At 45.6% G+C, this 72,089-nt stretch overlaps 1 protein-coding gene across 1 annotated transcript; it reads right to left on the bottom strand.

The window, feature by feature from the left end:
• Positions 1-23,258: 23,258 nt before the first annotated feature.
• On the bottom strand, positions 23,259-47,308 carry LOC136632013 (phospholipase A2 inhibitor and Ly6/PLAUR domain-containing protein-like). Its single transcript, XM_066606548.1, has 5 exons — positions 47,078-47,308; positions 44,801-44,914; positions 27,444-27,590; positions 25,528-25,668; positions 23,259-25,080 (listed from the first exon to the last, which is right to left on the bottom strand). Exons 1-5 carry the CDS (start codon positions 47,127-47,129, stop codon positions 24,878-24,880), a joined length of 657 nt encoding a protein of 218 aa, XP_066462645.1. The 5' UTR covers positions 47,130-47,308; the 3' UTR covers positions 23,259-24,877.
• Positions 47,309-72,089: the final 24,781 nt, after the last annotated feature.

Here is a 72,089-nt window from a genome sequence, read left to right as displayed (position 1 = left end):
TAAGAAGGACCGTTGGGGTTCTTGAAGCCTACAATAACTCCTAACACTCTCCCTATAGCAGCTCCAACACGATAGCACTTTCCCTCAGCTATGTCAGACCGCATCTGTGGCAAGCCGCAGGAGGGGCCGATTTTTATACTCGGGTGACACCTGATCTCGCCAGCCACTCACAGCAGGGGGGTGGTATAGGGCTGGAACATCACAGGAGGAAGTTGTAATGCCTTCCCTGTCTTTCAATTGGCCAGAAAAGCGCTCTAACGTCTCAGAGATGAAAGTGAAAGTAACCCGAACATCGCTTGGTGCTCGTTACGAGTAACGAGCATCCCGAACACCCTAATATTCGATCGAGCATCAAGCTCGGACGAGTACGTTCGCTCATCTCTAATTATGATCTCAGAGAAAAAGGATCATTTATTACAGAAGACTGAACACTTGTGGGGAGGCTCTAGTACCCTGTTGTACCACCTTTAGCTTGGATACAACATGTGATACGGGCGGGCATGGAGACTCTAGTAACCTGTTGTACTGCCTCTAGCTTGGATACAACATGTGATACAGGGGGCATGGAGGCACCAGTACCCTGTTGTACTGCCTCTAGCTTGGACACAAGATGTGATACTGGTGGGCATGGAGGCTCTAGTACACTGTTGTACCCCATCTGTCTAGGATACAAGATGTGATACTGATGGACCTGGAGGCATACAGGTTCCATATGGTGTCTTGTCTCTTCTGTAACTGAGCCTCTAAATCATGCAAACTCATAGGCTGTCGTCGAAGTTGGCATCACAGATGACCCCATACATGTTCCATTGACAATAAATCTGGCAACTAGACAGAGCATGGACAATCACACCAGTAGTAGGGGCAGTGTGCCCCTCCACAGCATTGCAGGATTGAGTCGCTCACCCGTAGGTCTCCAGACACAAAGATAGCTCTTGTAAGTGCCCAAACTAAACCTGGATCTTTCCACTCTGCAGCAGTCTAGTTTTGATGTTAAGGACACTACTGCAAGAGAAGCAATAGTGGGTGGGAGCTAAAGGCAATAAACGTAATGGGTGTCATGAGAGCAAATGTCCTTCAGCCAAGCACATGAAAATGATTCCGCCAGCCCGTAACGACGGTGGGGCACATGGCACTGACACCTGTGCAACTTGAGCTGTTGTTGTCACGCATAGCTGATAGGAAATACAACATCCTGAAAAATACATATTACAAATAGCTTTCTACATTAACCCTTTATCTGCCATTTTTTCTGGTTTACGTTTTCATTTTCTTTCATACGTGGACAATATCATGCACTGAAAAACATTTAAGTGGGATGAAATGGAAAAAACCCACAGTTTCACTATTTTTTTAAGTTAAGCTTTTGTAGCGTTCATGGTGCAATAAAAATGACACATTGACTACACGCTATGGGAAAGTATCGTCATGACGATGTTATATTTCTAGATTTTTTAATGCTTTTCTACTTTTAAATAATGAATCAGGAATTTAAGAAAAAGGCTTTGTGCCATTGTATTCAAAACCTCATCATTTTTTTATTCGACATTGGCTGTGCTGTGTGAGGGCTCATTTTTTGCAGAGTAAGGTCTCAGTTAGACAAGCTTTCTTTTGCACACCTATGTGTGCAAAAAAAATGTGCTCCATGCATGTTCAAAATGCACGTGACCGAAGCTCCGCTCCCATTGCTTTCAATAGGGCCAGCGCTACTGCTGCCACATTGAAAGCAATGCGATGCAGGCAACCCCCACAGTGATTTTCAGGGTAGGGCTTAAAATATAAGCCCTTCCCTAAAAATCATCCCTAGCTGCTGTAAAAAATAAAAAAATATATATACATCACCTGTCTGCCGCTGTCAGGGCTCCAGCATGTCTTCTCGCTGGTTACCCGGTACTGCTCTGAAGCACTTTCTCCTGGCTGGGGATTTAAAAATCCTCACCTCCTGAAAGTGCTGAGTCTGATTGGTTGAATTCATTGAATTCAATTGCAGGGGGTTGCCTGCATCCCATTGCTTTCAATGGGGTGGCTGCAATGCCGTCCCCATTGAAAGCAATGAAAGAACATTGCAATCCTCTGCCACAGCTGTGACAGCTGTGGTAAGGCATTCTTTCATCCCCATGGGGAGTCCCATTATCACTGAACACTGTGACAGTGCTGTCACAGTGTTCAGTGATGAGGGAACCCCCCATGGGGAATCTTTACGCACAGCACTGACCTTGCGGGTGCAAGCATGTCCTATCTTTTGCAGGTGCAAAGATTTTGCAGCTGTAAAAAACGGACATGTGAACACTGCATACAAAAACAATGGTTCTAAGAGATGCACTTTTTTTGCGCAAAAAAATGCTCGTCTGGCTTCGCTCTAATAGTAATTTTTATTGCTCATACTGGTAAATACTTTATTTTTTTTTTTTTTGCAATGTTTATTGGGAGATGGAGTAATCAAAAAAGGCAATTCTGCCAGTATGAATTTTTTTCAGTGTTCACCATGTGAGATAAATAATGCAATACTTACTTCAGGCTTTTTCGGATGTGGCAATACCAGTTATGTTTATTTTATTATTAAGATTGTTTTGTGAGAGATATCGGTAAAGGGGGTTATTAATCATTTAATCTTATACCATTTTATTGCTCTTACAATATTCTGCAGTGGTATATTGTAGTACATTGGAATTTTAATCTTATATATGTTTGGTTAAATACATGGTAGCACAGGAGCCTTCACTAGGCTACCATGGCTGCCATTGACACCACTTGATCACAAAAAAAGCTACAGATGTAGCAACGTTAAACTTGGCTGTGATAACTTTTTGTGACAGATTATCCTAAATGGGATATATCACGATTTAAAGTTATCCACACAATCAATGGGGGTTCGACTGCTAGCACCACTATTCATCCTGAAAATTGGTGTCCTGACTGTCCCTTCATGAATGGAGTGGAGGTCATGCTTGCCACCACTCCATTCATTTCAATAACAGGGCTGGAGATTGCTAACTTAGCTTTAGATCTTTGTACAACCCCTTTAATAAATTGAAGAGCTACTATCGTAACACAACAAAAAAATTGAAAAGCTATGAAAAGGGCAAATTATTGTGCAGAAAGTTATCAGAATGCATTAATTGTAGACGGGCGGAAATTCCACGGCAAGATTTCCCAAGGAATTTCCGCCATTGGAAGCTGCCATAGGATTGCGTTAGCAAACGCAATCCTAGGCAGACGGCTGCGGTTTGTCCGCGCGAAATCTCACGTGGCATACAAACTGCAGCATGAAAGATCCGGAGCTGCGGGGGCGGGTGAGTACGCGCTGCTCTCTGCAGGCGCTCGGGTCGGGTCCCGCGGCGAGAGTTCTCGCTGCCGGATCCGACCTGGCCGTCTGCAGACGGCCTTAAACTTTGCTAGATCTGTGCCCCCTCACTACTTTACCCAAGAATTATTCAAAGATTGAGCCCATTGGCTTCCTAAGTCAAAGAATCTCCAAGATGCCATTCAATGAAACACAATAACTTACATTCTTTCAACCAAATGAACAGTTAATGTTGACTTCCAAGCATCCACCAAACTTACTATCACACAGTTCATAGAACTCTCATAAGCCACAATCATAGTTCTTCTTCTTCCCAGGTTACTCATGAATGGAGAATAGCTTCTAAAAATAGTTTCACTCTACACTTAATATGCAGATCGCAGTTGTGAGCCTCCTTTTCCTGCAAACTTACACCCAAGTTTGCACAGAATGACTACTCAGTCTTACCATACTCTGTTCAATCTATTTTCATGTTACATCAATGTTAATGGACTTTTTTCTTCTTTGCTTACTACTATCTGTGCACCACCAAGCTTTGGCCTTGGATCACTTCATCTGGACCTCCCTAGATCTCCTTTTCTCAGTATCCCTATAACGCACCCCCCTTCCGAAATACACACTCCTTTATCTATATCCATGTATGCTAAGAACCTGAAAAGACAATTTCTAAGATCTCTTCTTTGGAAAAAGGTAAAAAAAATCAATGTTATGCATCCAAGACTCCCTAACATTCTCCTAACGATAAATTCTGTAAGGGAAAAGAGGCCCTCTTGTATATTTGCAGCATCCCATAGGGACACCCGGACACTTGACAAACGTGGGAAGCTGGGAGGGTTAAGTGGTGGCTTGTCATGGCAGCACTTACCAGACTCCTTCCCCAGAGGGATGACACATAGCCAAGGCCATAGTATATATGCAGGCCACCAAAGACACTCCTAGGATAGGGAATGCCAATAAACATGATGATGGGGTAGTAGTTGTCACCACTGCTCCTACACGCTAGTATACTACATGACGGCGAATAATCACAGATACCATCTTTGAGTAAGTCGAGTCCCTAGGAACAGTTAGGGCCCGGTATAAACTTTAATTGAATAAAACTTGCAGCAAAACAGTTATCACAAGGCAATTTGGGTACAGCTTTCACAGTGCAGCCAAGAAAAGAGACCAGAGGTCAGGGAGGAAATTCAGGATGACACCGGTCCTTCAGTCCACGTTATCTGCCAGGAACCGCTCCTGGAAAGGGAACACTCTGAAGGAGGAAGGGGGGTAGGGTCATTCCACAGACACTCTGGAGTAATTATTGACTTTCAGTATTTGCACCCCGCTCTGGAGACGCATTGGTGTGACAATTAAGTAGAGTACTTCTACGCAGTGATTGGGGCTCTGGACGGACACAGGAAATTTAAACAGTTAAAGGATAGACTAGAACCTCTGCACTGGCCTTGTCAGGAAAAGTGATGACTTACAGTTGCTCGCTCTCTGATCTGGGGACTCGCTCCACTTACATCCAGAATAGAGTCGTTATGGGATATCTCTCCTCCTCTTCCATCTTCACCACAAGGAAGCTGAAGGTGCTTCCATGCGGCTCTGTGTTAGGTGGTTCTCTCAACTCCAGAAGATGGACTCGTTTCCCACTCTCAGTCACTTCTATTTATACCCTCTCTTATACCACATGACATGACAGACTGATGCATTCACAGGCAGACTAGAACTTTATGAAAGTTAACCTCTCAAGCGCTGCAGCTATGCAACACACACTGGAAATAACAAGACAGGTTTTGCACAGTGCATCAACATAAGACATACATGTATGACAATTATGGAGGGGACCAGGGTGATGTACTGGGCTACTACATATTCAGTAGTAATTGTGTCTGCTCAGTCAATATGCAGCTATGATTCTCAGAGCAAGCTACTAAAATGCTGGACTTTGCAATACGTGCAAACATAAGTGTGGGTGAATATTCCTTCTCTCAGTAACATTTAGATTAGCCATAACACTGTCGCCATCTAATGGGTTTATCCATAAGCAGATATCAGATAACATGGTCTTGAGGCTGAAATATTTGCTGAGAATAGACAAACAGCATGTGCATGGGTTAATGTTAACATCTGCTAAGATTTGTTATATGCTAATAGATTCATATCATATGACAATATGTTGATAATATACAATCACTTATAAATTGTATTAGTATCACAAACCTTGTTATTCTTGCGATTGGCCCACTGTAGGGCATTTTTTTGCATTCAAAATAATTTATCAACTCTCGAACAATAAACATAAGCAGGAATCATCTTGCGAACACATCTCGTGTTACATATATTACTTCTCTGAGCTTATACCGACTACACCTAATTAGGCACCCACTTCATATCCAACAGCGCAGTTGCAATAACACTATCTACCCTGTTTCTCCGAAAATAAGACAGGGTCTTATATTAATTTTTACTTCAAAAGATTTTTCTTTTTTACAGCTATAGCTGCCTGGACACTATTCAGAATGACGTTTTTATTAACTGTAACCAAGGCTTAATTTTGGAGTAGAGCTTATAGTTCAAGCAACCTCAAAAATGCTACAAAATCATTCTGCATCCTCAAAAATCCTGAAAAATTATGCTAGGGCTTATTTTCAGGGTAGGTCTTATTTTAGATTAACCCCTGCAATGGCATAGGACCCAGCACGGGATATTCCTGAGTTGGGTAGGGCTGCAGAGGTTGATCGTACCCTCCTCAAGGAGGCGATGACCTGCAAAATTTCTGCTCTGGGCTTTCATCTGCCTCTGGTAGTTAAAGAGAAGATTTGGAAAGGAGTGTATGTAGATTTACTATCCCCGCTACCGCTGAGGATAGAGACTGTAAGGTCTGATAAGAAGCCAGAGAAGAAAGAAAAAGATGATGAGAGTAAATGTCCAAAGCATTTTAATAGTTTGCTTCAGGCGTTCTGCATTTACGCGGCAGCCTTGCTGGAGCACTCACAGCTGAGCACGGCAGGACTATTTCAGCATGTGGATATACTGTTAGAAGCATATAGAAATTTTGGAGGAACATCATGGTTCACTTATGACACTATGTTTCACCAGAAAATGGCTATTTACCCTAATTTAAAATGGGGGGGGGGGGGGGGTTAAAGACATGGGTTTATGGCTGAATTTGATGCTGCCTATGAGACCTCCCATTTTCAATAGGGCACAAACTGGTAATAGTGGGAGGATGCACAGGGGTGGTATGCTTTGCCTTTAATGATAATCAGTGCAAGTGGTTGCAAAATTGCAAGTACCGGCATGATTGCTCTATTTGCGGCGGAGCGCATCTGGCAGTCAAGTGTTTCAAGAAGGCAGCTGCCAACCAAGCTGCACCATTGCCTCGAAAATTTACCAATAAGGGCCTTGATGCCGGTGAAGCTGTCAAACTTGCTGCCGTGGCTAGACAGGTACCTCGACCGGCTGAAAGCCAGCCTTGTTGAGGAAGGTCTTTATAATGGGTTTTATGTTCCTGAGTTTAAAGGTTTTGCATTTGGGTAGATAATTTGGGTTCGGTTTATAAGTATCGTGATGTTGTTAGAGAAAAAAATTAAAAAGAAGTACAGGAGGGCCGTGAGGTGGGCCCTTTTTGTGTGTCGTCTTTTAAAAGTTTTCGCCACTAGGCTTGGTCCCAAAGAAGGAACCTAATTCTTTCAGAGTGATCCATCATTTATCTTATCCGGAGGGGGGAACCCTGAATGATGAGGTAGATGCTGGATTATTCTCAGTCAAATATGCATCTTTTGATACAGCATTTGGCGCTGTTGCGTCAGTTTGGGAGTGGAGCATTGATGGCAAAGTTGGATATTCAATCTACATTTCGCTTGCTACTTGTTTGTCTGTCAGGTTTCAATTCCTTCGGTTTTCAGTTTACTGAGGTTACTTTGACATGTCATTACCCATGGGATTTAAGACTTCTTGTTTTTACTTTGAGCTGTTTTCTACCCTTCTTAGAGTGTGTAGCGAAGCAGAAATTTCCAGCGGAAGGTGTGATGCACTACCTGGATGACTTTTTGTTTATTGGGCATCCAGGTAGTGGGGGAGTGTGCACAGGTTTTAGAGAGTTTTATGTTTAGAATGGAGCTTTTGGGGTGCCATTGGTGGTAGAGAAGACAGTTTTCCCGTGTACAAAGCTGGATTTTTTGGGTGTGCAGACAGACAGTGTAGCAATGATTTTTCAGTTGGCCATGGCGAAGGTGTGTAAGCTAGCTGATGTGATTAGCCACACGCTACGCAGAAAGATAATTATGTTGAGGGAGCTGCAGCAGATGGCTGGGCTGCTGGCGTTTGTGGCTAGAGTAATCGTACTTGGTCGATGTGTTCTCGCTGTGTGTTTTTGGAGATGAGAGGGTTGAGATCGCCCATGACCCATGTCTGGGTATTTGCGGAATTGAAGCAGGACTTGGCGGTCTAGTTAGAATTTTTGTTGGATTTTAATGGACAGTCTGCATGGCAATCGGATTTTATGCATGCAGAAGAGTTGCAATTGGGTGTTGATGTCTCAGCGGAGGTAAGGTACAAAGTGATTTTTGGAGCTAATTGGTCTGCTGGTACGGGGCATAGACTAGGAATGGATTTGTAAGGGATACAGTGTGTGTGCAATTGTTCCCTTTAGTGGTTGTTTTGCACCTGTGAGGGAACAGCTGTGCAATAGACATCTGTTTCTGTGCTGAGGATAAGGGTGTGTTGATGCAGTTAATTGTTTGTCTGCTAAATCAGAATTAGTGATGCTGTTAATTCGTGTTTTATTTCAGTTGTGTTTGAGGTTTAATGTTTTATTGAGGGTTAGGGAAGGCCAAGGTGGAATTCATGCAGCTGCTATGTTCTTATCTTGCCTGCAGATGCAGTTGTTCAGGGATACAGTGCATGGAGTGTTACGATTGTGTGGGCAACTAAGCACGAGGCCCACGCGATCATGACCAAAGAATACACATGGGTTTTAGACAACTGGCCCTGATCTACAGGGAGGATGACATGGCTCTACCTGAGCGGGGACATTGCCCCAATAAAGGACGGCCCAGTGGTCTTCAGATCTGGGACCTAGCTGCTCCTAGGAACTACGCACCAGAACAGGACACATAAACATGCCACATGACGGGGACAAGTGGACAGAATAAAAAGACACACAGAGCCAGAAACACAGCATACAGCAGCCAAAATGCAAACACTAATAGCAGATAGTAAAGCTGAATATAAATACCAGGTATTAGTTGACATTTTGATCAAAACAAGGCAGCTAGCGGGCCACTTCACGGCTCCTGGCTATACCACTAGTCCCTAAACTAACCAGGAGTCCAGCAACACTGGACACAGTTCACATCACAAGCTGCAACAGCACAGACAACAGGATACAAGTCACACAACAAGCTGTACAGGACAGACAACAGGACACAAGTCGCACAGCAAGCTGCAGGCTGAGGTAACATGACTGCTCACCCTGAACACCAGACAAACACTGACAGGAGCTGGGTTTATATGTGCTACAAACTAAAAGAGATTGGCTGCTGGAGAATACCACACCCAGCCAGATTGATTAACCCCAACCTGTGAAGGTGTGCTCCTGGAACCCAGTAGTACAAGAGATCCCAGCAGCACACTCTGACAGCGTGTGTCTGGAGTGCCTTACAACCTGCAGCTGGAGTAGCTTATGCTCTGTTATCCCAGTTGGTCTCATCAAAGACATAGCAAGAGTATTGTGCAGCATGGAAAGATTTGGCTCGTATTTGTACAGGGAACGGGATTGCTAAGAGTACACAGGAAGTGTCTTGGTTTGTCACTTATGTGTATGAAATTTCAAGCGGGTTATGCAGATAATTTGGTGTTAACGTTATTAGCAGGTATTGCTTTTTCCAGAAATAGCAGAATCTGGTTCCCATCAATGCATTTTTCCAAGCGAAGCAATTGATCAGGGGTTATAGGGCAGTCGCTTACACCCCTGAAAGACGCTCTGCCATTACTTTTGGCTTATTAGAGAGATTGGTGAAAACTCTGCCTGCGGTGTGTTAGTCAACCTATGAGGTGCAGTTATTTAAGTGTGCTTTTCTGGTGGCCTACTTTGGGGCTTTGAGGATGGGAGAGTTTTTGGCAGAATACAGAACTTTCCCCTTTACTGTGTTCAGATGTTTCAGACCATGGTGAGTTTGTTAAGATCTCTTTGCGACATACAAAATCAGATAAAGTGGGAAAGGATGTATGGATTCAGTAATTTACTAATTTACAGGTGGATTGATGTCTGGTCAGGAATTTACAGGCATTTATGGCTCTGTGCCCGCTGGTACACGGTTCGCTGTTGGTTCATGAGGACAAACAATCGTTATCCCGGTTCCAGTTTAATATGGTTTTGAAATAATGTTTAAAGCTGCTAGGTTGTGAGAAGCTTCAAATCACCGCACATTCTTTCCGTATTGGAGCAGCCATGGAGGCGTAGAGGTGTGGCTTTAACAATGAAAGGATCAAGCAATTGGGAAGATGAGGGTCATCCAAGTTTAAGTTATATGTCCGCCATAATAGTATGGGATTCTCATCTCTTTTTTTCGTCTGAATTGTTGGACAGTCTTTTATTTTCTGGGCTTGGAAAAGGGCTACGGAACGCTGTTACTCGGATCATTTGGGACTGGACAAAGAACAGATTGATCTATATTGGGCTGGAAATAGAGCTATGCGAGGGCAGAGCTGCTTCACAGGGAATCTACTTGGCCTTGTCCAGACATTTTGATCATACACTTGGGGAGTAATGACAAAGGGAGGGGAAATACGTTAGCCCTGTTATGGGAGATGAAGCGGAGGTTGGGGAGTATTCAGCATAGATTTCCTCGAACTGTGTAGGTATTCTCAGAAATTCTCCCTCGTTCCGGTATATTAAGAAGATTCGCAAGCGGGTGAATCAAGTGATAGAGAAGGTTATGCTTGGGCTGCAAGGTTTCGTGAAAGCTTTTTATAGGAGTGATTTGGTGCATCTGTCCGAGATTGGGATAGATATATTTAATTTAAATTTACAATCCATAATTGAGGAGGCTGCAGTTTCTTGGGGGGGGGGGGGGGGGGGGAATGCCATCAGCGGATGTCATGGCCTGGTGGGGGATTGTAGCCCACATTAGGCGGGTGGACAGGTGTACTTGGGGACTGTTTTGGTGATATATTGTGTCTTTAAGACAGGAGTTAGATTAAAGTGATGTTCTTTATTGGTTATTTTATTCAAAAAGTGTAAAAAAAAACAGTTGATAAATACCGCAGCCTTTATTCATCCAAATTCGGTGTCAGTCTCTTTTTTTATTAGTGGATAAGGTATAAGTAAGTGTAGGATTCCATGACATCTCATTTTTTACTATAATCAACAAAGCAGATATGGACGTGACTAGGGTAGTAGACCTCTCTAGCTACAGGGTGCCTGGCTTTTCCAGGAAGATGGTATATGGTCAATGTCAATGCCTTCCCTCATCCGAAAAGAGATTTACATTCTATTCTAATCATTACTATACACATATTTTGATATGTTTCTCATCACCACATGGCTACTGCCAGACATAAATGTGCCCCTAAAGCTTTATCTCTTCACACTACATCACACCATTCTAATACATTTATATGATGTGGCCAAATCTATTCAGGATAGACCAATTCTATTAGTTTTCTCCGGCACTGCAGCTACTCGAGCGGCTGCTACCTTACGTGTGGCTGTTGTCCTTCTGCCCCAACAGGGCCTTCGCTGCTCAGCATCTTATATCTAAAACGCAAAATCTGTTTGTTCGTGTCGTATACAAACCCCCAGTTCTGTCCAATTTGACAATTTTTGTTGCCAATAGCAACCAATCGCAGTTCATCTTTCATTTGTTATTCTGCTGAGGTAACATGAAAGCTGTGCCATCATTGGTTGCTATATATTATACTGCTGAGGTAAACAAAAAGCTGTACTGTGATTGGTTGCTATGGGCAACAGTTTTCAATCCTCAGTGCTGAGATAAAATGAAAGCTGCTCTTTGATTGGTTGCTATGGGCACCAAAAACAGTTTTTTACTGTTTGTTGATTTACTGTTAGACAGTTTTGATAAATGAGGGCTGGTGTTCATAAATTTGCTCCATGTCTTCCTGTCTTGGGGACATATCATTTTTGCAAACTGTTATCCACGCGGACATCCAAGGCGGAATTAGGAAGAACATAATGAGCCAGTGATTGGTGGCTCCACTGGGTTAGATGGGGGCTAAATGCAGTCCTGAAACACATACTACAATACTTAGTCTGACTCTTCTAGTCGGAATTACTTGTTGCAATTAACCAGGAATACTAGTCCATAGAATTCATTGGTGAAAGCAAATTTGGGGGTTGCTGCATTAAAATTCAAGCAAAGGCAAAAAATGCAAATAAATGGCGTGGCCTAGCAAGCGGCGGGAATGGACGCAGCTTTCACAGCTCCTCTGTGAAGAAATATTCTGTGAGGTCTTCAAGGGTCTGGATTGCCTCTTGTAACCCAAAAACTACTGAAGAGGCTCCCCTGAGTCAAAAGAAGCAATTTGAGCCCCCTTACAGAAGCGTGGCCTACGGAGCGAAGTGCGGCCTAACTGGTCAGAAGAAGCCATGGCCTAGAGTTCGTGTTGCCATCAACTGGAAGTGAGGATGGAGGTCAGATAGCGGTCGGACCCTGCGACCGTTGGAGCAGAGGGACCCATGGACCGGCAAATAAGGGGCAGCAGAGGAGACATCACCACTGTCGGGAGGAAAGTGGTTGGTGAAGGGATGCCGCCAGAAGGGAGGTAAGAGGGTCTCAGGAGCAGCAGCCGTCAGTGCGGAGGCCTTAGAATGCGGCGAGATGACCCCGGGGCATACCTGTGTCTGTGTCCAGAGGCACTGCTTCTCCCTAAAAATAAGGGGACAGCTAAACGAGCCTGTAGTCCCCATAGGGAATTTGAAGGAGCTCCCTAGTGAGGACAATTTAAAGGGGTTGTCTCACGCCGAAACGTTTTTTTTTTCCAATAGGCCCCCCGTTCGGCGCGAGACAAACACAAGGGATGGGTTAAAAAAAAAAAAAGTTTATCACTTACCTGAATCCCCGCTCTGCGGCGACTTCATACTTACCGTACCAAGATGGCCGCCGGGATCTTCACCCACGATGCACCGCGGGTCTTCTCCCATGGTGCACCGTGGGCTCTCTGCGGTCCATTGCCGATTCCAGCCTCCTGATTGGCTGGAATCGGCACACGTGACGGGGCGGAGCTACGATGACCAGCTCTCCGGCACGAGCGGCCCCATTCACCATGGAGAAGACCGCACAGCACAAGCACGTCTAAAATCGCCAGAAGACGGCGATTTTAGACGGATCCATGGAGACGAGGACGCCAGCAACGGAACAGGTAAGTGAATAACTTCTGTATGGCTCATAATTAATGCACGATGTACATTACAAAGTGCATTAATATGGCCATACAGAAGTGCTGAACCCCACTTGATTTCATGAGACAACCCCTTTAAGCAAGCTGAGGAGTCTGTAGCCTGGGAGGACTTTGGAGGGAATTCCCCCCAGTTTCTGCTGACCTGACAAATTCTGTTGGGGATGAGCAAGGCCCTTGATTTAATCCCACTGCTGCAATAGAAAAAGAGGTGACAGGTTCTCCCTAAAATATAGTTTATCTCCAGAGCATACCTGCTGGACTGTAAGCAGTTCTCATTGAAAGCTTTTTGCAAGCCTTTTACTTTGCAGCTCTGCTGCCACCTACTGTCCATTCTAGGTCTCAAGCTCAACTGTTAATACAGTATATTACAAAGAAAATTCTTCAGAGCACTTGTGGAGAATAGGATGTACTGGAGAATGCAACCTTAACTTTTGCTCCTTCCGGATGTAAGCAGTTCAATATGTGATAAGAAGCTTCTTAACATATTTCAGCACCCTTTGGCATATTTTTGGAACGTCATACAGCAATAGTCAGGACCAAAGGCAATTCAGCAACCCCCCCCCCCCCCTACCCCCCACCGCGACCCCTTCCAGAGCTACTCTACCTGGAGTGTTCGCATTGCAGTCTCAAACAGAGCCATCCTCCCCAATGAACTCTCAAACTCTGCCACCTTGCCAAGATCACAACAGCAGCAGACTAAGGGTGACTACCCACTACAGGTTTTTTTTCCCTGCGAAATTTGCAGCATTTTTTTTTCTGCAGGGGTCTATGGGACTTGTAATGTTAAAATCGTGATCGCGCAAAATCGCAATTTACCGCGGTCGCGATTTTAACATTACAAGTCCCATAGGCCCGTGCAGAAAAAAAAAATGCTGCGAATTTCGCAGGGAAAAAAAACTGTAGTGGGTAGTCACCCTATGGATGCTAGCCATATTCACTTTGACCAGTCCTCCTTGCTAGAACAGAGGGAAGGTGATCTTTAAATCTGAACTCTCAGCAGCCGTGAAGGAATTTTCACTCACTCAATGACTGACTGACTGACTCGCCACTAATTCTCTAACTTCCCAGTGTTGTACAAACGTAAAATTTGGTAGGAGTATTCTTTAGGACCTAAACAGGAAGAGTGAAGAGGTCACAATTTGATTATTCAATGCTAAGTGCAAAAGCATTGGCACCCCTGTGTAATGTACCTAATCTAATTCTCTAACCTCCACTGTCGCACAAACATGAAATTTGGCATGTCCATTCTTTAGGTCCTAAATAGGAAAAGTAAAAGGGTCACAACTCAATTATTCAATGCTAAGTCCACAAGTATTGGCACCCCTATGTCATATAACTTTCCGGAGTTGTACAAACATAACATTTGGCATGACCATTCTTCAGGTCCTAAAAAGGAAAAGCTAAGGGGTCACAACATGATTATTCAATCCTAAGTTCAAAATTATTTGCACCTCTATGTAATGTAACTTCCTGGTGCCGCACAAACATGAAATTTGGCATGAACATTCTTCAGGTCCTAAATAGGAAAAGTAAAGGGGTCACAACTCGATTATGCAATGCTAAGTGCAAAAGTATTGGCACCCCTGTGTAATGTGCCTAATCTAATTCTCTAACTTCCTGGTGTCGTACAAACGTGAATTTTGGCACAACCATTCTTCAGGTCCTAAAAAAGAAAAAGTAAAGGAGTAACAACTTGATTATTCAATGCTAAGTTCAAAAGTATTGGCATGCCTGTGTAATGTGCCTAATTTAATTCTCTAACTTCCCAGTGTCGTACAAACATGACATTTTACATGACCATTCTTTAGATCCTAAATAGCAAAAGTAAAGGGGTCGCAATTTGATTTTTCAATGCTAAGTGCAAAATCATTGGCACCCTTGTGTAATGTAACTTCCCGATGTCGTACAAACATGACATTTTGCATGTCCATTTTTTAGGTCCTAAATAGGAAAAGTAAAGGGGTTACAACTCAATTATTTAATGCTAAGTGCAAAAGTATTGGCAACCCTGTGTAATGTGCCTAATCTAATTCTGTAACTTCCCGTTGTCATGCAATCATGAAATTTTTCGATCCGGTGTGACACTTCTGCTGTGCAGATGCATCTAAGCCTATATGTTGTGATACATCTGCAAAGCAGAACTATCACACCAGATTGGCTCAGACACAGCAGTTCAGCAGATGTTTCTTAGCCTATCCCGTGTACTACATCTGCTGTGCAGATGTATCTAAGCCGATTCGGTGCAATACTTTAGCTCTGCAGATGTATCTAAGCCTAATTGGTGTGATACTTCTGCTGTGCAGATGTATCTAACCTGATCCGGTGTGATACATCTGCACACCAGAAGTATCACACTAGATTGGCTTAGATAGAGCAGTATCACTCTGGATCAGCTTAGATTCATATTTAGTTCAATGTGTAAATGTATCTAAGCTGATCCAGAGTGATACTTCTGTTGTGCAGATGTATCTAAGATGATTCGATGTGATACTTCTGCAGAGCTGCTGTACCTAAGCTGATCCAGTGTGTTACATCTCACAGCAAACTTATAACACCAGATCGGCTTACATACAGCAGCTCAGCAGATGTATTTAAGCCTATCCGGTGTGATACTTCTGCTCTGGAGATGTATCTAAACCGATCCAATGTGACACATCTGCACAACAAAGCAGAGGTATCACACCAGAACAGCTTAGATACAGCAGCTCAGCAGATGTATCTGAGCCTATCTGGTGTGATACATCTGCACAACAGAAGCATCACACCAGATTGGCTTAGATACAGAAGCTCAGCAGATGTATTTAAGCCTATCCGGTGTGATACATCTGTTGTACAGATGTGTCAAAACTAGAGATGAGCGAGCACCAAAATGCTCGGGTGCTCGTTACTCGGGACGAACTTTTCGCGATGCTCGAGGGTTCGTTTCGAATAACAAACTCCATTGAACTCAATGGGCGACCCGAGCATTTTTGTATATCGCAGATGCTCGCTAAGGTTTTCATTTGTGAAAATCTGGGAAATTCAAGAAAGTGATGGGAACGACACAGAAACGGATAGGGCAGGCGAGGGGCTACATATTGGGATGCATCTCAAGTTCCCAGGTCCCACTATTAAGCCACAATAGCGGCAAGAGTGGGACCCCCCCTCCCAACAACTTTGACTTCTGAAAAGCCCTCATTAGCAATGCATACCTTAGCTAAGCACCACACTACCTCCAACAAAGCACAATCACTGCCTGCATAACACTCCGCTGCCACTTCTCCTGGGTTACATGCTGCCCCCCCCCCCCCCCGCGCGCGCGACGCAGTGTCCACAGCGCACACCAAAGTGTCCCTGCGCAGCCTTCAGCTACACTCATGCCACACCACCCTCATGTCTATTTATAAGTGCGTCTGCCAGAGGAAAAGCAGGCACACACTGCAGAGGGTTGGCATGGCTAGGCAGCGACCCTCTTTAAAAGGGGCGGGGCGATAGTCCACAATGCTGTACAGAAGCAAAGAGAAATCCAATCCTGTGCCACCTCCATCTGGAGCTGCACACGTGGGCATAGCAATGGGGAACCTATGTGCCACACACTATTCATTCTGTCAAGGTGTCTGCATGCCCCAGTCCGACCGCAGGTTTTTTTAAATAGTCACAGGCAGGTACAACTCTGCAATGGGAATTCCGTGTGCACCCACAGCATGGGTGGCTCCCTGGAACCCACCGGCTGTACATAAACGTATCCCATTGCAGTGCCCATCACAGCTGAGGTAACGTCCGATTAAATGCAGGTGGACTTCGGCCCACACTGCATGCCCCAACCTGACCGGGGTTTTTAATTCATAGACACAGGCAGGTACAACTCCCTATTGTGAAGTCCCTGTGGACCGACAGCATGGGTGGGTGCCAGGAAGCAGCGGTACATAAATATATCCCATTGCAGTGCCCAACACAGCTGAGGTAATGTCGTGCTTAATGCAGGTGGGCTTCGGCCCACACTGCATGGCCCAGTCAGACTGGGGTTCTTTAGAAGTGGACACATGCAGTTACAACTCCCTGTGGACCCACAGCATGGGTGGGTGCCAGGAAGCCACCGGCGGTACATAAATATATCCCATTGCAGTGCCCAACACAGCTGATGTAACGTCAGTTGTAATGCAGGTGGGCTAAAATTTATTGGATTACACTGTAGGCGAGGGCCCCCAAAAATTGGTGTACCAACAGTACTAATGTACCTGAGAAAAATTGCCCATGCCCAACCAAGAGGGCAGGTGAAATCCATTAATCGCTTTGGTTAATGTGGCTTAATTGGTAACTAGGCCTGGAGGCAGCCCAGTTAAAATAAAAATTGGTTGAGGTGAAAGTTTCAATGCTTTAATGAGCATTGAAACGTATAAAAATTGTTTAGAAAAATTATATGACTGAGCCTTGTGGGCCAAAGAAAAATTGCCCGTTCGGCGTCATTATGTGAGGTTTCAGGAGGAGGAGCAGGAGGAGGAGGAATATTATACACAGATTGATGAAGCAAAAAGGTCCCCGTTTTGGATGGTGATAGAGAACGATGCTTCCATCAGCGGGTGCAGCCTACGTATTGTTTAGGTATCGCTGCTGTCCGCTGGTGGAGAAGAGAAGTCTGGGGAAATCCAGGCTTTGTTCATCTTGATGAGTGTAAGCCTGTCGGCACTGTCGTTTGACAGGTGGGTACGCTTATCCGTGATGATTCCCCCAGCCACACTAAACACACTCTCTGACAAGACGCTAGCCGCAGGACAAGCAAGCACCTCCAGGGCATACAGCGCGAGTTCAGGCCACGTGTCCAGCTTCGACACCCAGTAGTTGTAGGGGGCAGAGGCGTCACCGAGGACGGTCGTGCGATCGGCTACGTACTCCCTCACCATCCTTTTACAGTGCTCCCGCCGACTCAGCCTTGACTGGGGACCGGTGACACAGTCTTGCTGGGGAGCCAGAAAACGCCTTGGATAATGGTCCCCTGCCTGCGCTGTACATGCTGCCTGATCTCTGCGCCTCCCCTGCTACCTGGGCCGCGGAAATGCGCCTTCGGCCACTAGCGCTGTCGGATGGGAAGTTTACCATCAGTTTGTCCACCAGCGCCCTGTGGTATAGCATCATTCTCGAACCCCTTTCCTCTTCGGGAAGGAGAGTGGAAAGGTTCTCCTTATACCGTGGGTCAAGCAGTGTGTACACCCAGTAATCCGTAGTGGCCAGAATGCGTGTAACGCGAGGGTCACGAGAAAGGCATCCTAACATGAAGTCAGCCATGTGTTCCAGGGTACCTGTACGCAACACATGGCTGTCCTCACTGGGAAGATCACTTTCAGGATCCTCCTCCTCCTCCTCCTCCTCCTCCTCCTCCTCCTCCTCTGGCCATACACGCTGAAAGGATGACAGGCAAGCAGCATCTGTACCCTCAGCAGTGGGCCAAGCTGTCTCTTCCCCCTCCTCCTCATGCTCCTCCCCCTCCTCCTCAACGCGCTGAGATATAGACATGAGGGTGCTCTGACTATTCAGCGACATACTGTCTACCCCCGCCTCCGTTTCCGAGTGCAAAGCATCTGCCTTTATGCTTTGCAGGGCAACTTCTCAAGAGGCATAGCAGAGGAATGGTGACGCTAATGATTGCAGCATCCCCGCTCAGCATCTGGGTAGACTCCTCAAAGTTTCCAAGGACCTGGCAGATGGCTGCCAACCAGGCCCACTCTTCTGTAAATAATTGAGGAGGCTGACTCCCACTACGCCGCCCATGTTGGAGTTGGTATTCCGCAATAGCTCTACGCTGCTCATAGAGCCTGGCCAACATGTGGAGCGTAGAGTTCCACTGTGTGGGCACGTTGCACAGCAATCGGTGTACTGGAAGATGAAACCGATGTTGCAGGGTCCGCAGGGTGGCAGCATCCGTCTCGGAGTTGCGGAAATGTGCGCTGACCCGGCGCACCTTTCCGAGCAGGTATGACAAGTGTGGGTAGCTTTTCAGAAAGCGCTGAACCACCAAATTAAAAACATGAGCCAGGCATGGCACGTGCGTGAGGCTGCCGAGCTGCAGAGCCGCCACCAGGTTACGGCCGTTGTCACACACGACCATGCCCGGTTGGAGGCTCAGCGGCGCAAGCCAGCGGTCGGTCTGCTCTGTCAGACCCTGCAGCAGTTCGTGGGCCATCTGACTCTTCTCTCCTAAGCTGAGTAGTTTCAGCACGGCCTGCTGACGCTTGCCCACCGCTGTTCTGCCATGCCGCGCGACACCGACTGCTGGCGACGTGCTGCTGCTGAGACATCTTGATTGCGAGACAGAGGTTGCGTAGGAGGAGGAGGAGGGTGGTTTAGTGGAGGAAGCATACACCGCCGCAGATACCACCACCGAGCTGGGGCACGCAATTCGGGGGGTGGGTAGGACGTGAGCGGTCCCAGGCTCTGACTCTGTCCCAGCCTGCACTAAATTCACCCAATGTGCCGTCAGGGAGATATAGTGGCCCTGCCCGCCTGTGCTTGTCCACGTGTCTGTTGTTAAGTGGACCTTGGCAGTAACCGAGTTGGTGAGGGCGCGTACAATGTTGCGGGAGACGTGGTCGTGCAGGCCTGGGACGGCACATCAGTAAAAGTATTGGCGACTGGGAACCAAGTAGCGTGGGGCCGCCGCCGCCATCATGTTTTTGAAAGCCTCCGTTTCCACAAGCCTATACGGCAGCATCTCCAGGCTGATCAATTTGGCAATGTGCACGTTTAACGCTTGAGCGTGCGGGTGCGCGGCGGCGTACTTGCGCTCGCGCTCAAACAGTGGCGCTAGCGACGTCTGGACGCTGCGCTGAGAGACATTGCTGGATGGGGCCGAGGACAGCGGAGGTGAGGGTGTGGGTACAGGCCAGGAGACGGTAGTGCCTGTGTCCTCAGAGGGGGGTTGGATCTCAGTGGCAGTTTGGGGCACAGGGGGAGAGGCAGTGGTGCAAACCGGAGGCGGTGAACGGCCTTCGTCCCACCTTGTGGGGTGCTTGGCCATCATATGCCTGCGCATGCTGGTGGTGGTGCCTCCCCAGCTGATCTTGGTGTGACAAAGGTTGCACACCACTGTTCGTCGGTCGTCAGGCATCTCTGTGAAAAACTGCCACACCGTAGAGCACCTTGACCTGTGCAGGGTGGCATGGCGCGAGGGGGCGCTTTGGGAAACAGTTGGTGGATTATTCAGTCTGGCCTTGCCTCTACCCCTGGCCACCGCACTGGCTCGGCCTGTGCCCACACCCTGACTTGGGCCTCCGCGTCCTCGGCCGCGTCCACGTCCTCTAGGCCTACCCCTACCCCTCAGCATGCTGTATTACCAGTAGTGCAGAAATAGAACGCTGTAATTAAATGTGCCGCTTATTGGCCTGTGGTTGGAGGCTGACTTCGCTTATGGAACGCCAGGAAATAATTTTGCGCAAGCCTGCTGTAACACCTAGCTGGCTGCGTATGAATTTGGAGAACTACTACACCCAGCAGAGACCCAGAACACTGAGGAAAGTCACAGGCAGCCCAAATAGATTTTTTTCCCCAAATTTTTTTGCAAAGGCCCACTGCCTATATTCAATCAATATGTCTTCTGTCCCTGCCTAAGCGCTTCTGGCCCTGGAGTATGTCAAAGAACTGCAGAGTGTTGCACTGTGAACTGCAATACAGCGGTGATTTAACAGCCCAGACAGAGCCAGGAAATAATTTTGCGCAAGCCTGCTGTAACACTTAGCTGGCTGCGTATGAATTTGGATAACTACTACACCCAGCAGAGACCCAGAACACTGAGGACAGTCACAGGCAGCCCAAATAGATTTTTTTCCCCAAATTTTTTTGCAAAGGCCCACTGCCTATATTCAATCAATATGTCTTCTGTCCGTGCCTAAGCGCTTCTGGCCCTGGAGTATGTCAAAGAACTGCAGAGTGTTGCACTGTGAACTGCAATACAGCGGTGATTTCACAGCCCAGACAGAGCCAGGAAATAATTTTGTGCAAGCCTGCTGTAACACTTAGCTGGCTGCGTATGAATTTGGAGAACTACTACACCCAGCAGAGACCCAGAACACTGAGGACAGTCACAGGCAGCCCAAATAGATTTTTTTCCCCAAATTCTTTTGCAAAGGCCCACTGCCTATATTCAATCAATAATCATTATGTCTTTTGTCCCTGCCTCACAATATATGTCTTCTGTCCCTGCCTAAGCGCTTCTGGCCCTGGAGTATTACTGCAGGGCGCAATGCTCTGCACGGCCGATATACCAAAAAAAAAAAGTGCACCACTGTAAAAAGCAGCCTCCACAGTACTGCACACGGTTAGATGTGGCCCTAAGAAGGACCGTTGGGGTTCTTAAAGCCTAAAATACTCCTAACACTCTCCCTATAGCAGCTCCACCAAGATACCACTTTCCCTCCTCTATGTCAGAACGCATCTGAGGTGAGCCGCGGGAGGGGCCGATTTTTATACTCGGGTGACACCTGATCTCGCCAGCCACTCACTGCAGGGGGGTGGTATAGGGCTTGAACGTCGCAGGGGGAAGTTGTAATGCCTTCCCTGTCTTTCAATTGGCCAGAAAAGTGCGCTAACGTCTCAGAGATGAAAGTGAAAGTAACCCGAACATTGCATGGTGCTCGTTACGAATAACGAGCATCCCGAACACGCTAATACTCGATCGATCATCAAGCTCGGACGAGTACGTTCGCTCATCTCTAGTCAAAACCTATCCGGCGTGATACTTCTACTGTGCAGATGTATCTAAGCTGATACGGTGTGATGCCTCTGCAAAGCAGAGGTATCACGCCAGAACAGCTAAGATACAGCAGCTCAGCAGGTGTATCTAAGCCGATACGGTGTGATACTTCTGCTGAGCTGCTGTGTCTAAGCCGATCTAGTGTGATACATCTGCACAGCAGAAGTATCATACCACTTTGGTTTAGATATAGCAGATCAGCAGATGTATCTGAGCCTATCTGGTGTGATACATCTGCACAACAGAAGTAAAACACCAGATTGGCTTAGATACAGCACCTCAGCAGATGTATCTAAGCTGATCACTCGTATAAATTGGTCACAAGCAGCACTACTCCATAATACCAATAAGGCAGGACCAAATAGTTAAATGCACGCTGCAGTAGGAGTCCAGATCCAACAACTCCAAATAGACAGCAAGCAGAAATAAACAAGGTCGGCAGCAGCATTGGTGGATGCAAATAAAACCAAAGCTTTTATTCCCCCCATTGTAAAAGAAGCTGCAACGTTTCGATTTATAGCAAGATCTTTGTCAAGCATATCTGGCTTACAGACTACACCTCCTATACATAGCAGCCACATTAAAATAAAACATAAAACAGCTGATAGACAAATATCTTATCAACACGTGTAACTCTTGTCCATGGCTACCGGAGACTGCAGCGTCTGGCACAGCTTACGGCGCATGCGCGGGAGAATCCAAGTCCCACGGGATTAAAGGGGTTGTCCCGCGCCGAAACGTTTTTTAGTTTTTTTTTCAACCCCCCCCCCCCCCCCCCCCGTTCGGCGCGAGACAACCCAGATGCAGGGGTTAAAAAAAGAACACCGGACAGCGCTTACCTTAATCCCCGCGCTCCGGTGACTTCTTACTTACCCGGTGAAGATGGCCGCCGGGATCTTCTACCTCCGTGGACCGCAGCTCTTCTGTGCGGTCCATTGCCGATTCCAGCCTCCTGATTGGCTGGAATCGGCACGTGACGGGGCGGAGCTACACCGAGCCCCATTGAGAAGAGCAGAAGACCCAGACTGCGCAAGCGCGTCTAATTTGGCCATTAGACGGCGAAAATTAGACGGCAACCATGGAGACGAGGACGCCAGCAACGGAGCAGGTAAGTGAATAACTTTTGATAACTTCTGTATGGCTCATAATTAATGCACAATGTACATTACAAAGTGCATTAATATGGCCATACAGAAGTGTATAGACCCACTTGCTGCCGCGGGACAACCCCTTTAAGGTAACAACAACGTCATCTCCATCAATGTAGTAATGCGCATGCGTAGCAATGTAATAGACGCGAGACTTGAGAGACGATATCAGCACATGTCTAATCTGCATACATTAAATATGTAACTCAGTGCACATGCGCAAGAGCTAAAGGGTGGCGACTATGCACCGGTGCCATAAAAGACAGCGCACATGCAAGAGAACGTAGATAGCACTGTATATACATGTATGTGCAATCAGACAATGTATCAGTATTGCCCAAACTAGTGTATATATGTTAAAGACGCAAATAGGCTTACATAACACACTTATATAGTATATAAAGCCTACATGGAGCTCAGCCACGAAACAATGAGTAGCAGCACAGCAATCAATGTTTTCAAATAGAACTGTGTAGAGCCCATAGGTGTCTTATTAATTATAAGAAGATTATAAAATATCAACGTTCATAAAAAAGATATTAAATCAACATAAGACACAATTTAAACAGCGTGTCAAGTAATATCAATAAACAAGAATGTTTTGTGTATAAATCGACAACGTAAATAAATAAAGTGTAGACACATAACCGCATGACTAATATCATCACCCAAGTCGATGCAAATACAAGTGCTCTTTATTAGGTAGCATATATCAAAACTATTTGTTCTTCTTGAAATTTATTGCACTTATAGGAAAACATAGGTCAATAAGCATTCAGAAAACCGGACAGACGAGGAACACGCGGTGAAAAAAACAAGTGTAGTTAAAACGCCATTAACAGATGAATGGGTGGTCATTAAGGGCTTAGGACACGTTCTTTTTACAGTATTTGCAATTGTCTTCCATTTAAGACTAAAATGAAATCAGGGAGATTAAGTAGAAAATGTATTTTTTTTGTTGACGAGTGGGAGGGATCATTTCACGAGTTATTATTGCATTATCAATAGAGGCCCTCTCAGAAAGAAGAGTAATATCAGAGGATAAAAAGCAATAAATACAGCAAACGAGTGTCTATTACTGTATTAGTCAAGATTTTTTCCAGCCAAGGATTATTAGAAACAAAACCTGACAACATAAAGGAATCATAAAAAGGATATTCCATCCTATAAACTATTTTTATTTCAGGATGATTTGGAACTTTAGAGGTTTTCTATAGGCTACCAAAAGCAACATAAGAAACTGAAATCTTATTATTAAGACAATTGGAAGAGGTATCAAACTGTAATTATTATGGGGAACCTCAATTATCCGGATATAATATGGAAAGATGAATCCTTCAAATCTTACAAGGCTGATAGGTTCATGAGAACAATTAAAGTTAACTACCTTATCCAACTTGTGCGGGAGCCAACTAAAGGGAGGGCCACTCTGAACTCATTATTAACTAACAAACTGGACAGAATCATGGGGGTGCAGGTGCAGGGACACTTGCGAAATAGTGACCACAATATAATTAATTTCCAGCTGTCATTCAATAAGAAACCTTACCAGGGAGCGACAAACAAACTAAACTTCAGTAATATTATTTTAATATTACTAATGAAATTTGATCAGCTATATAAGGCACTTGTCAGGCCTCACATGGAATACTGTGTACAGTTCTGGACACCGGTGCTCAGGAAAGATGTTATAGTGCTCGAGTGGGTACAATGTAGGACAACAAATTTAATAAACGGAATGAAGGGACTGGAATACCCAGAGAGACTGTCAAAATTGTGATAATTCACCCTGGAAAAAAGACGGCTAAGGGTCGATCAAATAACTATGTATAAATACATGGGGGCACAATATAAGGAATCTCTCTTATGATCTGTTTATACCAAGGACTACGACGGTAACAAGAGGGCATCCTCTACATCTAGAAGAAAGCAGGTTTCATCACCAACATAGAAGGGGGTTCTTTACTGTAAGAGCAGTGAGACTGTGGAACACTCTGCCCGAGGACGTGGTGTCAAAATCCATAGAGTAGTTTAAGAGGAGACTAGATGTCTTTCTAGAATGCTTTGATATTACAGGATACAGACATTAGATAAGCGGGTTGTTGATTTAAAATGTTGATCCAGGGATTACTTTAGCTAACATTATGGAGTCCAGAAGGAATTATTCCCTCCAAATGAGCTAAATTGGCTTGTTTGTTTTTTTTCTTGCCTTCCTCTGGACCAACAACAGCGGGGGGGGGGGGGGGGGGAGTTGAAACAGATAGAACTAGATGGACATTGTCTTCATTCAGCCTAACATACTACATTACAGAGGAACAATTTCAGCAGCAGAAGACACAGAATGGCTGGGGTCAGGACGACTTTATGGGCACTTATGCCGCCACTGGTGCAGTTATATGTAAATTTGATTGTTGATCCTCCATTGTTATAGGACTTGCTGGGAAGATCACAGATGGACTTTGTTGCGCAGCCTCGCATGGCTGTTGATAGTAATCCTGCAAAAAAACAAAGATTTCATGTACCACAATATGAGACCTCACAAATGAAGATTGTCCGACAAACACTGGCCTTACAGACCCTAACAACCAATCAAAGCACATATTTTTCAAAATTTATCCTGGAAATAAGACCTTTTCTGTGATTGGTCAAATTTTTTTTCTGATAGCTAGCTTTCATAAATGAGGTTTATTTGGTATACGTTTTTTTTATCCCACTTAAAAACCAAATAAGCTATTAGATGTTTGCATGTGAAAATGGAAAACCTTTTTTCTTATTGGCCATACTAGTAACAGCAAATACTTTTGCTGGCCCCCAAAGGGGCAGTCAAGGACTATTTAGTTCACTAGCTCAGTGTTGGTAAGAAATCCTATATAGAGATCCTTCCAATCTTAGTCAATGATTCCCTATAAAGTAAAGTACAAAAATAAAAAAAATATTGAAACCTGTTATTTCTGTTGCCTGGAGAAAACACCTATTCTCATCCCCTGTGCATTGGATAGTATCTGAAGTGTAACACCAGGTAGATTGGTCAGAAATGCACGATGGGCACATCACTCCATTGGGTTTAGAGCTTTTTGTTGGCACTAGAAGAGAAAAGGAGAAGCAAATAAAAAGAGGACTTCTATTCATTGCACATAAACCATAATGTATGAACCTATGAAGAACCTTCATCATCCCTTCTCTTTGAAAAAGCGGTTGTCCCTCTGAGCCTATTAACATCCCAATCAGGACCCTTCTTGGTCACCTTATATTTTGTCACTCTCTATTTTCTTGCCATCCTTGGGCTGGTCATACTATATTACCTGGAAAGGCTTATTCCTATTAGCTCTTAGTAGCCAAGTAGAGGTTGGACTTGCACATTTTTCATTGATCCACTCACACTAGCATTTTCATTGCCTATAATACGTGCGTAACAAAGAATGCCGCATGTTGTAGATTACCACATATTACATGTGACAAAGCCATATTGTTCTCCATGGTCGCATAATAAACACTATACATACGCAATGACAATGCATGTGTGCAGTGTTTATGCACAACATCTTAAGTGATCAGCAACTTTAAAAATCAAATCAAGTCAGACTGCGCACAACAGCGTGTGTGAGATATGTTGTTATGCGCAGTCCTAAATCGCTGTCCAATGCAGCAATATACCTGCTCACCGCTGGCTCACACAGCAGCAAGATGCAGCGTTATACACACAGTGTTTTATGCATATGCTCGTATGAGCTGGCCCTTACACCAATCTGTCCGTGCCATTTTTGGAGCTTCTTTCTCCAGGTAACCCTCCTGAGCCTCCTTTATATTTGCGCACATGAACCACCTCTGGTCACCCTTGAGGAAGCCCCTGTATTGTGCTGATATGTGGGGGGTATCAGCCCGATCCCCTCCTTTGCTCTGGTTAATTCTTTATTCAGTTTGGCTGACTATGCTTTGCAGGATGGCTGGACAGTGTGGCTCGGGGCTTGAGCGGTCGTCCTCCGTGACTCGAGGTGGGCCAATGTGCATATAGCTCGAGACACATTAAAAACGAGTTTCTACAAAAGTAAGGTAACTGCTTGCTGTAATAGACATATGTGCAGTTTATGTGTAATATGCCAGGGAGCTCTATAGGGCCAGTTTAATATTTATAATGCTGGTGACGGAATCCCTTTACCACCTTCTTAGAGCCTTTGTAAGTGATACATATCTACCGTAAGATATGTGTGATTTGTGTTTTCATGTTATTATACACCAAAATGCAAAATATTACTAATGTGCATGGCTCCAGATATCTAACGTGTCTCCAGAACTTTTGTAAGTGATGTTTAAGGTGATACAGTTTATAGGGGGTCACTGTTTATACCTGGAGTGTTCTTTTCCCCTATAATACTATCTTATGATTTTACATGTTTTTAATTGGTCTCTGGTTTATATGTCCTGATAATAAAATATGTTACTCATTTTAGTATTTTTCTCTTATATGGTTTAATTTTGCCTTCTTGCACATTTTGTTGGAACCAGACACAATGCTAATCACAGAATGACATGTCACCGCTGTGGCCAGTGATTGGCTGTGAGGGTGATGTGTCAAAATGAAGCATAACTGTTGGAGTGGAGTAAACAGATGGGCGAGGAATGAACAAACCATTGGCATGGGAGCCATGGGAGGGTTTAAAAGGAGAGTTCCAAATATTTGGCTACTGTAAATTGCTCAATATTGTGCAGACCTGAGTGATAGTGTGCCACGTTACTGAAGGCATCTGTAATCATACGGAATGAAAATTCTGCTGTGCTGGTAAACCAAGAGCTGTAAAGTCCATGAGGAATTAACCAAGCCACCTTTGTATGTAGAAGAAAGCAGGAATGGATGACTTACATGTGGGAAGACTGGGAGTACAGTCGTCAGTCCTGCAGCATGAAATGCCAACCTCAATTCGTCCTTTCGTTATGCTCATGGTGCCACTGAAGTTGCAATCAGATGAAGGTGTGCATCCCCTGATCAGATTTTTAGTCCTCACTCCCTCTACAAATAGAAAGATCAAACATTTCTTTCTTTCTGAAATTTCACCCTTCTATTGCCAGGGGCATCTGTGCATTTTGCACCTCCAGTATTCAGGACAACTTTCACATTTCTGACATGAACAGATAAAACCTAGATTGTTAAATAAAAAAAAAAATTATACTGCCCCCTGTACCCATATACTTTCTGAGAGTAGACACCTGAAGCACTGTCAAAATGCTACTCTTGTATATAGTACACAGGCGCCTTCATGCAATTTTGTGTCAAATTGTAATTTGTCATAAAAGATGCATTAAAAACTTGTATTAGCAGTAGAGATAAGCGAGCACCCAAATGCTCGGGTCCGTGTTATTCGAGAGCTCTACTCGAGTAAAGAACCCCATTGGCTACAATGGGAGAATCGAGCATTTTTGCATGTGGGACGCTAGGTCCCGAGCTTTTTTTTTTTCTTGGTTCGTGTGGTTCTCTCTCTCTCCCCCCAAAAAAATTTGCCATTGATGTGCGCACTGCGTCGCGGCGGGGCCAAAACGGGCACGTCACAGCAGGGAGGAGCCAAAACTGGGGCGGGGTCGAACACTGCGTGATGCTCGTTCGAGTAACGAGCACCATCGAGTACGCTAATACTCGAATGAGCATCAAGCTCGACAGAATATGTTCGCTCAACTCTAATTAGCAGCTAAAACCTCACTCAAGAAAAAAAAAAAAGTTACATGCACAATAAGTCCAATAGAAGGTCAATATTTGCAGAGTTCATATATATGCAGCAACATCAGCTGGATGTAAAACAACAGAATTGAACTACTTTTAGCAGTTGCCGTTCCTTGGTACTAACAGTTTCTCGCAGTTCCCAGATATGCCAGGACTTCCTGTAGAGCTCAACATTGTGACAACTGGTCAGTCAGTGAGAATAATAGATGAGAAGCAAGTATAGACACAGCAAACACTAATACAAAAACTGAGAACTCACTGTTACATTACAGAACATATAGTAACAGTAGGTTAGACTGAAGGCAGACAATGTTCATCAAGTTCAGCCTGTTTCCAAATCCACCCCCCATTTCCCCGCCTCCATCTTGTTGATCCAGATGAACGCAAAAAAAAAAACAATGAGGCAGAAGCCAATCAGCCCTCTTGGGGGAGGGGGGGGGGGGGAATAAAAAATCCTTCCCGACTTATAATGGCAGTCAGAATAATCCCTGGATCAACATTTAAAAATTCCCACCTGACACCAAGATCTGGATCAACAAAAGAAGCAGGTAAACACCACAAATCTAGGAAACAAGCTGGACCTAGAGAACCATAGGAAATAAATAAATCTTGTTATTTGTATAGCACTAACTTATTCCGCAGCACTTTCAGGTAATTTTTTATTTATTAGCCCCCACAAAGCTGGGAACTCATTTTACCGACCTCGGAAGGATGGAAGGCTGAGTCAACCTTGAGCCGGCTACCTGAACCATTTGGGGTTTGAACTTGCGACCTTCAGGTTGTGAGTGAGAGTTTACACACGAGGTTTAGGAATAAATAAACTGACTAGAACAAACTAGACAAACAATGCACTAGAACTAAGCAAAAAAATACTGCTATAAATGCACGTAGTTACTGCTATTACCAGCATGCACACTGCAGAAGCCAAGGATATATAACGGGATTCTAGCCAATGAGGAACTACTGGAGTCCCCTAACTGATCAAGCAGTGAGGCTAGAAAACACAACATGATGATCCTGCTGATCATAACACCAGAGTGAAAGGTTTGGAGGATACTTGAGTATTGTGGTCATTTTGGTCTTATCAAAGGTTCATTCTGATTCTCTTGTTCTCAATATTTGGCTATACCAGACTATATTCCTGTCTTTACTCCTGACCATGGCTTGTTATACTAACCACATTACTGCCTACTTCCAGCTTTGATCTCTGATCTAATCTCTGGTGTGCCCTCATTATGAAGTGTGCCGCCTGCCCGACTGGAGTATTCACCCCCCCCCCCCCTTAGGTACCACGCCTAGCCTTTAGTAGTGTCAGCTGCCACAGTACTGAAACCACTTCCAGAGAAACTGCCTGAAGATCCCACAGCAAAATCCACATCCTGACTTTCATTGTGTTCACAGTGAAGTAAAAGTGACATGTCAACTTTATTCTGTGGATCACTTATTACAGCGATAGTAAATTCATATAGTTTTTTTTGTATAGTAAAACATAATTTAAATAATTACAGTGTAGTTTGCATTGGTATCAATTTAGAGTACATAACATTTTTAAAATAGTTTTTTATTATACTTTTTTCTTGGAAACGGAGTGGCCAAAAAAGGCATACTTTTGACAGCACTAACCATGCAGGATATGATATTTTAATAAACTGGACCTTTATAGATGTAGCGATGCCAATTTTTGGATTTTTTTTTGTTATACAACGACTGTCAGAAGGGATTTTTTAACTTCATATGTTTTATAATGATTAAAAATTGGTGTCAATTATAGCAGAAATGCGCTCTGCCTATGACCTAGTATAGATGCCAGTTTATCCTTTTGTGTCAAGATGGCTTGTGCCTCTTAATATCTCTTGTGCATCTTCCTGTTCTGATCTGCCAATTAAGACTGTCAACATGGAGCTCCGGTCTTAGTATATCTGTGCCAAAGTCTATTAGAAAGTTGCAAAACTTTATGTAAAGATTAAAAACTTTGACAGACAACTGAAACCCTTTCAAAACACTTCAAACGAGTGCCCTTAAATGGGTTTTCTCCCGTCTAGTTGATGGACAGCGGTCCATCACTTGGGATCCCTGTCCACCAACTGATCCTCCGGCCTGCTGCACTGACAGTGAGCCAGATGTCATCATCAGTGGATAAGGGAAGAAGTGGGAGCACCGTCTTCACTCCCATTGAAATCAATGGAAGCACCGTGCTGCTATTTACACTTCCTGATCTTTTACTGACCGGACCCATTCAAAGTAAGTATTTATGTTGCATGCTCTGTCCTTGATCACATGACAGTGATGACATTGCATGCCCTAAAGCATAAAACAATCAGAGCCTGACAGCAGCCGTGCGATCACAGGACCTGTGATGTTGTCAACATCATGTGTTCAGTCACCTGGGCTCTGACCTCCACCTGTTACACAGGTAGTATGTGTCTGTGACATGTGCATGTAGCAGAGCTGTGTTTGCCAACCTCTTTATGGCAAAGCTAGAGAGTGGCTTTCTGGCCTTCTGTCCCAACAAACCATTGGCCTACTTCCGCTACATTGATGACATCATAATCATCTGGACCAACACCGAACAGGAATTAATAAAATTTCATGAGAGATTCAATGCATTCCATAGCACCCTAAACCTGGCATTAAGTTACTCATATACCGAAATCAACTTTTTGGACACCACTACAAAAGATTTCAAACAACTCAATACAGACATCCCTATACCGAAAACCAATTGATCGGCCCACATACCTCAGATGGGACAGCTTCCACCTTAAACACATCAAAAAGTCCATTGTCTACAGCCAGGCCATCAGATACAACAGTATCTGCTCCAACCCAACAGACATTTATAAAAAGACATCTTAAAAAGACATTTTAAATCAGGGCTACCATCCCACCTCGATTGAGGACCAAATCACACGAACCACCAGGACACCCAGGAATCAACTACTCCAGTACAAAAAGAAGGAAGAAAATGATTGTGTATCTCTAGTAGTGACCTACAATCCGCAACTAGAGGTTCTAAGGAAAAACACAAAGAAACCACCAAATTTGAGGAACTGTATAATCATTGCATTGCTTTGCTCTCTGACACACAAAAAGGAAATTATCCCTGCAATGTAAGGAGCTGCAAGACCTGATCACATGTACTGACAATAGACATGATACGGATTCCCAACACATAGCATGACTATAAGAACTTTTTCGCCATGGCGTATTTGCTATATGATTATGACCACCATCAGTTTCTTCTATATGGTGTGAGGGATTAGCGTTTAGGGGCAGTAGCAGCGTGGGCATCCGCGGCCAGAGACAGTGACACCGGGCAACAACGTTCTTTAGTCCAGGCTTGGCCTGGGTTTATTGCAGCAGAAACACAAATAAACCCGTAAATAAACACCTGCTCATCTGAGCTCTCACTATACATAAGCTTGTTCCTGACTACTCACTTCAAAACGTCAGAATACTTCTTGCTTGCTGTACACAGCCAGTCCGGTCCTCAGACCTGTGGAGGTCTCACCACACCCTCCTGGGTGTTGAGGTTAGGGGCGTCACCTTGTCAACCTCGCCTTTGCGCTCTCACCCACACGCTGGGTGATATTTTATACATGCAGCTCGGATGCACCTATTTAACCATTAGAGATGAGCGAACGTGTTCTTCCGAGCTTGATATTCGTGCGAATATTAGGGTGTTCGGGATGTTCGTTATTCGTAACGAACACCATGCGGTGTTCTGGTTACTTTCACTTCCTTCCCTGAGACGTTAGCGCGCTTTTTTTTGGCCAATTGAAAGACAGGGAAGGCATTACAACTTCCCCCTGTGACGTTCAAGCCCTATACCACCCCCCTGCTGTGAGTGGCTGGGAAGATCAGGTGTCACCCGAACATAAAAGTCGGCCCCTCCCGCGGTTCGGCTCAGATGCCTGGTGAGTTAGCTGAGGGACAGTGCTGTTTGTACCGGAGCTGCTGTAGGGAAAGAATTGGTAGTTAGTGTAGGCTTCAAGACCCCCCGAAGGTCCTTATTAGGGCCACTGATAGCTGTGTGTTGGCTGCTGTTAGCAGTGCCATTTTTTTTTTCTCAAAATCGGCTCTGCAGAGCGTTGCATCCGGCATTAGGGACAGAAGTGCTGCATAGGCAGGGAGAGTGTTAGGAGTGAGTGTAGCCTTCAAGAACCTCAACAGTCCTTTCTAGGGCCATATTTATCCGTGTGCAGTACTGTCCAGGCTGCTGTTAGCTGTGCTGCATTTTTTTTTGCTTCTCAAAATCGCCTCTGCAGAGCATTCCACCCTCCATTGATACTGCAGGGAAAGAATTGTATAGGCAGGGCCACAACACAGTTATTATTCATAGAATATACGCAGTGCTGCCTTTTGCTTGTAAAACAAGTGAAAATAATTCTATTTGTCCTGCCTCTGTCCGTCCTAACGCCGGTGGACACGTGTCGGCTGCGTGTGCAACCTGTAAAAATCATACGCACCCAGCTACGTTTTACTCCTGGCTTCGCCATTTGCTTTCCTTAATTGGGAAAAAAATACCTGCTCTGCCACAGTTAATAACTCTGCTACCCTCACGTTCTGTGACACATTAGCAGGATAACAGCACAGTTATTAAACTTCTCATGTTCATAGAATATACGCAGTGCTGCCTTTTGGTGCAAAAAAACGGAAAATAATTCTATTTGTCCTGCCTCTGTCCGTCCTAACGCCGGTGGACACGTGTCGGCTGCGTCTGCAACCTGTAAAAATCATACGCACCCAGCTACGTTTTACTCCTGGCTTCGCCATTTGCTTTCCTTAATTGGGAAAAAAAATACCTGCTCTGCCACAGTTAATAACTCTGCTACCCTCACGTTCTGTGACACATTAGCAGGAAAACAGCACAGTTATTAAACTTCTCATGTTCATAGAATATATGCAGTGCTGCCTTTTGGTGCAAAAAAACGGAAAATAATTCTATTTGTCCTGCCTCTGTCCGTCCTAACGCCGGTGGACACGTGTCGGCTGCGTCTGCAACCTGTAAAAATCATACGCACCCAGCTACGTTTTACTCCTGGCTTCGCCATTTGCTTTCCTTAATTGGGAAAAAAAATACCTGCTCTGCCACAGTTAATAACTCTGCTACCCTCACGTTCTGTGACACATTAGCAGGAAAACAGCACAGTTATTAAACTTAGATTATTCATTCACTAGAGGCAGTGGGGCCTTTTGTTTTCAAAAAGGGAAAAAATTATATTTGGCCTGCAGTCTTGCGCCAATTTATTAGCTGCCTGTGAAATCAAATCACTGGTAATACAGCATGCTGAGAGGTAGGGGTAGGCCTAGAGGACGTGGACGCGGCCGAGGACGCGGAGGGCCAAGTCAGGGTGTGGGCACAGGCCAAGCTCCTGATCCAGGTGTGTCGCAGCCGACTGCTGCGCGATTAGGAGAGAGGCACGTTTCTGGTGTCCCCACATTCATTGCCCAATTAATGGGTCCACGCGGGAGACGGTTATTAGAAAATGAGCAGTGTGAGCAGGTCCTGTCCTGGATGGCAGAAAGTGCTTCGAGCAACCTATCGTCTACCCGCAGTTCTGCGCCGTCCACTGCTGCCAATCCGAATCCTCTGTCTGCTGCTCCTCCTTCCTCCCAGCCTCCTCACTCCACTACAATAACACCTGCTCAGGAGCGGGAACACTCCCAGGAACTGTTCTCGGGCCCCTGCTTAGATTGGGCAGCAGCGGTTCCTCTCCCACCAGAGGAGTTTATCGTCACTGATGCCCAACCATTCGAAAGTTCCCGGGGTCCGGGGGAAGAGGCTGGGGACTTCCGCCAACTGTCTCAACAACTTTCTGTGGGTGAGGAGGACGATGACGATCAGACACAGTTGTCTTGCAGTGAGGTAGTAGTAAGGGCAGTAAGTCCGAGGGAGCAGCGCACAGAGGATTCGGAGGAAGAGCAGCAGGACGATGAGGTGACTGACCCCACCTGGTGTGCAACGCTTACTCAGGAGGACAGGTCTTCAGAGGGGGAGTCAAGGGCATCAGCAGGGCAGGTTGCAAGAGGCAGTGCGGTGGCCAGGGGTAGAGGCAGGGCCAGACCGAATAATCCACCAAGTGTTTCCCAAAGCGCCCCCTCGCGCCATGCCACCCTGCAGAGGCCGAGGTGCTCTAAGGTCTGGCAGTTTTTCACAGAGACGCCTGACGACCGACGAACAGTGGTGTGCAACCTTTGTCGCGCAAAGCTCAGCCGGGGAGCCAACACCAACAGCCTCACCACCACCACCATGCGCAGACATATGATGGCCAAGCACCCCGCAAGGTGGGACGAAGGCCGTTCAGCGCCTCCGGTTTGCACCCCTGCCTCTCCCCCTGTGCCCCAACCTGCCACTAAGATGCAACCCCCCTCTCAGGACACAGGCACTACCGTCTCCTGGCCTGCACCCACACCCTCACCTCCGCTGTCCTCGGCCCCATCCAGCAGTGTAGTTCAGCGCACCGTCCAGCCGTCGCTTGCGCAACTGTTGGAGCGCAAGCGCAAGTACGCCGCCACGCACCCGCACGCTCAAACGTTAACCGTCCGCATAGCAAAATTCATCAGCCTTGAGATGCTGCCGTATAGGGTTGTGGAAACGGAGTCCTTCAAAAGTATCATGGAGGCGGCGGCCCCGCGCTACTCAGTTCCCAGTCGCCACTACTTTTCCCGATGTGCCGTCCCAGCCCTGCACGACCACGTCTCCCGCAACATTGTACGCGCCCTCACCAACGCGGTTACTGCCACGGTCCACTTAACTACGGACACGTGGACAAGCACAGGCGGGCAGGGCCAATAAATCTCCCTGACGGCACATTGGGTGAATTTAGTGGAGGCTGGGACAGAGTCAGAGCCTGGGAACGCTCACGTCCTACCCACCCCCAGAATTGCGGGCCCCAGCTCGGTGGTGGTATCTGCGGAGGTGTATGCTTCCTCCACTAAAGCACCCTCCTCCTCCTCCTCTGTCTCACAATCAAGATGTGTTAGCAGCAGCATGTCGCCAGCAGTCGGTGTCGCGCGGTGTGGCAGCACAGCGGTGGGCAAGCGTCAGCAGGCCGTGCTGAAACTACTCAGCTTAGGCGATAAGAGGCACACGGCCCACGAACTGCTGCAGGGTCTGACACAGCAGACCGACCGCTGGCTTGCGCCGCTGAGCCTCCAACCGGGCATGGTCGTGTGTGACAACGGCCGTAACCTGGTGGCGGCTCTGCAGCTCGGCAGCCTCACGCACGTGCCATGCCTGGCCCACGTCTTTAATTTGGTGGTTCAGCGCTTTCTGAAAAGCTACCCACGCTTGTCAGACCTGCTCGTAAAGGCGCGCCGGCTCTGCGCACATTTCCGCAAGTCCCACACGGACGCTGCCACCCTGCGCACCCTGCAACATCACTTTAAGCTGCCAGTGCACCGACTGCTGTGCGACGTGCCCACACGGTGGAACTCTACGCTCCACATGTTGGCCAGGCTCTATGAACAACGTAGAGCTATAGTCGAATACCAACTCCAACATGGGCGGCGCAGTGGGAGTCAGCCTCCTCAATTCCTTTCAGAAGAGTGGGCCTGGTTGGCAGACATCTGCCATGTCCTTGGTAATTTTGAGGAGTCTACCCAGGTGGTGAGCGGCGATGCTACAATCATTAGCGTCACCATTCCTCTGCTATGCATCTTGAGAAATTCCCTGCAAACCATAAAGGCAGCTGCTTTGCGCTCGGAAACGGGGGCGGGGGAAGACAGTATGCCGCTGGATAGTCAGGGCACCCTCCTGTCTATTTCTCAGCGCGTACAGGAGGAGGAGGAGGAGCATGAGGAGGATGAGGAGGAGGGGGAAGAGACAGCTTGGCCCGCTGCTGACGGTACACCGGCTGATTGCCTGTCATCCTTTCAGCGTGTATGGCCTGAGGAGGAGGAGGAGGAGGATCCTGAAAGTGATCTTCCTAGTGAAGACAGCCATGTGTTGCGTACAGTTACCCTGGCACACATGGCTGACTTCATGTTAGGATGCCTTTCTCGTGACCCTCGCGTTGCACGCATTCTGGCCACGACGGATTACTGGGTGTACACACTGCTCGATCCACGGTATAAGGAGAACCTGCCCACTCTGATTCCCGAAGAGGAAAGGGGTTCGAGAGTGTTGCTATACCACAGGACCCTTGCGGACAAGCTGATGGTAAAATTCCCAGCCGACAGCGCTAGTGGCAGAAGGCGCAGTACCGAGGGCAAGGTAGCAGGGGATGTGCGTAGATCGAGCAGCATGTACATCCCAGGCAGTGCAACAGTCTTTAAGGGCCTGGCCAGCTTTATGGCTCCCCACCAAGACTGTGTCACCGCTCCCCAGTCACGGTTGAGTCGGCGGGAGCACTGTAAAAGGATGGTGAGGGAGTACGTAGCGGATCGCACGACCATCCTTGGTGACGCCTCTGCCCCCTACAACTACTGGGTGTCGAAGCTGGACACGTGGCCTGAACAAGCGCTGTATGCCCTGGAGGTGCTTGCTTGTCCTGCGGCTAGCGTCTTGTCGGAGAGGGTGTTTAGTGCGGCTGGGGGAATCATCACAGATAAGCGTAGCCGCTTGTCAACCGACAGTGCCGACAGGCTAACACTCATCAAGATGAACAAAGGCTGGATTTCCCCAGACTTCTGTTCTCCACCAGCGGACAGCAGCGATACGTAAGCAATACGTAGGCTGCACCCGCGGATGGAAGCTACGTTCTCTCTCACCATCCAAAACGGGGACATTTCTGCTTCATCAATCTGTGTCTAATATTCCTCCTCCTCCTCCTCCTGCTCCTCCTCCTGAAACCTCACGTAATCACGCTGAACGGGCAATTTTTCTTAGGGCCACAAGGCTCACTCAAATAATTTTTCTGAACAATTTTTATAAGTTTCAATGCGCTTAAAAGCATTGGAACTTTAACTTGAACCAATTTTTCGTTACACTGGGCTGCCTCCAGGCCTAGTTACCACTTAAGCCACATTAACCAAAGCGATTAATGGGTTTCACCTGCCCTCTTGGCTGGCCATGGCCAATTTTTGGGATGTACATTAGTACTGTTGATACAGCAATTTTTGTGGGCCCTCGCCTACAGTGTAATCAAATTAATTTTTAGCCCACCTGCATTACAGCTGACGTTACCTCAGCTGTGTTGGGCAATGCAATGGGATATTTTTGTGTACCGCTGGTGGGTTCCAGGGAGCCACCCATGCTGTAGGTGCACACGGAGTTTTTAACACATCTGTACACTTGTAAAGAACCCCAGTCTGACTGGGGCATGCAGTGTGGGCCGAAGCCCACCTGTATTACACACAACATTACTACCTCAGCTGTGTTGGGCAATGCAATGGGATATTTCTATGTACCGCCGGTGGCTTCCTGGCACCCACCCAGGCAGTGGGTCCACAGGGAGTTTAACCTACATGTGTCCACTTCTAAAGAACCCCAGTCTGACTGGGGCATGCAGTGTGGGCCGAAGCCCACCTGTATTACACACGACATTACTACCTCAGCTGTGTTGGGCAATGCAATGGGATATTTTTGTGTACCGCTGGTGGGTTCCAGGGAGCCACCCATGCTGTAGGTGCACACTGAGTTTTTAATACATCTGTACACTTGTAAAGAACCCCAGTCTGACTGGGGCATGCAGTGTGGGCCGAAGCCCACCTGCATTATGCACGACATTACTACCTCAGCTGTGTTGGGCAATGCAATGGGATATTTTTGTGTACCGCCGGTGGGTTCCAGGGAGCCACCCATGCTGTAGGTGCACACGGAGTTTTTAACACATCTGTACACTTGTAAAGAACCCCAGTCTGACTGGGGCATGCAGTGTGGGCCGAAGCCCACCTGTATTACACACAACATTACTACCTCAGCTGTGTTGGGCAATGCAATGGGATATTTCTATGTACCGCCTGTGGCTTCCTGGCACCCACCCAGGCAGTGGGTCCACAGGGAGTTTAACCTACATGTGTCCACTTCTAAAGAACCCCAGTCTGACTGGGGCATGCAGTGTGGGCCGAAGCCCACCTGTATTACACACGACATTACTACCTCAGCTGTGTTGGGCAATGCAATGGGATATTTTTGTGTACCGCTGGTGGGTTCCAGGGAGCCACCCATGCTGTAGGTGCACACAGAGTTTTTAATACATCTGTACACTTGTAAAGAACCCCAGTCTGACTGGGGCATGCAGTGTGGGCCGAAGCCCACCTGCATTATGCACGACATTACTACCTCAGCTGTGTTGGGCAATGCAATGGGATATTTCTATGTACCGCCGGTGGCTTCCTGGCACCCACCCATGCTGTCGGTCCACAGGGACTTCACAATAGGGAGTTGTACCTGCCTGTGTCTATGAATTAAAAAGCCCGGTCTAACTGGGGCATGCAGACACCTTGACAGAATGAATAGTGTGTAGCACATAGGTTCCCCATTGCTATGCCTACGTGTGCAGCTCCTGATGGCGGTGGCACAGGATTCTATTTCTCATTGCTTCTGTACAGCATTGTGGGCTATCGACCCGCCCCTTTTAAAGAGGGTCGCTGCCTAGCCGTGCCAACCCTCTGCAGTGTGTGCCTGCGGTTCCTCCTCATGGCAGACGCACTTCTAAATAGACATGAGGCTGGTGTGGCATGAGGGCAGCTGAAGGCTGCGCAGGGACAGTTTGGTGTGTGCTGTGGGGGGGGAGGGGGGGCGGTTGGTCAGCATGTAACCCAGGAGAAGTGGCAGCGGAGTGTCATCCAGGCAGTGATTGTGCTTTGTTGTAGCTAGTGTGGTGCTTAGCAAAGGTATGCCATGCTAATGAGGGCTTTTCAGAAGTAAAAGTTGTTGGGAGGGGGGGGTGGCCACTCTTGCCGGTATTGTGGCTTAATAGTGGGACCTGTGAACTTGAGATGCAGCCCACCATGTAGCCCCTCGCCTACCCTATCCGTTTCTGTGTCATTCCCATCACTTTGTTGAATTGCCCAGATTTTCACACATGAAAACCTTAGCGAGCATCGGCGAAATACAAAAATGCTCTGGTCGCCCATTGACTTCAATGGGGTTCGTTGTTCGAAACGAACCCTCGAGCATCGCGGGAAGTTCGTTCCGAATAACGAGCACCCGAACATTTTGGTGTTCGCTCATCTCTATTAACCATCCATCACAAGGGCGCTCTCTTATATCGTTATATGTCTCAAAATAAGATATATTGAGCTAAGGAAACATTATGCATTCACGTTAATCATGCTGGGAAGGCTTTTGTGAAAAGATATGGGGAATATACCAGTACAGTATTGTCTTCTGCCAGCAGTGGGTGGGATATCATTTCCACCTATGTGTTGCACTGAGTGTGGCATCTCTGATCGTTCCAGGGACATGGGGGAATCAGAAGACAATCTGGTTATTCTATTTCTTTGAATGAGAACCCTATTCAGTTTGACTCCGGCATGTAAAACGCTGACAGAGTGAAGGGGCTTCTTCTTTCACACATCGCACCTTTGTGATATCATTGCGCGGACCCAATGGGTTGCTATGACCCCCGGAAGCCTGAATACTGCCTTTGGATCTGCCAGTTATGGTGGCCTATGAGGCTTCATGGGCTTTCTAATGCACTGCTATACTGCAGAATAGTCATGTATTAGAAAATCGCCTTATACAGCACCATTGACAAAAGGAAAATGTTAGGGGTCTTTAACCCCTTAACACTATAGGGCAAACATTTACATCCTGCAGGATCGAGGATTGTATGGAGGAGGATCGGAGGTCAATTCCACTCCAATCCTGACAGCAGCATTTAAATGCCCCAATTGATGTTCGGGTGTTGCACTCTGCTGCCCACGATGAGGTCATGGTGTGCCGTGCGGTTGCCATGGCAGCCGAGGGCCTTCAAAAAGGCCCCAAGGCTGCCATTGCAAATTGCCTACTAAGCCATGCCTGTATTACTTCATACTGCAGAAGTGATTACAAATGTTTGTCTCCTTTGAAGACTAGAAAAAATTATAAAAGTTAGTTTTAAAAAGTTTTATTAATGATTAAAAAAATAAAAGGTAAAAAGTTTATAAACCCCCACCTTTTGCCATATTCATAATAAGCAAATCTAAATAATAAAACAAAAAGATGTGGTATTACTATATGCATAAAAGTCCGATCTAGCAAAATAATGCATTATTTACCCCGCACAGTGAGCGTCGTCAGAGAAAAATATCCATAATTGGGTTTTTTTAGGGATAGCATCTCCAAGAAAAAAATGTAATGAAAAGTCATTTAAAAAGTTGTATGTGCTACAAAATGGTACCAATAGAAACTACAGGATTTTGTGCAAAAAAATGAGCCCATGCCAATGTTGGCAGGAAAAAACGTTATGGCTGTCAGAGGATGGCGGCAGAAAAAAATTAAAATCAATTAGACATCTTTGGAACAAAAATAAATGTACAGCAAATTATATACATTTGGTATCGTAGTAATCGTACTGACCCATAGAATAAAGTTGTCATGTCATTTTTTATTGAAGTGTGTACACCGTAGAAAAAAAAGCTCCCCCTGAAGATAGCGGAATTTAGTTTTTTTTTTTCCATTTGACTCCACTTAGAATTAAAATTAATTCAGTATATTAAATAGTACCATTGAACAATATAACTTGTCCCATAAAACACAAGGTAAAAAAAGGGCTGAGTCCTAAAGGGATTAAATTTACACAATTAAATCTTACATAAGGGCCTATTTACACGAGCGTATATCGACCGGCGTTTTCACGACCGATATACGCTTCCATCTAAGCAGTTCCCGCCTTCCCTCCCCCTCGACGGCTCTCTGCCTCTCTCCTCCACTTTGGCATGAATAGGTGCATTTAAAAAACGGCTCTATTAGAATCAATGCTTTCCAATGAAAGTGGCTACCTGTCGTTTTTTACAAGCACAAAAAATTAGTACCTGCAAAAGATAGGACAGTGTTTTTCAATTTGCATGAAATGCGGTTTTCGTGCAGTGCCATGCAACTTTGATAGTAGGAAATCCTATTGTCAAAGCTGTAAGAAAATAATAATACATAGGAGCGCTGTCCGGCTCTGGCGCATGTTCTTCTAAGGTCCATTCATCATTGAATGGCTGTGATTGGTCAAATTGCTCAGAGAATCAGAGGCAGTACTTTCAGGGGGGGGGGGGGGCGGGGAGGGTTCAATCCCCTGCCAGAAAAAAATGATGAAGAATAGTGCTGGGAACCCAAAGGAGGAGATGCAGCGGAGCCCAGGCAGTGCTTCTAGGTGATTTTGTTTTCCTTTTCTCCTGCAGCTAAGGCTTATTTTCGGGGTAGGACTTATATTTAAAGCCCTCCCTTCCGAATATTCCTGCGGGGTTGCCTGTATCCCGTTGCTGTCAATAGGGCAGCAGCAGTGCCAGCCCAATTGAAAGCAATAACATAAGGTACTTAATACGCAGCACACAGGAATCTTTGAATTAAAAATAATTGCATCCGTGGATGCATCTTTATTATGCCATTAAAAAGCAAAGTTTTGGCCACCATCTGGCCTTTTTCAAACACATAACAGACATAGAACCTACTTAGGGTGGCTTCACACGAGCGTGTTTTTGGGTGTGCATACACATGCACAAAAACACGCATCTATTAGAACCAATGCTTTCCCTATGGTTTGTACATATGTCCATGTTTTACAGGCATCCACCTGCAAAGATGGGACATGCATTCACCATAGGGAATGCACGCATTGTCTTCAATGAAGCCGCGGCTGCTGCTTGCGGCTCCATTGAAGGCAATGGTCTGCCAGCACCCTGTAATTGTTTTTCAGAGAAGAGCTTTAAATATAAGCTCTTCCCTGAAAAACAACAATTTTAGTGTGAAAAAAAAAAGAAAGAAAATATACTTACCTGTCCGCCGCTGCTGTGTTCCCCGCAGGGATGAAGAACACATCTGCCACATGCAGCAGATGTTTTCTTCATCCCCGTGGGGAAAAACAATTCCCTGCTGCACCTGCCACAGATGTGACAGATGCAGCAAAGGAATTCTTCATCCCTGCGGGGAATAAAGAATTTCCTACCACAGCTGTCACAGATGACAGCTGCGATAGGGAATCCAGCTGCCGACATCCTGTAATTGTTTTTCAGGGAATAGTTTTAAATATAAATGATCTGGAGAAGGGAATTGGTGGGAAACTGATCAAATTTGCTGATGGCAAAAAAGCTAGGAGGGATAGCTAACACTAGGGAAGAGGGAGAGAGTATTCAAAAAGATCTAGAAAAGCACAGACAGAATGGGAGGAATTGGGCTAAGCAGCAGCACATGTGAAAAAGACTTGGGTATACTAATAGATCATAGACTGAACATGAGTCAACAATGTGATGCAGCAGCCAAAAAGGCAAACATAATCCTGGGATGTATTAAGAGAAGCATAGAGTCTAGATCATGTGAGGTAATTATCCTCCTCTACTCTTCCTTAGTCAGACCTCATCTGGAATACTGTGTCCAGTCCTGGACACTCCGCTTTAAAAAAGACATAGACAAACTGGAGCTAATTCAGAGAAGAGTTACCAAGATGGTGAGCGGTCTGCAAATCATGTCCTATGAGGAACGGTTAAAGCATCTGGGAATGTTTAGCTTGCAAATAAGAAGGCTGAGAGGAGACTTAATAGCTGTCTACAAATTTCTAAAGGGTTGTCACACTGCAGAGGGATCAGCCCTATCTCATTTGCGCAAGGAAAGACTAGAAGCAATGGGATGAAACTGAAAGGGAGGAGACAGAAATTAGATATTAGAAAAACCTTTCTGACAGTGAGGGCTCAGTCAGACGGGCGTTTTTTCGCGCAATTTGCACATGCGCATGTGTCCGGCGAATTTATAAAACCATTGCTTTGCAATGGTATCGGACACATGAGCGCTTTTTATGCGCTCGTCCGATAAATTATAGAACAGAAATCGCAGATCGCACCTATCTGCGATCTGCGATTCCTGTTCTCTTCTCTATATGTGCTCAATGGGGCCGGCGGCAGCAGCGCCGACCCCATTGAGAACATATACTAGACAAATCATTCTTCTCTGCCACAGCTGTAACAGCTGTGGCAGAGAAGAACGATGTTTGCCCATTGAATTCAATGGAGACTGCAATACAGCCGGCTCCATTGAAAGCAATGGGCTGCCGGCGAGCGCGGAATGAATTTTTGGGAAGGGCTTAAATATATAAGCCCTTCCCTGCAATTCATCCAGAAATGTGTAAAAATAAAAATATATATATATACTCACCTTGTCCCGCAGACGGCAGTTCTCCTGAACTGCTCTCTCTAGTATTCAGCAGCCGGGGATTTAAAATCCCCGCCTGCTGAATGAGTTGCCTCTGATTGGTCACAGCCTGACCAATCAGAGGCAGCTCTCACTCACACCCATTCATGAATTCATGAATGGGTGTGAGCGAGAGCTGCCCCTGATTGGTCTCTGCGCTGAGCCAATCAGAGGCAGCTCTCACTCACACTCAGTATATATATATATATTTTTTTATTTTTAAACATTTCTGGATGAATTGCAGGGAAGGGCTTATATATTTAAGTCCTTCCCGAAAATTCATCCCGCGATCGCCCGCAGCGCATTGCTTTCAATGAAGCCGGCTGTATTGCCGGCTCCATTGAATTCAATGCGCTGGACAGCTCCGGCCTGTTTCTACTGAAACGCGGCTAGGAGCAGTATTTTCGGGCAATTTTTCGGCCCCGGTCACGCGATTTGCGGATGCGCATCCGTCATGCGATCCGCAAATCGCGGGAAAAAACGCCCGTGTGACTAAGGCCCGAGGGTGATCAATGAGTGAAACAGGTTACCACAGGAGGGGGTGAGTTCTCTTTCAATGGAAGTCTTCAAACAAAGGCTGGACAAATAGCTGCCTAGGATGATTTAGTAAATCCTGCAGTGAGCAGGGGGTTGGACCCGATGACCCTGGAGGTCCCTTCCAATATTCTATGATTCTATGATATAAGCCCTTCCCTGAAAAACAAGGCAAAGTAGTGTTAAAAATAAAAAAAAACATACTCCCCTTTCTTCAGCTGTCGTGTCCTCCCAACTCCTGGAGAGAGAACTCATAAGGAACTTAAGTAAAGGCTGTGTTCTGGCTGCGCTATATTGGTGCCATACGTTAGGTAATGTACACATATTTGGCATTAGGAGAATTCCTCTTGGGGGTAAATATAATAGATTTAACCAAATACTTTAGAAAAAAGACACATAGTGAGAAAAAGTGAGTTATTCTCTGTTTATGCCCGTTTATCACTATGAAGACCCTACAGAATGAAAACGTATCAAAAAGGTATCCCGCCAAAAAAGGAATATATATATATATATATATATATATATATATATATATATATATATATATATATATATATACACATTTATAAAATGAAAGATTATATTTATTTGAGTAGACTATGAAACACTATTGAAGTTCTATCCAAAATTATATATTTCAGTGGGTTTTGCTCTGGGCATCAAGACCCAAAATAGCCCTGGTCAGAAAGGAGTTAGTCATAGAACTCACCAACAAAGCTTTGTGTGTATGCTGATCCACACACAGATCCTGAAGGACAAGTAATGCTGTTGCCTGAGCATCTCGAGGATGTAGATGAACACTTCGTACACGAGAGAGCGGAACCTAGAGAGATGTCACACAGCACACAATCAGCACATTTATCACTTATTACCGAGATCAGCGGCATCGGAGACAGATGTCTAAAAGCTCATCTCCCAGTATGAACAGGATGAGAGGTAAGAGCGGTCGTACAGAGACTTCTACTGCTATAGTGGAAGTAATAATATGTCTTATTACCACCACTTTTCCTGCTATTTATTATTTTCTATCATTATTAAGGGTACATGCACACCGATGATATTTCTGGACGATATTGTTGTTATAGGTTGCTATGGAAGCGCTCACATGGATACTTTGTAGAAGCACAGAATCTGCACTTCTAACAAAGTTAGGTCATCGAGTGTCGTCTCGCAGGTCAGCTCCATGGTGCGCACTGTGCAGTGTGCTTTCCATAGGCTCCTAATCAGTGTATTATCGGCCGTCCACATAGGTGGCTGCAGCGTATTGGAAGAAATCCTTGGAATGATGGCTGATGCCTAAATAGAGGCAGCTGTCTTCTTTTCCCAGCGTTGGACGCAGCTAAACTCCCTTCTCCTCCCTTTCTTTTTCAGCTTCCATAGAAGTCCATGGGAACTTCCAGCATATCTCGGCAAAAGATAGGGCAAGACGCTGCATATAAAATAGGCGACCGAAAATGGTCGCTGATGTGCTTTTTTTCCCGGCGTAATTTTTTTTTTTCCGGCACTCAAAAATTGTTCATCAGAATAAATGCATTGGAATCCAGTGCTTGAGATGGTCGCGATTTTTTCCTTGTTTTTGGACATAGCTAAATAGCTGCATATATATGGTCGTATGAACAGGGTCATAGGGCTCAGTCAGATGGGCATTTTTTGCTGCGCATGTTTTTTGCATTTGCGATTCGCATCTATTAGAACCAATGCTTTTGAATGGCAGCGGGCATGAGTCCGTTTTTTTACCTGAGCACAAAAATTTGTACTGGTAAAAATAGGGCAGTGGATTTCAAAACGCAAGTAAACGCGGCATTCAGGATTTTTTGGATGTGAAACCCCTAGATGCTGTCACTTCCAGGGGTTTCACCTTGTGGCCAATGGGGCTGGCGGCAGCAGCACCAACCCCATTGACAACATATAGAAAAGATCGTGATCCTCTGGCACAGCTGTGGCCGAGGATTTCTTCATTTCCGTGGAGAGTCCCCTCATCACTGAACACTGTGACAGCATTGTCACAGTGTCCAGTGACAAGGGAACTCTCCGCGGGAATGAAGAATTTCCCTGCCACAGCTGTCACAGATGTGGCACAGGAGCGCCATATTCTCCCATTGCTTTCAATGGGTCCAGCACTCCTGCAAACCCATTGAAAGTGATGGTCTGCCGGCAACCCCTGCAGTGATTTTTCGGGGAAAGGCTTTAAATATAAGCCCTTTTTTGAAAATCATCCCTAGAATGTGTAAAAAATAAAAAAATATATATACTCACCTCTCTGCCGGGGCTCAGGCATGTCTAGCTGCTTGTCCTCCTGAACTGCACTAAAGTTCTTTTTACCAATCAAAGGCAGCGATCAGCCATTGAATGACAGCTGAGCGCTGCCTGTAAATGGTCCCTGAGCTCAGCCATTCATTGAATGTGACAGCTGCAGCAGGGGAGAGCGGGCACCACACTATGTGTGAATTTTGAACGCAGTCAAGTGGGGTTTTTTCAGTGGGATGCCCACGTTGGTCACATGAACTTTTGTGCGCTTTGCGCAAAAAAATGTGCAAAAGAAGCGCCTGTCTGACTGTGCCCTATAGTTGTATTTACACTTTCATTAGTTGTAATTCCATCTCTTTGTTCCATTTTTTTGGAGCAAAGATACAATATTAAAATGGAAATAAACCTTTGTTTTTTTCTCTATTAATTTCAATGGGTTTTTCAAAAATACGTAAGGCTTTTTAGTTTTCCTCCTTTCCATTAGTTCTGCAGATTGCGCCATTTATTCAATTGAAACACATAAACCTAATAAAGTAGAAGCGGACGGAAAGCTTTGTTTACTTTTTGTTTTTTTCCTTTAAACCCATGGAAAACACTGAGAAAAAAAACCGAAATGTTTGTTTCCAATTTAATTACATTGCTCCAAAAAAGGATCAGATATGGGGTTATAACTAACAGTCCTGACAGAAGTGTGAATGAGAAATCCATAGACAAGAAGCAAATAAAACAAATAACCTACTTGTTGCTGTAAGAGCCAAGATGAGGCTCAGAATCCCAATTACAGAAGTCATCGTTCAGCTCAAATTCTCTCAAGAAATTAAAACTTTGGGTGAGGTTCTTGACTTATCTGTTTCTGGCAGGGTAGGACACGGGAGGAGCTTATCAGTTTCCAAGAAATGACAACTGCCTCAATAAGAAATGAAAATTATAAGTTTCCTCCCATCCCCCCTTTTTCTTGACAACAAAGAATGTATCTTCAGAAAATTCGTATACCGAGCTTCTATTATAGAAATAAAATCTTTGAGTCATCTAAGGGTCCATTTACACGGAACAACCTGTCCGTCGCAGATGCCCAACAGGTTTTACCAACGATAATTGTTCCTGTGCATTTATAGAGTTGCGATCATCACTCAGTGAATGGAGGTGGAGCGGTTGGGGAATCATTCCATTCACAGTAAACAGGCAGTCATTCATAAATGAATGACTGCCTGTTTACACCGGCCAATCCGTCGTTCAGTTTTCTTCATGCACAAACTAAACGATGAACGAGAAGCAAATGAATTTCCGTTCATCATTCAGTCGGGGCAGCATTTACACTGAATAATAATCGTTAAGATGTCTGCTGAATATTGGAATATTTATTGGCCCTTATAAAAGGGCCCTAAGAGTGGATCCTCAGCTGGAAGGACACAGGAGTCCAGAGGAAAACACAGCAGTCCAGGGGAACAGAGTCTAGTAATGCTGTGCAAGTACCATGCACAGAATAACACCATGTGCGAGACTCGGACCAATATTGTACCTGTAAAACTGGGATGTTCACTTTGATTGCGATGCAATGTTTTTTTCTCACCAACTGGACACACTGTGTGAGATGTCTGCGGAATTGGTGAAGAATGAAACACGCTTTGATTTTTTCTATCTAACAGCATCGCTGCAAGAGAAAACACACTCATGCAAATAGATCCCATGGAGAACAAGGGGGTCTATTTCAGTGCGCGTCTTGTGTCTTCCGTAGCCCGGCAGACTCGACACCAGCATTTAGACTATAACTGTGACCACAGAGAACCGAGCTGTTCCCAGCAGCAGTTAATACTTTCACATTGTTCGATTCCTCCGGTGACATCATAGAGGGAATCATGTGACCTGCTGGAGTGCAGAACGCTGACGATCCAGATGATGTAATCATGACAAGTCTGCAGAGGAGGATCTCCGACCAACCACTCCATTCTAGCTGTTTCGATACAGAACAGCCAAATCACTCCATAGTCATCACACAGAGAACTGGCTTTATACTTATATGACAAGTTTATCCTTGTAGTCTCTGCATCCATTTCTATGCTGCATACTGGTAGGGTGGTTGCAAGAGATACAGGAATTTTTTTTTTCATTCTGTCTTCGATAGGAACTAGAGATGAGCGAGCACACTCGTCCGAGCTTGATGCTCGTTCGAGCATTAGGGTGTTCGAGATGCTTGTTACTCGAGACGAGCACCACGCGGTACTCGAGTCAACTCCATTTCCTTCCCTGCATGTTTAGCGCCATTTTCTAGCCAATAGACATGCGGGAAAAAGTCCTCTATGCAGGACGAAAGGTTGCAGGCTCCTGTTCTGGCAATGCAGTTCTTTTATTAATAAAGACGAAAATGGGAATTTTACTCCCTAAAGACTCCAGGATTATTCTTTGAAAAAGCTCCAGTTGATGCTGCTTTCCTGAATATCTTTCTAGCGTTTGTACGGGATCTCAGAGTCCGGATCTCATGGTGAGCGTGCATCTGTCAGCTTAACGCTGCTTTCTGCTGTCTGTTATACCTCCCTAATTGCAAGCTGTGTGGCTCAAAGATTAGGGAAGGTGCTGTTGCTCATTCAGGGATAGTGTTAGCGTCTTCAAGAACCCCAACAGTCCTTCTTAGGACCACATCTGACCATGTGCATTACTGTTGTGGTTGCTGGGAGCAGTTTTGCACCAAAAATTTTTTTTTTCATCTCGGGCTGTGCAGGCTATTACAGCTATAGTGTTCTCAGTCTGCAGTCAATTATACAGAGTATAGGGACAGTGCTGGTGAGACAGGGACAGTGGTAGTGTAGAATCCAGTCTACAAGAACCCCAACGGTCCTTCTTAGGGCTACCTGTGACCGTGTGCATTTTACTGCCTGGCTGCTGGGAGTTGTAGTGCATGACTATTGCAGAGCAGACCTTTTTCCAGCCTTGCGTATAATTTTTTTCTGGCTGCAGTTTGCGTTACATAACCGCTGTCAGCTTCCAACTGTACGCCGATAATTCCATAATTTTTTACACCGCTCTGTGCCTGCCGTTGACTTCTCGCACAGCGTACGGCGACAGTGCCTGATAGAGGGAAAGTCATATACACGCTATATAGCCTGTATTGTTTTTCCAAAATTTTTTTTAAAAAGCTCCTTCTTAGGGCTACCTGTGACCGTGTGCATTTTACTGCCTGGTACTGGGAGTTGTAGTGCATCACAATTGCAGAGCCAGACCTTTTTGCAGCCTTGCGTATAATTTTTTTCTGGCTGCAGTTTGCGTTACAATACCGCTGTCAGCCTCCAACTGTACGCCAATAATTCCATAATTTTTTACACCGCTCTGTGTCTGCCCTCAACTTCACGCACAGCGTGCGGCGAAAGCCACTGATAGAGGGAAAGTTATATACACGCTATATAGCCTGTATTCTTTTTCCAAAAACATTTTTAAAAAAAGCTCCTTCGTTGGGCTACCTGTGACCATGTGCATTTTACTGCCTGGCTGCTGGGACTTGTAGTAAATCACTATTGCACGGCTAGGCCTGTTTGCAGCCTTCTGTATTCTTTGTTTCTGCCTGGAGTTAGTGTTACATAACCGCCGTCAGCCTCCAACTGTACACCAATAATTCCATAATTATTTACACTGCTCTGTGTCTGCCGCCAACTTCACGCACAGCATACGGCGACAGCCACTGATAGAGGGAAAGTCATATACACGTTATAAAGCCTGTATTCTTTTTCAAAAAGAATTTAAATAAAAGCTCCTTCTTACGGCTACCTCTGACCGTCTGAAAATTACTGGGTGGCTGCTGGGAGTTGAACTGCATCACTATTGCACGGCTAGGCCTGTTTGCAGCCTTACGTATTCTTTGTTTCTGCCTGTAGTTAGCGTTACAATATTGCTGTCAGCCTCCAACTGTACGCCAATAATTCCAGAATTATTTACACCGCTCTGTGCCTGCCGTCAACTTCACGCACAGTGTACGGCGACAGCCCCTGATAGAGGGAAAGTCATATACACGCTATATAGCCTGTATTCTTTTTCAAAAAAATTTAAATAAAAGCTCCTTTGTTGGGCTACCCCTGACCGTCTGAAATTTACTGGGTGTCTGGTGGGAGTTGCAGTGCATCAGTATTGCACAGCTAGGTCTCTTTGCAGCCTTTTGTACTCTGTGCTTCTGCCTGGAGTTAGCGTTACAATACCACTGTCAGCCTCCAACTGTATGCAAATAATTCCATAAATATTTACACCGCTCTGTGTCTGCTCTATTCGTAATCCACCATGCTGAGGGGTAGGGGTAGGGCTAGAGGACGTGGACATGGACGCGGGTGAGGATGCGGAGGTCCAAGTTAGGGTGTGGGCACAGGCCGAGTTCCTGGTCCAGGTGAATCGCAGCAGGGATTAGGAGAGAGTCAAGTTTCTGGGGTCCCCAGCTTTATATCACAATTTTAGGGTCCACGTGGAAGACCTTTATTACAAATAGAGCAGTGTGAGCAGGTCCTGTCGTGGATCGCAGAAAATGCATCCAGCAATGTATCGACCAGCCAGTCTTCTACGCCGTCCACTGCTGCAACTCTGAATCCTCTGGCTGCTGCCCCTCCTTCCTCCCAGCCTCCTCACTCCATGAAAATGACATATTCTGATGAGCAGAGAGACTCCCAGGAATTGATCTCGGGCCCCTGCCTTGATTGGGAAAAAATGGTTCCTCTCTCACCTGAGGAGTTTGTCGTGACCGATGCCCAACCTTTGGAAAGTTCCCGGGGTCCGGGTGATGAGGCTGGGGCCTTACGGCAACTGTCTCAAGAGCTTTCAGTGGATGAGGAGGACGATGATGATGAGACACAGTTGTCTATCAGTGAGGTAGTAGTAAGGACAGTAAGTCCGAGAGAGGAGTGCACAGAGGATTTGGAGGAAGAGCCACTGGACGATAAGGTGACTGACCCCACCTGGTTCTTTAAGCCAACAGACGACAGGGCTTCAGAGGGGGAGGCAAGTGCAGCATCAGGACAGGTTGGAAGAGGCAGTGGGGTGGCCAGGGGTAGAGGCAGGGCCAGAGCGAAGAATCCCCCAACTGTTTCCCAAAGCACCCCCTCGTGCCAAGCCACCGTGGAGAGGCCAAGGTGTTCAAAGGTGTGGATGTTTTTTAGTGAGAGCGCGGACAACCGCCGAACAGTGTTGTGCAACCTGTGTTGCACCAAGATCAGCCGGGGGCCACCACTACCAGCCTGACCACCACCAGCATGCGCAGGAATATGATGGTCAAGCACCGCACAAGGTGGGACGAAGGCCGTTCACCGCCGCCGGGTCACACCACTGCTTCTTCCCCTGTGCCCCAACCTGCCACTTAGATCCAACCCCCCTCTCAGGACACAGGCACGAGTGCCTCCCAGCCTGCACCCACACCCTCACCTCCACTCTCGTCGACCCCATCTAGCAATGTCTCTCAGCGCAGCGTTCAGCTGTCGCTAGCACAAGCACCTGCACGCCCAAGCTTTAAACGTGCACATTGCCAAATTAATCATCTTGGAGATGCTGCCGTACAGGCTTGTGGAAATCGAGGCTTTCAAAAACATGATGGCGGCGGCGGTCCCACGCTACTCGGTCCCCAGTCGCCACTATTTTTCCCAGTGTGCTGTCCCAGCACTACACCAACACGTCTCCCGCAACATAAATCGTGCCCTCACCAATGTGGTTACTGGGAAGGTCCACTTAACCACGGACATGTGGACAAGTACTGGCGGGCAGGGCCACTATATCTCCCTGGGTGAATTTGGTGGAGGCTGCGACCGAGTCAGAGCCTGGGACCGCTCACTTTCTACCCACACCCAGAATAGCGGGTCCTACCTCGGTGCTGGTATCTGCGGTGGTCTATGCCACCTACTCTAAACCCTCCCCCTCCTCCTCCTCCTACACAACTTCTACCTCTCAATTAAGAAGTGTGAGCAGCACGTCGCCAGCAGTCGGTGTGGCGCGGCAGCACAGCGGTGGGCAAGCGTCAGCAGGTCGTGCTGAAGCTTCTCAGCTTAGGTGACAAGAGACACATGGCCCCCGAACTGTTGCAGGGTCTGACAGAGCAGACCGACCTCTGGCTTTCGCCACTGAGCTTTCAACCGGGCATGGTCGTGTGTGACAACGGCCGTAACCTGGTGGCGGCTCTGCAGCTTGACAGCCTCACACACGTGCCATGCCTTGCCCACGTCTTCAATCTGGTGGTTCAGCGCTTTCTGAAAAACTACCCGCAGTTGTTTTACCTGCTCGGCAAGGTGCGCCGCGTCTGTGTACATTTCCGCAAGTCAAGCACGGACGCTGCCAACCTGCGGACCCTTCAACATTGGTTTAATCTGCCAGAGCACCGACTGCTGTGCGACGTGCCCACACTGTGGAATTCTACGCTGCACATGTTGGCCAGGCTCTATGAGCAGCGTAGAGCAATAGTGGAATACCAACTCCAACATGGGCGGCGTAGTGGTAGGCAGCCTCCCCAATTCTTTACTGTGGAGTGGGCCTGGATGGCAGACATCTGCCAGGTCCTTGGAAACTTTGAGGAGTCTACCCATATGGTGAGCAGCGATGCTGCAATCATTAGCGTTACCATCCCGCTGCTATGCCTGCTAAGAAGTTCGCTGCAAAGCATAAAGGCCGACGCTTTGCAATTGGAACTGGAGACGGGGGATGACAGTATGTCGCTTGATAGCCTGACCACCCTCATGTCTATATCCCAGAGCATTTTGGAAGAGGAGGAGGAGCAGGAGGAGGGGTAAGGGACAGCTGGGCACACTGCAGATGGTACCCATGCTGCTTGCCTCTCATCTGTTCATTGTGTATGGGCTGTGGAGGAGGAGGATCCTGAAAGTCATCTTCCTAGTGAGGACAGCCATGTCTTGCGTACTGGCACCCTGGCACACATGGCTGACTTCGTGTTAGGCTGCCTTTCTCGTGACCCTCGCATTAGACGCATGTTGGCCAACACGGATTACTGGGTGTACACCCTTTTCAACCCACGGTACAAGGAGAACCTTTCCACTCTCATTCATTTAGTGATGCTAAACTTCCCATCTGACAACACTAGCGGCAGAAGGCGCAGTTCCGAGGGCCAAGTAGCAGGGGAGGTGCGGAGATCAGGCAGCATGTACAGCGCAGGCAGGGGAATACTCTCCAAGGCCTTTGCCAGCTTTATGGCTCCCCAGCAAGACTGTGTCACCACTTCCCAGTCAGGGCTAATTCGGAGGGAGCACTGTAGAAAGATGGTGAGGGAGTACATAGCCGATCGTACCACCATCCTCCGTGATGCCTCTGCTCCATACAACTATTGGGTGTCAAAGCTGGACACGTGGCACGGACATGCTCTGTACGCCCCGGAGGTGCTCGCTTGCCCTGCCATTTGCATCTTGTCAGAGAGGGTGTTTAGTGCAGCTGGGGGAATCATAACGGACAAGCGTACCCGCCTGTCGACTGCCAGTGCCGACATGCTTACACTCATGAAGATGAACAAAACCTGGATTTCCCCAGACTTCTCTTTTCCACTGCAACCGGACAAATAAGCATTCTCTATCATTGGAAAAAAAGGGGGAATTACCTTTGTCAATCACTCTCGGATATTAGTCCTCCTACTCCTACTCCTACTCCTCCTCCTGAAACAACATGTCATCACGCTGAACTGACATTTTTTTTTTTTTGCGGCCCAAAAGGCTCTGCTTACAATTATTTACAATTTTTAAAAGTTTCAAAAGCATTGATACTTTACCAGAAACCAATTTTTTTCACTGAGCTGCCTACAGGCTCTGTTGCAAATTAAGCAACAGTGAGCTGTATTTTAAAAAAATATTTCTGGGTTTCACCTGCCCTCTCAGTTGATAAATTTTTCAGAGGTACACTTGTACTCTTGGTAGACTAATTTTTCTGGCCCTCTCCTATACTGTTATCTAAATAATTTTTCCGGACTTTGCCTACACTAATGGTACACCAATGTTTCAGGGGTTCGCCTATACTTCTGCTACAGAAATGTTACTGGGGTCTGCCCATACTTCTGCTACAGAAATGGTACTGGGGGCTGCCTATACTTCTGCTACAGAAATGTTACAGGGGTCTGCCTATACTTCTGCTACAGAAATGTTACTGGGGTCTGCCTATATTGTTACTACATAAATTTTACAGGGGTCTGCCTATACTTCTGCTACAGAAATGTTACTGGGGTCTGCCTATAGTGTTACTACAAAAATGTTACTGGGGTCTGCCTATACTGCTGTTACAGAAATGTTACAGGGGTCTGCCTATACTGCTGCTACAGAAATGTTACAGGGGTCTGCCTATACTTCTGCTACAGAAATGTTACTGGGGTCTGCCTATACTGTAACTACAGAAATGTTACAGGGGTCAGCCTATACTTCTGCTACAGAAATGTTACTGGGGTCTGCCTATACTGTTACTACAGAAATGTTGCTGGGGTTTGCCTTTACTTCTACTACAGAAATGTTACTGGGGTCTGCCCATACTGCTGCTACAGAAATGTTACATGAGTCTGCCTTTACTTCTGCTACAGAAATGTTACAGGGGTCTGCCTATACTTTTACAACAGAAATGTTACTGGGGTCTGCCTATACCTCTGCTACAGAAATGGTACTGGGGTCTGCCTATATTGCTGCTACAGAAATGTTACAGGGGTCTGCCTATACGTTTACAACAGAAATGTTACTGGGGTCTGCCTGTACTTCTGCTACAGAAATGTTACTGGGGTCTGCCTATACTGTTACTACAGAAATATTACAGGGGTCTACCTATACGTCTGCTACAGAAATTTTACTGGGGTCTGCCTATACTGTTACTACAGAAATGTTACTGCGGTCTGATTATACTTCTACTACAGAAATAGTACAGGGGTCTGCCTATACTTGTGCTACAGAAATGTTACAGGGGTCTGCATATACTTCTGCTACAGAAATGTTACAGGGGTCTGCCTATGCTTTTACAACAGAAATGTTACTGGGGCCTCCCTATACTTCTACTACAGAAATGGTACTGGCGTCTGCCTATACTGTTACTACAGAAATATTACAGGGGTCTGCCTATATGTCTGCTACAGAAATGTTACTGGGGTCTGCCTTTACTGTTACTACAGAAATGTTACTGCAGTCTGCCTATACTTCTACTACAGAAATGGTAGTGGGGTCTTGCTATACTGCTGCTACAGAAATGTTACAGGGGTCTGCCTATACTTCTGCTACAGAAATGTTACTGGGGTCTGCTTATACCTTTGCTACTGGAATGTTACAGGGGTCTGTTTATACTATGGGTGCACACAGACTTCCTATCGTGGTGTTTGACCTATCTCGCCCAAAAACACTGACTGACTAGGACATGAATTGTTGGCTGAGGCCAATATGTATTTTCTCTCCCGTTACCACAGTTATCCGGGGCACTGCTTTGGGCCAAACAAGAGGAGCAATACTGCACAAATGAGACTTTCACAGCGGCACTAGCATCGGAGTCCGCTCTATGCCCGCGATTGCTGAGGGTTTGTGCAGAGGCTTATGTCCTCGGCGCAGTGAAAGTCTGCCATGTTTGAGCACTGTGATTTCTTCATGGTTCATGTCTTAGGTTGCCTAGGACCCACCTATGCTGTGGGTGCACACAGACATCCCATTGCGGTGTTTGACCTATCTGGCCCCAAAATATTGACTCACTAGGGCATGAATTGTGGGCCGAGGCCAATATGTATTTTCTTTCGCATTACCACAGTTATTCGGGGGACTGGTTTGGGCTAAACAAGAGGAGCGATACAGCACAAATGAGACGTTCACAGCTGCACTAGCATCAGAATCCGCTGTATGCCCGCGATTGCTGAGGGTTTGTGCAAAGGCCTAGGTCCTCGGCGCAGTGAAAGTCTGCCATTTTTGGGCACTCTGATTTCTTCATGGTTCATGTCTTGGGTTGCTTGGACCCCCCTATGCTGTGGGTGCACACAGACTTGAGGTGTTTTACCTGCCTGGAACAAAGTCACTGACTGACTTGGGTACAGTGCAGAGTGCAGATGGCTTTCCCCTTGCATTGTCGATGAGGTATCCGGCACCCAAACAGAATGAGTAGTGTGTGGACACATGGATTTCCCATTGCTATGTCACTCGCGGCACCTTGAGCCACACAAGGTGTTTGCTGGGACCGAGCCTGACCCTGGGCCTGCTCACATACTTGCCACACAGACTATAGCGACATTGTGGAGATGTGTAGAAGTGCTGGGATGGTACCTGAGTCCCCTTTATGCCCACGTTTGCGTCACCTGACAATTTTGCGACGTAGGTGGCACGGGATTGGAATGATGATCGTACGTCAATTTATCATCGATTCTCAACAGCATTGTGAGCTATCGCCCCCCCTCTTCCTTTCAAAGAGGGTCGCTGCCTGGCCCTGCCAGTCCTCTGTGGTGTGTGCCTCCGGTTCCTCCTCATAGCAGACGCACTTAGAAATAGACATGAGCGTGGTGTAGCTATGAAGCGAGTGTGTGGCATGAGGGCAGCTGAAGGTTGTGCAGGGATACTTTTGTGTGCCCTGTGGACGCAGGGTCGTGTGGGGGGTTGGACAGCATGTAACCCATGAGAAGAGGCAGCGGTGTGACCCACACGCAGTGATTGTCCTTGGTTGGAGGTAGTGTGGTGCTTAGCAAAGGTGTGCCTTGCTAATGAGGGTTTGTTTGAAGTAAAAATTGTTAGGGGGGACAGACTAGCCCCTTTTGTGGCTTAATAGTGGGACCTGGGAGCCTGACATGCAGCCCTGCATGCTGCCCCTGCCCTGCCCTATCCGTTTCTGTGGTATTTCCATGACTTTCGGATGTTTTCCAGAGTTTCACAAGTGAAGACCTATGCGGAGCATCGGTCATATACAAAAATGCTCGAGTCCCCCATTGACTTCAATGGGGTTTGTTACTCGAAACGAGCTCTCGAGCATCGCGAAAAGTTCGACTCGAGCAATGAGCACCCAAGCATTTTGGTGCTTGCTCATCTCTAGTCATAGTAGATTTTTTCTACCTTTTTCAACTTAGCTGATTTTCACTTGGGATAGTACCCCTGAGGCAACACCATTTCTGGTGACTGTTTTTCGCGGAAGGGGCCTTTACTACGTGTAGCACCTTTTTTGGTGTTAGGAATCCCTGTTATAAGGAGATACCAAAGGACGAGTCTAAACCTGAATTCCCCTCTTGTCAATGCTGTATCTTTATCTGGCACTAATTGCCAAATTGCTCTGGTTTTAATCTAAATCAATAAAGGTTATTTTGTAAACCTAATCTGTGTAAAATTTTTTGAGGTAATTAGGATTTTTTCTGCCTTCTGTGGTTCCTAACATCTAGTGCTGAATGATTTATAAATATATCTTAATAGTAATCAGAGCTCTATTTTTCTAATACAGATTTCCAAATCCCTTGAGTTACATAATACGATCCTCCGTAACTGCAGTCACGACTGGCGGAAGCTCAATGTACACAGTGTTATTATAGAGCTCTACGTATATACAGTATGCGGTGAGTGCCTCCTAGTGGTAAATACGGGTAGCCAAGATTGTATCACTGAATGCTATGTCTATACAGACACATCACTAACTCTGAGCTCTGACTGTTATAGGGATATATTAATGAATGCATCACTCAGAATGTTGGTCTCTTTTTCTCCCTTTCCATTTGGAAGCATAGGGATAACACAATTTAGCTAAGAAGCTGCATTATGTTTGACTTGTTGAAACGGAATCAGTCAACCATTTCGATTCCTAGCAACCAATCTAACTTGGAATATTAGGATGGCAAGAACTGCAATGCCTATTTATAGCACTAGATAGTGCTGTAGAGTGTTCTACAAGAAGGACTTGAATGCCTCGTGCTGTGAGAGTCTCATGGGTATATTTCTTTGCAAAGAAGACCGTGTGCTGAGGCATGGTATTTAACGTGAATTATTTATAACTCTCTCGAGGGTTAAATAGTCACTAATTTTTCAAAACATTTGTGCTTATATGATAGGTAATGTGATAACTAGAAAAAGTGAAAATAACTATTTACTTAGAATGTCATTTTTGTGAAGAAACATTCCTTTAAAGTGCTGACCACTAGAGTAGGGGGATCTTCATTTATCCTAACTTAGAAAAATAAATCTACTGATCTCCCCCCGACTAATCTCTGCTTGTGCCCCCTTGTGTTTAGTTTCTGAACAAATGTACTTCCCTCCTGAACCTTACTTGTACCTGTAACATTCTGCAAGAAAGGTTTCTATCATGTTCCCCTTTTCTCTTCTTCCTCATTTAACCCCTTGAATGGCACGCCTGGAAATTTTCCGGGACGAGCTCCACTGCTCATAGCAACATAGCCCGGAAGATTTCCGGGCTATGTATCACTATGGGAGCTGCAGAGCACAATGCCAAAAGCTGTGACAGTGTGCTCTGCCTGCATTGTCCCACATAGAGCAGTACAATGGCTTTGAAAAACCAGCAGAAGATATTGCCGATATGCCGGCAATCTCCTGCTTTGTTTACAGGTTGCCATAGAGACCATCGACTTGTCAGAAGCAAGCCGATGGTCTCTGTGTCAGGGGGAGCTGGTGCTTGGCTGTGAGAGGACAGCTAGGTACCAGCTCTTACAGCAGAGATCAGAGAAAACCTCCGATCTCTGCTGTGTTAACCCTTTACATGCTGCAGTCTATGTGACTGCAGCATGTAAAGGGCTGTCACTGCAGCATGTAAAGGACTGTCACCATCGGACCCCCGGAATGTGATCAGGGGTCCTGATGGGTCCCTGTGGAAGTCCCCTAAAGGGACAAAAAAAAAAAAAAACTAAAAAAAAAAAAAAAAATAATAATAATAAAAACACTTGTCTCCCTTTACTTTGTAAAAAATCAAAAATACAATCACACATGTGGTATCCATGCGTCGTAATGACCCAGAGAAGGAAGCTAATACATTATTTAACCCCTTAATGACATGGCCCCTTTTTTTCTTTTTTCCCCATTTCTTTTTTTCCTCCCCCCTGTTTAAAAAATCACAACTTGTCCCGCAAAAAACAAGCCCTCATATGGCTGTGTCAATGGAAAAATGAAAAAGTTATGGCTCTTGAGATGCAACTGCAAAATTAGTTGAAATTCAATGATTAGACCATTTTAAAAAACCTGCCGTGGTGGGCACGACAGGGTGGTAGGAAACCCGCCACTCAAGGGGTTAACCTTCAACTATGGACATGATTTATTTGTTACATTTCCATGGACGTGCGTTCTCACAGTCTCCTATATGTTGTGGTTGACTTTTTCGTAATAATGAATTGGATGTTTACAATAACTTGTTTTTAATTATTCTCAGGTTATAAATAATTAACAAAATAATTATAATTTAAAACATGTGGAAATAATCACATTTTATTTATATATTTTATACTAACGGGTAGCCGATACAGAACGCGTGCAATACAAAACGTGACATCTTAAGTAGGAAAAGATGATATCAGAACATAGGCGTAAATACATTGAAGGACAACTATGCTGATTAAGGCCTCGGTCAGACGACCGTTATTTGCCGCAATTCGCGGATCGCATGACGGATGCGCATCCGCAAATCGCGTGACCGGGTCGACGATTTGCCGAAAAATCTGCAGCTAGCAGCGTTTTCGGCGAAACGGGCCCAATCAAAGGAGCGCTGTCCAACCCATTGAAATACAATGGAGCCGGCAATACAGCCAGCTCCATTGAAAGCAATGGGCTGCCAGCGAGCGTGGCATGAATTTTCGGGAAGGGCTTAAAAATATAAGCCCTTCCCTGAAAAACATCCAAAAATGTGTAAAAAAAAATATATATATATATATATATACTCACCTTGTCCCTGCAGCCGGAGTTCAGCCACGGCCGGCCGGCAGTTCTCCTGAACTGCTCTGTGTAGTATTCAGCAGCCGGGGATTTAAAATCCCCACCTGCTGAATGGGCTGCCTCTGATTGGTCACAGCCCTCACCAATCAGAGGCAGCTCTCACTCACCTATTCATGAATTCCTGAATGGGTGAGTGAGTGCTGCCTCTGATTGGCTCAGCGCAGGGACCAATCAGGGGCAGCTCTCAGCTGTCATTCAATAGCTGAGAGCTGCCCCTGATTGGTCCTATATTTTTAAGCCCTTCCCAAAAATTCATGACGCGCTCGCCGGCATCCCATTGCTTTCAATGGAGCCGGCTGTATTGCCGGCTCCATTGAATTCAATGGGCGAACATCGTTCTTCTGTGCCACAGCTGTTACAGCTGTGGCAGAGGAGAATTATCTTTGTAGTATTTGTTCTCAATGGGGTCGGCGCTGCTGCCGCCGGCCCCATTAAGCGCGTATATAGAACACAAGGAATCGCAGAATGCAGATAGGCGCGATCTGCAATTCCTCGTGTCCTATAATTTATCGGACATCCGCATAAAAAGCAGCCACGTGACCGATCCCGTTGCGCAGCAATGGTTTTATATATGCGCAGATCGCATGTGCAAATCGTGCGGAAAAATGCCTGTCTGACTGAGGCCTTATGCTGTGCTAATGTATTAACTTAAAATAGAGCAATTCAATGATCCATGCATTGAATCTCAAGTCGGCTGTCAGTTTGCTCCGTCGTCTCAGCTAGTTGAGCGGCGGCTTGTCGAGTGCGCTGATTCTTGAGTCAGGCGTTAGTTTGCTCCGGCGCTGCAGCTACTAGAGCGGCTGCTACCGTAAGTGCGGCTGTTGTCCTTCTGCCAAACAGGTCCTTTGCTTGCTTGGCATCTTATATCTAAAACACAAAATCTGTTTGTCTTGAATACAAATCCACAGTTCTGTCCGATTTGAGTAAAATTTGGCAATTTTTGTTGCAAATAGCAACCAATCATAGCTCAGCTTTCATTTGTTATTCTGCTGAGGTAAAATGAAAGCTGAGCAATCGTTGGTTGCTATGGGCAACAGTGTTTAATCTCTTGGTGGTGAGGTAAAAAGAAAGATGCTTAGTGATTGGTTGCTATGGGCACCAAAAACATTTTTTTACTGTTTGTTGATTTCTTGTTAGACAGTTTTGATAAATAAGGGCCGGTGCTCATAAATTTGCTTCATGTATTCCTGTCTGGGGACATATCATTTTTACAAACTGTTATCCACATGGACATCCAAGGCGGAATAAGGTTGGACAAAATGGGCCAATGATTGGTGGCTCCACATGGTTAGACTGGGGCTAAAAAGCAGTCTTGAAACACAAATTGTCAACGCTTAGTCTGACTCTTCTAGTGGGAATTACTTGTTGGAAATAACCAGGCATACTAAATAGAGTGAATAGAATTCATTGGTGAAAGCAAATTTGGGGGTTGCTGCATTAAAATTCAAGCAATGACAATAAAATGTAAATAAATGGCATGGCCTAGCAAGCGGTGGGAGAGGACGCAGCCTTCAGAACTCCTCTGTGAAGGGATATTCTGTGAGGCCTCCAGGGGTCTGGATTGCCCTTTGTGACACGAAAACTACAGAAGAGGTTCCTCCGAGTCAAGAAGAGCAATTTGAGCCCCCTTACAAGAGAGTGTGCGACGGAGCGAGGTGCGGCTACCTGGTCAGAAGAAGCCGCAGACTAGAGTTCATGTTACCGCCGACTGGAAGTGAGGATGGAGGTCTGATAACGGTTGGACCCTGCAACTACTGGAGCAGAGGGACTCGCGGACTGGCAGATACGAAGCAGCAGAGGAGACAACACCGCTGTTGGGAAGAAAGTGGTCGGTGAAGGGATGCTGCCAGAAGGGAGGTGAGAGGGTCTCAGGAGCAGCGGCCGTCAGTACGGATGCCATAGAGTGCAGCGAGATGACCCCATTGCATACCTTTCCTATGTCCAGAGGCACTGCTTCTCCCCAGAAATAAGGGGACAGCTAAATGAGCCTGCAGTCCCCATAGGGAACTTGAAGGAGCTCCCTAGTGAGGACAGTTTAAGCAAGCTGAGGAGTCTGTAGCCTGGGAGGACTTTCCTGTGGACCTAACAAATATACTTCGTAATGAGCAAGGCCCTTGATTTAATCCCACCGCTGCAACAGAAGGAGAGGGGACAGGCTCTCCCTAAAATAGGGATGATCTCCAGAGCATAACTGCTGGACTGTAAGCGGTTCTCATCGCAAGCTTTTTACTTTGCAGCTCTGCTGCCAACTACTGTCCTTTCTAGGTCTCAAGCTCCACTGTTAATATTTTACAAAGAAAATTCTTCAGAGCACTTGTGCAGAATAGGATGTATTGGAGAATGCAACCTTAACTTCTGCTCTTTCCGGGTGTAAGCAGTTTGATAGGTAATAACAAGTTTCTCAACATATTTTAGCACCCTTCGGCATATTTTTGGAACTTCATACAGTGATGGTCAGGACCAAAGGCAAATCAGTACAGCCCCTCTAACTTCCTGATATCCTACAAACATGAAATTTGGCATGACCATTGTTTAGGTCCTAAATAGGAAAAGTACAGGGGTCACAGCTTGATTATTCAATGCTAAGTGCAAAAGTATTGGCAACCCTATATAATGTACCTAATATAATTAATTAACTTTCCGATGTCGTAAAAACATGAAATTTGGCATAACTATTCTGTGTCGTGCAAACATGACACCTAATATAATTCATTAATTTTCCAGTGTCATACAAACATGAAATTTGGCACAACCATTTAGGTCCTAAATAGAAAAGGTTGAAGGGTCACAACTCAATTATTCCATGCTAAGTGCAAAAGTATTGGCACTCCTGTGTAATGTACCAAATATAATTCTCAAACTTCCCGGTGTCGTACAAACATGAAATTTGGCATGGCCAATCTTTAGGTCCTAAATAGGAAAAGTAAAGGGATCACAACTCGATTATTCAATGCTAAGTGCAAAAGTATTGGCACCCTTATGTATTGTACCTAAGCTAATTCTTTAACTTCCCGGAGTCGTACCTAGGCTTATGGAAGGAAAAGTGTCTTTTCTCCTCTGAGTCTATCAAATGGTCTAGTCTCATTTTAACTTGGATACGTTATATTGATAACGTACTGATCCTGCAGACTGGATCCAAAAATCAATTCAGAGAGTTCACCGACTCTCTGAATCAGAATGACCTTAGTTTACGTTTCACCTCGGATATTAGTGAGACCTCGATGGCATTTATGGATGTACTAATTACATTTGCAATCTGATGAAAGCATAACAACTAGTTTATATCGCAAAAGTATAGCAACGAATAGCCTTTTTTAATGGGACAGTTTCCACCCGTACACCTGGAAGAAAGACATTCCTAAAGGCCAATTTTTGCACCTGCGACGCTCCAGTGAGGAGTCTTTATTAACGGAAAGTACTGAACTAAAAAAAAGAATTATCCAAGGGAACTAGCCGAGAGAGCTCCTGGACCAGGCTGAGGCCTTTGTAATACAACTGATCTACTGTAAGAAACTCATCTACTATATTGAGAGTGATCGGGACCAATGACACAAGTCAAACCGAGGTTCGTAACATTCTGAGTAACTATTAGGGCATTTTACTGAATGATAGTGATTTAAAAACTGTGATAACTGACGCCCCAAATATCACCTATAGAAGAGGTCGCAATATACGAGACCACATCGTCAAAAGCCACCTTAAAAATCAAGATCAATGGCTTTCATCCTCTAAACCCAAAGGCATGTTCACATGCTCAAGCTGTGCTGCCTGTCCATTTCTGGACAAAAGTAAAAAATTCTTCTCTACTACGACTGGCAAAGAGCATAGCATGCGGGATTTCGTGAATTGTCGAACAATGAATGATATGTATTTGGCGCGGTGCACGTGCCCCCAGTGAGGAAGACCTGCCGTGAACAATTGAGATGTCACATATTAGCACACATGGGGAATATTTGCCTGCTAGCAAATCACGTACATGATCACCATGCTGGTGATCCAACATGTTTGAAATTTCAGGGCATATAGGTCATCAGATCTGATGGCAGAAGAGGAGATATAGACCAGCTGCCTCTAAGGAAAGAGGCAGTGTAGATCTATGCTTGGAATCACTATAACCAGCAGGAATGAACGAAACGACTGTCTTGCAATTGCTTCCTCTGAAAATGCATGAAGTAGTTATAATTGGGCTGGATGCTACAGCTCATCCAAGCCCCTCCCCTCACCCTCACATTTAACGCTGGTCCTACCATATGCTATTTTATTTTTAATACACCAATGTATACATGATCAGTCTTTAGGGACTCTTGTATGAAAATTCACAGCATACAGTTGTGCTGTTTTCGACTTATGAATAATAGGACTAAATATACTAAGCAAGTTACTAAACAAATCCCACTAATCCATGATGATACTGCCTGCCTGATATCATCTCCCTGCTACATAAGTGTTGTTCCATCTAATACAGGCTTTGATATCTAGTGTGTGGGAGTTTCCAGTTTCCAAGATGGCGCCTGCAGCTCTTGCTCATATGTAATGTAACTTCCTGGTGCTGTACAAACATGAAATTTGGCATGACTATTCTTTAGGTCCTAAATAGGAAAAGTAAAGTTGTCACAACATGAATATTCAATGCTAAGTGCAGAAGTATTGGCACCCATATGTTCTGTACCTAATCTAATTCTCTAACTTTCCGCTGTCATACAAACATGGGATTTGTCACGGCCATTCTTTAGGTCCTAAAAGGAAAAAGTAAAGTGGTCACAATTTGATTATTCAATGCGAATTGCAAAAGGAAGTGCACCCCTATGTAATGTAACTTCCAGAGGTCGTACAAGCGTGAAATTTAGCACACGCATTCTTTAGGTCCCAAATAGGAAAAGTAAGGTCCTAAATAGGAAAAGTAAGGAGGTCACAACTCTATTATTAAATGCTAATTGCAAAAGTAAGTGCACCCCTTTGTAATGTAACTTCCCAGTGTCGTACAAGTGTGAAATTTGGCGCGAGCATTCTTTGTGTCCTAAATAAGGAGACTAAGAGGGGTGGCACATTCTACAGAGGGACATCAGTACATGCAGCCTGAGGAGAATCTAATGCTCCCCTATAAGTATACATATTTTATTACTTGGTTACTCTAAAGTAACCTTGACTTCATAAAATTGTCAGTGGGAACAACACGTAAACACCTGTATCAAATTAACCCTGGCAAAGCCAGGTAAATCAGCTAGTGTATAAATATATATATATATATATATATATATATATATATATATGCTTTATAGACTGTTAATATGCTTGAAAAAGGCTCGATATTGAGTCTAAATGCGTCGCAGTGATTGAGTGTTTTATTAATTAACTACTTGATGATACATCGGGACCAATAATTTGTATACCTGCTCAACCTGACCTTTGTTAGACAACGCTAACGTGGATTAGGGATGCACTCATCAGAGGCACCCCTGTGAAGTAATTACTTCACACTGTACAATTCAAAGTTTGCCTACTGGAGCACTGGGTATTTTTAAAGGTCTTTCTGACCCGCGTTGTGTTGTTTCTTCTCTCCGATACATACGTATATACTCGGATTCCCATTGATGATCTCTAAGATCGGATATCCTGAGACTAGTGTATGCTAAATTTCTTTCCCTGCCTTCCAGGATTGTGGATGCACCTGAGTTCCCTTAACTAAGGTAGACCTTGATACGTCAGGGACCAGGACGTGCTAACATCTCCCCCTCTGGCTACCAGGATCCTGGATGTTCCGGTGTTCCCATAGGAAAACCCAGGTACATCAGGGTGAGTCGCCATTTTTTTGCCATCTACCCTATAATTAAATACCACCGATATTACTCCCACCCAACTCTGGAGCGCTGCCTGTATTTGATTATTGTTGTTCAGTCAATAATGATTATCCATTGTTCAAGTCTACTGTCATTGAAGAATTAATGAGAAACATGAAGACTAGAGATGAGCGAACGTACTCGTCCGAGCTTGATGCTCGGGCGAATATTAGGGTGTTCGGGATGTTCGTTATTCGTAACGAACACCACACGATGTTCGGATGTTCGGGTTACTTTAACTTTCTTCCCTGAGAAATCTTTTCTATATGCGCTCAATGGGGCCGGCGGCAGCAGCGCCAACCCCATTGAGAACATATAGAAGACAAATCCTTCTTCTCTGCCACAGCTGTAACAGCTGTGACAGAGAAGAACGATGTTTGCCCATTGAATTCAATGGAACCGGCAATACAGCCGACTCCACTGAATGCAATGGGCTGCCGGCGATCGCGGGATGAATTGTCGGAAAGGGGTTAAATATATAAGCCCTTCCCTGCAATTCATCCAGAAATGTGTAAAAATAAAAAATATATATATACTTACCTGGTGCCGGCAGATGGAGTTCAGCGCGGCAGGCTGCAGTTCTCCTGAACTGCTCTGAACAGCTGTGAGTAGTATTCAGCAGCCGGGGATTTAAAATCCCCGCCTGCTGAATAAGATGCCTCTGAATGGTCACAGCCTGACCAATCAGAGGCCAGCCCTCACTCACACCCATTCATGAATTCATGAATGGGTGAGTGAGGGCTGCCTCTGATTGGCTCTCCGTCTGCGGGCACCAGGTGAGTATATATATATTTTTTATTTTTACACATTTCTGGATGAATTGCAGGGAAGGGCTTATATATTTAACCCCTTTCCGACAATTCATCCCGCGATCGCCGGCAGCCCATTGCATTCAGTGGAGTCGGCTGTATTGACGGCTCCACTGAATTCAATGGGCTAACATCGTTCTTCTCTGCCACAGCTGTTACAGCTGTGGCAGAGGAGAACGATCGTTATGCTGACAGTGCGGGGGGGGGGGGTCTCACTCTTGCCGCTATTGTGGCTTAATAGTGGGACCTGTGAACTTGAGATGCAGCCCAACATGTAGCCCCTCGCCTGCCCTATCCGTTGCTGTGTCGTTCCCATAATTTTCTTGAATTGCCCAGATTTTCACACATGAAAACCTTAGCGAGCATCGGCGAAATACAAAAATGTTCCGGTCGCCCATTGACTTCAATGGGGTTCGTTATTCGAAACGAACACCCGAACATCGCGGGAAGTTCGTTTCGAATAACGCGAACCCGAACATTTTGGTGTTCGCTCATCTTTAATGAAGACCTATGTTAGTTTTTTTTTTAGTTTTTGTAGGTTTTGATTTTTTTCAGGGTTATACTGCATCAATGCAACGTTGTGACAAAGTTTATGACAAAAATTTTCAATGAATCAAAAAGCAAATTGTTGTTATTCTTCTTACTCAATACTTTGCCCCATGTGCTGGCAAAATTGAATGCACAAATAACATATTATAAGATTTTGTACTTTAATAAAGTCCTTTTACACTAAAGAAATACAAGTAAGGTTGCCAAGACAACTAAATTCCAGATTTTTTTTTAGCCTATAACCTTCTTCGGGTCAAGATTATACTATGTGCAAAATTTCATGTCAATTGGTCGTACAGTTTGTGCGTGATGCTCAAACAAACAAACAAACAGACATTGACAAATAAATAGAAGATACATCATGTATTTCCCCACAGGGGGAGCAGGGAAGTACAAGATTGTTGGAACTCTAGAATGGGGAGGGGTCTCTGAGACTCTATGTCCACAGTTAAAGAATGTTGCCTTCCAAAAGGTGGCACAGCAGAGGTATTGTTCTATCTCCCTTATTTGCATATTACTCAGAGGAGCGTGCATGACTTTACAAGTTTCCTCACTCACTCGCCTTCTAGGTATTCTCCCTAAAGAGAAAAGAAAAGTAGAAAGGTGAAAAAAACAAAAATAGGGCTAGAGCTACTTAAATGGGTGAGTGATTTGGGAAAATTCTAGGTAGAGAAACATGTGGAATATGTGATTCTCCTCTTTCATTAGGTTGGTGGGTCGTGGACGAAGACCTGGTTGTTCGGGTATAGCAAAGCCAATGATTGGCGCACTGGCAGGTGAGAGTCTTCTGGTGGATTAGTGAAGAAAAAAATGTGATGGGTGTAGGCCCAGCTGACTGAAAAATAAAATGTTATATTTAGGTCAACTGCGCCTACACCTATCACATTTTTTTCTTCACTAAGGAGAAAAGATAGCGTTCCTGACCACAGTTAAAGGTTAACATATATAAAAGTTTCCATCATGTCCCCTTTCCCTTCTGTAATATATATAAAGGTTTCCATCATATTTTCCACTTCCCTGTAACATATTTATGAGTTTCCATCATGTCCCCATTTCCCTTCTGTAATATACCATTTTTTTTACCCCAAAATAAGACAGCATCTTATATTAATTTTTGCTAGGTCTTATTTTCAGGGGAAGTCTTATTTTTTCATGAGACGAATTCACATTTATTGTTGAACAAAAAAAATAAACATTTATTATATACTGTACAGTAATTGTCATCACAAACCAGCATAATCAGACAAACTGCGAATCCTATCAAGAATGTCTTGTTACGGGGGCGTGGCCTAGATGCAGACCCGGGCAGACGTGTCTCTTTGAGCTCTGCTCGTACCTGGCCTTTAAGCAACTTAAAAAGCACTTCCAGCGCAGTAAATCTTCTTAATCTACTGCTGAAGATCCCTAAAGTGGAAAGGGCATAACCTGGATGCCGAAGAGCGAAGGCAAAAAGAACAGAGATCCCTACCATCCAGCACAACCCGGAGAAGTAAAAGCATCCGGAGCCATAGCGGAGATCTTACCCGTCTTCGGGAGCATTCTACATAACGGAGGAGACGGATCGGAGCTCCAGCGCAACCTCCACAAAATCACCCGGTGAGTTGCTGTAATCAGAAGCCCGAGGAAGCGCGGGAACGGAGCACCATCTTGGACTCCTGCGGCCACGGCTGAGCGCGACGTGCGGAGTGAAGTGAATGCGACAGCACCAGATCGCACACTGCCTCCCCGAGTCTCCTGAAATAAGGAAGCCCACGTCAGCTGCTTACCCACATTAGACGGCTGGGCACAGAAGAACTCGCTGCCCACATTAAGTAGCGAGCTAATAAGAGGGAGAATAGCTCTACAGCACTAGTGCCGGCGATAAAGCCCCCAGAGATCGTGACTCCCCTACACTAGAACGTGCAGATTGAGCTCCCCCAATAGTGTGTGAACTAAAACCGGCCGTATACCGGGACAAGCACAGCCTTACGCACACCACAATTGAATTTAATAAAAAGCTCCTTTGGAGGGAGAGTGGCCTGAACGCAGACTGGGACAGTCACATAACATAGAGATCTGACTGCTTCCAGCCCACACAGGGATTAAAAGTAACTCTGACCTCTTCAAAAACAACCAAAACAGACCGGAGGTCCTCTACAGGAAAATGCCTAAAAGAAGAAGCACCAGAACGCCGTTAAATAAACTCTCAGACTTTTTCACCACCCGCGGCCCGAGGAGACAGGGACCATTGAACAAAGATGGCTCCCCCTCGCCTGCAAGCCCCAGAGAGGGAGTGGAGGTTTCTCCTTCTCGGTTACCCGGCGCCAGAAGCCGAAACACCGACTAAGAACAATAGGGAGAAGAGTCATCGAGGACCACATCCAGACGCGGGGTGAGTGTTTCCCCTGGGGAGAGTGACAGTGCCGCCCCACATGGCCGCAAAATGGCGCCGACGGGCTCTCAGCCATCTTCTGACCCCTCCACTCCTTTGTCAAGCCCTGAAAAACAGCGCCCACGACTTTCCCTATATATCAACCAACTCCAAGGGGACCCCACATTTGAACCTGACCCCATCACAAGTGTCCCATCATCCAATATGCCTGCTACAGAGGATTTTATAAAACAAATGATCCTAGCTTTAAGGGGATCCTTGCAAAAGGACATCAAGTCTCTGTCAAATACCCTAAACACCTCTATACAAGATCTGGAAGAGAGGACTGACCATATTGAAACTAAAATGGGAGAAGTAACTGCATCCCACAATAAGTTAATAGATGCACACTACTCCCTTGAGGAGGAAGTAGAAGACATAAAGAAAAAACTCACAGATCTGGAGGATAGGAGCAGGAGATGTAACGTCAAGTTCAGAGGCATCCCGGAGAGTGTCCCACAACATGATCTAAAAAGCTTCCTTACCAAGCTAATCAAAAGCATCCTTCCAGAGGTCTCAGAATTGGATTGTACAATTGATAGAGCGCACAGATTGCTAAAGCCGAACTTTCTTCCAGAATCTGTCCCAAGAGATGTAATCGCTAAATTCCATTTTTTCCATATAAAAGACGCCCTAATGACAGCTTTAAGAAAACAGGGCACCGTACCATCTCCATTTGCAAACATCAGCCTTTTCACCGACTTGTCACAGAATACAATCCAAGCAAGAAAGGCTTTTTCCTTAATTACCTCATCCCTAAGAGCTGCAAAAATCCCCTACAAATAGGGTTTTCCTGCTAACATAATAGTGCATAAAGATAATGCAGTGCACGCTTTAAACTCTCCAGAAGATGGCGCAAACATCCTCTCAAAATGGAATATCCTACTTCCAGAGGAACCGCAACCAAGCAAGCCTCAAAGATCTCTCAAATCCTCCTACCGCCGCACGCTTCCTACCACCCCTCCGTAAGAACATCATAAGTACCCTCAAGTGTTCTTCTTCATATGACGCTGGACACATTCAATATCAGGCTGATGGTCTGCAGGCCAAACTCCCCCCCCACAACAGGATTCAGGTTTTTATACCTGCTATTATCCAAAGTTTGATCTGTTTAGTTTTACAGGTTCGTTGCTTCCTTCATAGAGGACTTATCTTAATGCTTTCTAACATGAAAAACGAATATCTTAGATTTGCTCTCCTGAATAGCATAAACAACGCAACCCACATATCTTTAAATGTTAACAGGCATATTACTGTTTCCGCCTGTACCTTTGTTTTAAGTTTGTATGTTTACTATGCTGCCAATGTGTTCCAAACACATACGCTTATAACTCACTGTTACAATGCATATAAAAATCTGCTCCCAGAACGTTAGGGGATTAAACTCCCCATTCAAACGTTCAATGGTCTGGAAGGACGCTAAAGCGTCCAACATGGACATTTTATGTTTGCAAGAAACGCACCTTGCCCAGCAGTCTTGCCCTAAATTTTCAAATAAACAATACCCTCATGTTTTCCTTTCAAATGCCCACAAAAAACATACAGGAGTACTGATCGCTCTGAGGGATAATCTTCACTTCTCTCTCAATAAACAAATCTCAGATGACAAAAGCAGGTATCTGATATTACAAGGCACTATAAATAATTCACTGATTACTCTGGTGAACATTTATGCACCTAACAAATCCCAAATCTCTTTCCTGAACAAGGTAATCAAGAAGGTCAAAAAAGCCCTCGCGGGAAAATTGATATTATGTGGAGATTTCAATATAATAGTGGACAGAGAGGTGGACTCCACTGCGTCCACCAGGAGTGTGTCGGTCCTCCACCCTTGGTTACATAGAGAGGGTCTATATGACACATTTAGATGTCTCAATTCCTCCTCAAGGGAATACACCTTTTTCTCCCCAAGACACAAAACATATTCAAGAATAGACATGTTCTTGGTGGACAGAGAGACTCTCACATCAATCACTAACTCCACGATTGGAGTCTCCACCTGGTCGGTGTCAGGACTCGGGGTCCGGGAAACTGGAGATCCCTGAAAATTCCCGCAACCCCTGTCCCTTCCTACTTGCCCCCCTGGGCTACGCCCCAGGGCGACAACTGGGCGACGGTCCCTACACTCACTAAGGAAGGGGGACACGGGGACTAACAAACAGACAGACACTGGAACAAACAACAGCAAGGAGAGTCAGACAATCCGGGTCAGCAACGAGAGGGTACGCGGTACAAGAGGGTCAGGCAAAGGCAAGGTCAGGTCACAAGGCAGAGTCAGTATCAG

This window comes from Eleutherodactylus coqui, chromosome 6 (assembly GCF_035609145.1).
Source record: "Eleutherodactylus coqui strain aEleCoq1 chromosome 6, aEleCoq1.hap1, whole genome shotgun sequence".
NCBI lineage: Eukaryota > Metazoa > Chordata > Amphibia > Anura > Eleutherodactylidae > Eleutherodactylus > Eleutherodactylus coqui.
The sequence above is the reverse complement of the archived record's forward strand: the minus strand, read 5'-3'. Positions and strand labels throughout refer to the sequence as shown.

Coding starts and splice junctions, on each gene's coding strand:
- LOC136632013 (XM_066606548.1), bottom strand. CDS start 47,129: ATGACTTCTGTAATTGGGATTCTGAGCCTCATCTTGGCTCTTACAGCA. Junction 44,915..47,077: donor CTTGGCTCTTACAGCAACAA/GTAGGTTATTTG, acceptor ACATCTCTCTAG/GTTCCGCTCTCTCGTGTACG. Junction 27,591..44,800: donor ATACACACAAAGCTTTGTTG/GTGAGTTCTATG, acceptor TTCTATTTGTAG/AGGGAGTGAGGACTAAAAAT.